General features: G+C 45.5%; 1 protein-coding gene across 1 annotated transcript; it reads right to left on the reverse strand.

The window, feature by feature from the left end:
• Positions 1–11024: 11024 nt before the first annotated feature.
• LOC147958285 (histone-lysine N-methyltransferase EZ1-like) lies at positions 11025–41128 on the reverse strand. The gene is made up of 12 exons (XM_087532029.1): positions 41066–41128; positions 18936–19130; positions 18771–18842; positions 18332–18445; positions 17909–18237; positions 17476–17637; positions 16668–16752; positions 16402–16551; positions 16271–16318; positions 16138–16203; positions 15750–16019; positions 11025–11282 (listed from the first exon to the last, which is right to left on the reverse strand). The coding sequence occupies exons 1-12, from the start codon at positions 41126–41128 to the stop codon at positions 11025–11027; spliced, it is 1812 nt and encodes a 603-aa protein (XP_087388155.1).
• Positions 41129–72089: the final 30961 nt, after the last annotated feature.

A 72089-nucleotide genomic window follows, 5' to 3' on the forward strand; every position in this document is an offset into this window, starting at 1 on the left:
TACTCATTCGAGGACATCCACTTGTTGCTTTGATTGTTTGGCTTTATCTTCTTTTGCCAAGTGGATGGACAAGAATGCCTAAGAACCTCCTCTAGCTATCTATGCTTTTCTCGTCTCAAACTCTATTCATGCTGCATCACAAAAATTGATCAAGTCAGATTCGAACCACTCTGTGTGAGGAGCGCTCGGAGTCCCCGATTCGTCATAGACTTAAAATTCCAAAACCTCTTTATGAATCTCGGTCTGACCGATACTCCATTTCGGTCCTACCGAGTTCATTAAGTTGATCTAGGTTTTCGATCTCGGTGCAACCGATTTGAACTTTTCGGTCACACCGAGTTGCAATAACTGCACACAGTTTTGCATCTCAGTGCCACCGAGTTGTTCCACTCGGTCACACCGACAGGGTCGGGCTATATATAGTGACGGGCAGAATTTTGGAAATTTCTCCGAAACCTCCTCGCCCGCGCGATAGCCTGCTCTGCCCCCGAGGTCTCCGGATCGTCTCCTCGCCGCCAGCAGCCTCCAGTCGCTGGTCTTCGCCGCCGTCAACGGATTTCTGCCCCGCCGTTGCCGCCGTAGCAAGTCCACGCCGAACTAGGGTATGGACTTGATCATTGTGCTATTCCTCAATCTGATTCCTAGCACATTGTGATCATCATGAATCTTGCCACGATTGATAAACTTCTATCCAGTCAAAACGCTCATAGATTAAGTTTAATTCGAAAATTTTAGGGTTAGGTTTCCGCCGAAACCATCTCGGACCCACCGAGTTGAAAAACTCGGTCCCACCGATCTGGCTTTTGCCATTGCACAAGTTAAACTCGGTCTGACCGAGAATAACTTATCGGTGCGACCGATTTTGGAATTCTGTGAAACCCTAGCAGTCTCGGTGCCACCGAACTGTGACTCGGTCTGACCGAGTTCACCAGTTCTAGTGCCAAAACTGTTTCGGTGTCACCGAGTTTGAAAATCGGTAGATCCGAGATGCTTTCTGTGGAAAACTAAAACTAACTTTTTGAGTTAATCTTTTGCAAAAATCTCTGCTTTTTGTGATGCTCATCCAATCTATCTCTTCTATAATCTATTCACAGGGTCAGCAGTCAGTTTGCAACATGTCTGATCAAAGTGACAGCCAGAACCTCTCAGAGCAGCAAGTTGTCATGAGTGAGGGCACTAGCCCCTCAAGTTCTTCTTCTGATGGCAGCAGGAGCACACCCAGCAATCTGCCTAAGGCTGCCACACGTCAAAGAAACAAGAGAACGTCTGATTCTGAGGATGAAGACTATGTGGCAGAGGAAGAGGCCACTTCCAAAAGGGCTGAGCCAGCTCAAGGCTCAAAGTCAGGCCTGAAAGTCAAGAGGCCAGCAGGGAGGCAGCCAATGGCAAAGGCTAGAGCCTCAACCGAGAAGCCTGCACCTGCTCCCATTGAGCCCATTGCTGCTGAGGGCAAAAAGAGGAAAGAGAGAGTAAAGAAGACTGTAGCCAAAGTGCTTGGGAGAGCCTCCATCATGGTAGAAGAGGAGGAGGAAGAAGAGGTTGCTGCACCAGCACCCAAGGCAGCCAAACTTATGGGAGATGCCATAAGGTCAGGAACAGCTGCATCCAAGCCCAAGGAAGCTCCTAAGGCTGCATCTAAGCCTAAGACAGCTCCAAAGAGAAACACAAGGAGTATACCTGCTGCAGAAAAGAACAAGGCCCCAGTGCCTGAAGCTATTGAAGAAGAGGAAGAGAGTGTCCTCCGGAAGCTCAAGCCCAAGATCCCAGACCACAACGATGCTCATCCTGTGGCTGAGGACATGAAGCTCAAGAGAGACTCAGGGCTGAGAAAGTGGAGAGAAGCAGACCCGTATGCTTCTAGGAGAAGGACTGCCGTGGACTACAGATTTCACACAAAGGAGCAACAAGATTTTTATGAGACTGTTTTGCTTGACAAGAAGCCAATCGTTTGTGACATGAGATGGGTCGACTGGACATACATCAAGGAGAATGAAGAGCACTACCCAGGAGTTCAGGACAGCTTCAGAGCGTGTGGAGTAGAGGACTTTGTTGGGCAGAAGCTCACAAAGTGGAACGAGGAACTCATCATGCAGTTCTACTCCACGGCTCACTTTTATCCGGATGGGAGGATTACATGGATGTCAGAAGGTACAAGGTACCAATCTACAGTGGCTGAGTGGGCACAGATCATCAATGCCCCAGAAGAGCAAGATGAGGACTTGGATATCTATGCCAAGAAGAAGATGGACCATAACTCCATGTCTAACATGTACAAGGAAATTCCCAATGAAGCTCTTGACACATTCAAGTTTGGCTCAGTGCACTATCTGCTATCAGGATTGCCCACTATCAATTGGATACTAAGGCACACTCTGTTGCCTAAGTCTGGAGATCACAAGATGATCAGAGGTCACGCGATCAACTTGCTTCATGTTTTTGATGTGCCTCAGAAATTCAAGGTCATGAGTCTCATAGTTGAAACGATCAAAAGGACAGCTGCAGATCAGAAGAGGAGCTGTGGATATGCCCCTCAGATTCAGGAACTCATCAACTCCAAGATGGGCACGGGCGTATATTTGTTGGATAAGGAACACCTGCCCATCCGTCCAGATTTTGAGAACAATGAAGTTGTGATGACAATGAATGAGCCATCGTCTGCACAAGCATATGCAAAGAAGGAGAAGGCGAAGAAGGAAAAAGCTGCCAGGATGCCTACTCAAGAGGAGGCATCTGAGTACTTCTTGAAGACCAAACAAGAGCAGCTCAGTTACTTGATTGCATCCTCGCTGAGAATTGAGCAAAGTCTGGCCAACCTCACTAAAAATCAGCAGAGCCTAGAGAGGATCATGGAACAGAAGTTCTATGACTTGGATGTCAAGGTAACAGAAGTTCAGTCTGTAGTGGAGCAGCTCCAGGAGGACATGAATGAGAGGAGAGGCAGGACCACAACTCATGCTTTTTCTAGAGTGCCAAAAGGCCCGAGGTCGTCTGCACCGCCAGTCGCTGACACCAGAGCCACCACCTCAGCACCAGCTACAGCCTCAGCTCCAGCGTCTACCTCAGCTCCAACTCCTGCAACTACTTCAACATCTATAGAAGCCTTCGTCCTTGGAGTGATTCGGACTCCACCACCACCTGAAGATCAAGCCTGAGCGTCGATCTAGTGCTATGCATTTTCTAGGAACTTTTTGGTAACTTGTTGCCAAAGGGGGAGAAGATGTATAGATCATAGGCTTTGAGAGAGAGAGTGTTGCTTTTCTCTCTTGCTTTATTTGGTGGTTTTTCGAACCTTTTCTGCTTTTGAGTGCTTGATACTATGTCATTATTTGTGAGACATCGATGATCATGTGTTTGATCATAAGCTACACTTAATGCTTGCTTAAATATTATCATTCTATCTATCATTTGTGATCATTCACTATTCTTGGTGATGAGTGCATGTATTTCAATCTTATCATTTTGAGCGCTCCACCAAGATGTATGTGACATGGAAGAGTAACCCATGACTCTAACTCTTTGTGCATTTGCAGTCCAAAGCAAAATTTTAAATATGCACAAATTTAGGGGGAGCTCTTACTTATCACATACTTCTCAAAGCGACGATATATTTCATGCTTATTATCATTTGTCGAAGCTTTGATCTATATGTTGTCATCAATTACCAAAAAGGGGGAGATTGAAAGTGCAACTATCCCTAGGTGGTTTTGGTAATTCATAACAACATATAGCTCATTGAGCTAATGCTATTCCAAGATGATTATTTCAGGAAAGCTCAATGATTGGCATGGCATGGATATGAAAGTGGAACCCTCAAAATGCTAAGGACAAAGGATTGGCTCAAGCTCAAAAGCTCAAGACTCTTCATTTTATATTTTAGTGATCCAAGATCACATTGAGTCCATAGGAAAAGCCAATACTATTAAGGAGGGATGAGGTGTTGCTTAATGAGCCTCTTGCTTCATGTGCTTAGTGATATGCTCCAAAACCCTCAACTACTTTCCCATATCCACATATGACCTAAACTCTAAGCCAAACTCGGTCCTACCGATTTTTCCTATCCGGCGCCACCGAGTTTCACTTGTCATTAGCCACTGCCAAACCCTAGCAATTCGGTCCTACCGATAAGGTTCTCGGTCCCACCGAAAGAGCGAATCGGTCCCACCGAGATTGCAATGTAAACTCAGTGTTTCCCCTTTGTAACTTTTCGGTCTCACCGAGTTCCACTCGGTCCCACCGAAAGAGCAAATCGGTCCCACCGAGTTTGCCTGACCAACTCTCTGATTAGCTAATTACCAGACTCGGTCTCACTGAGTTTGTGTAATCGGTCTCACCGAGATTACGTTATGCCCAAACCCTAACCGAATCGGTCCTACCGAGTTGCATGTCAGTCCCACCGAAATTCCTAACGGTCACTAGGTTTACATTTTCGGTCCGACCGAGTTTATTGATTCGGTCCCACCGAGATTGGAAAACTATATAATGGTTGGATTTTGTGTGGAGGCTATATATACCCCTCCACCTCTTTCTCATTCTAAGAGAGAGCCAACAGAACACACACATCATTCCAACTCATTTGTTCTGAGAGAGAACCACCTACTCATGTGTTGAGATCAAGACATTCCATTCCTACCATATGAATCTTGATCTCTAGCCTTCCCAAGTTGCTTTCTACTCAAATCTTCTTTCCACCAAATCCAAATCCTATGAGAGAGAGTTGAGTGTTGGGGAGACTATCATTTGAAGCACAAGAGCAAGGAGTTCATTACCTACACACCATTTGTTACTTCTTGGAGAGTGGTGTCTCCTAGATTGGCTAGGTGTCACTTGGGAGCCTCCGACAAGATTGTGGAGTGAACCAAGGAGTTTGTAAGGGCAAGGAGATCGCCTACTTCGTGAAGATCTACCGCTAGTGAGGCAAGTCCTTCATGGGCGATGGCCATGGTGGGATAGACAAGGTTGCTTCTTCGTGGACCCTTTGTGGGTGGTTGCTTCTTCGTGGACCCTTCGTGGGTGGAGCCCTCCGTGGACTCGTGCAACCGTTGCCCTTGGGTGGAGCCCTGTGTGGACTCGCACAACCGTTACCCTTCGTGGGTTGAAGTCTCCATCAACGTGGATGTAGGATAGCACCACCTATCCGAACCACGGGAAAAACATCCGTGTCTCCAATAGCGTTTGAATTCTCCAAACCCTTCCCTTTATATTCTTGCAAGTTGCATGCTTTACTTTCCGCTGCCTATATACTCTTTGCATGCTTGCTTGAATCGTGTGATGATTGCTTGACTTGTCCTAAAATAGCTAAAATCTGCCAAGAACTAAAATTGGGAAAAGGTTAAGTTTTTATTTGGTCAAGTAGTCTAATCACCCCCCCTCTAGACATACTTTCGATCCCACACTACACCACTGGTTTCTCCAAGACAGGCCCCGGGCGCGAGTGCTGGCGGTTGGCGCCGATAACCTGTATGTGATGGCGGTGGCCATCGGACCGGACGCCGAGATGTTCTGCGGCAGGGACAACATGCGTGGCGGTGGGGTGGTTTCAACCTTTTGTGCTGATCACACAAACAAGACAAAACTCTCCTAAAAAAGATAAAGAACAAGAAAAAAAAGGAAAAACACAAACAAGACAAATCCTATATAAATTGTAGACTATAGACTACTACCTTCGTCCTGGTTTATTGGTCCCCTTAGTATTTTGTGTCAAATTTTAACCATATATTTAACTAATAAAATAATAATGCATGACACATAACATAGTTTGAACATAGTTATTGGTCCCCTTCGTTGGATTCGTATTTGAACATAGTTTCTAATGATATTATTTTTTGTGACATGCATTAAAAATTTGGTAGTTAAATATAAGGTCAAATTTTGGTAAAAAATGCGAAGGACCAATAAACCAGGACGGAGGTACTTATAATTCACACAACGCTCTCCTAAAAGCACCAAATACACACAATACCAAAATACCCTTGCATACTTTTCAGCAACATCGTTTTCTCTCTCTCTCTCTATGAATGAAAAGGCCGTTCCCATAGGCCGCTTCGTAAAAAAATAACCAAAGGCTAACTTCTATAATAGACTGATCTTTTTGCCAAAAAACAAAAAACTAGCACCTCACCCATGCATGCAAATCAGATTCCGCCACCATACATAGAAAGTAGTAAAAAATATCATAATCAAACAAAAAATTGATAGGTAGTAACACTTGAAACTCGAGCTATAGTCCATATCCCACTATAAACATAAAACATAACTACCGATTGAGATACATGCATAAATTTAAGCAAATTAATTGAGATTCAAACCAAAATCCAACGCACGTCACTAGATCCCGATCTAGAATTCTAACATACATATGTCATTGCAAAATAGTCGCATATTCCTATTTGTTTTCCCATCTATCGATGGGGACCACCGATACCATCTGCGCCTCGGACCACAAAAGACATGAAACCATTGACATAAAGATGCAAACCTCGGTTTGGTAGGGAGACGGATGGGAGCCGCTCCCAAATGCGGCGATCGAGAGCAACGACATGGCCGCACCCACGTTGTGTGGACAAAAGGCTTGTGTTTTGCCCCCTGGCAGATCTAGGGCTTGGTCACGCATTCTTTTCCTCCACGAAATGACACATTTTTCCACTGAGAAGAGTTGAGAGAGGGTTTCGCTACGGGATCGGCAGGTGAGGAGATTAATTATAAAGTGGGGAGGGTTGAATATCTATGGAATTATTTTACTACCCCCACCATCGCCACCGCCGCACGACGGGAGCATGAGTAGGTTAGCGAAATTATACGTCCTAAGAGGTGGGACATAGCTAGGTTAACTATTGTGATGTGGTTCACTATTTTTGTGGAAGTATAAAATGATGGAGGGTTAACCACAGACCATGTGAGAATTTATAAGGGTAAAAATGTACTTTGGTGTAACCCCATTGTCTCACCACATGACGAGAGTGTTCCCTTCTAAGAATAATCATTCCCTCAAAAATGCAAACATCAGTACCGTGTAAAAGAAAGGAGGGGTAGGTAACTTTATTTCAATATCATATTTGTGTACCTAACATTTTTTGACGATTATATTTGTGTATCTAACATATTCGATTGACTTGTATCTAATAGATACTCCCTCTGGACTATGTAAGCCAAGAGGACTATGGTCATGCGGTCAAGGTGGTCTTTAATTCTCCAGATCGAACTATTGATCTAGGAAATTAACCCAACTGGATCCATTGCATAAATAGGTATTGATACCTCCATTAGTGCCATCATCCCTTCGCCTCATCCATGCAACATAACAACAGACATCCAGTGAGGGGGTGGGATATAGTATTAACAACGCCCTAGAAAATGAAATTGGAATATCGAACTCCTCGGCGGCGGCGGTGATACGCGTTGGAGGCGGAGGGGTTTGGGGACGTGAGGCGTCCGCGGCCACGGAGAGCTACGGTGCGGAAGCAAATCTAGCCTCTAGGGCACAAAGAAGGATTGCGGATTCGGCGGCCGCATTGGATCCAAGCGTCGGTTGCAGCCTACACCACTGGTCTCTCCGGGCCAGACCCCCGGCGCGAGTGGCCGGCGGTTAGAGCCGAGAACCTGTATGTGACGGTGGCGGCCATCGGACCAGGCACGAGATGTTCTGCGATGGGGACAGCATGCGCACGGTGGAGCGCGTCGGCTGGGTGGTTTCAACCTTTTGTGCTAAGCACACAAACGAGACAAAACACCCCTCAAAAAAGAAAAAGAACAAGAAAAAAAGAAAAACACAAACGAGACAAACCTGTATAAATTGTAGACTCTAGAGGGTGAGATATAATTCACAGAATGCTATCCTAAAAGCACCAAAGACACACAATACGAAAATACTCAAGCATAGTTTCTCAGCAACATCATTTTCTCTCTCTTGATGAATGAAAAGGCCGTTTCAGTCGGCTGCTTTGTAAAAAAATAATGAAAACCAATTTTTATAATAGATTTGATCTTTTTGCAAAAAAAAAAACGAAAACTAGCACCTCACCCATGGAGGGAAATCAAATTCTACCACCATACACAGAAAGTACTAAAAACTATCATAATCAAACCAAAAATAGATAGTAACACATGAAACTTGAGCTATCATCCACAGCCGACTATAAACATAAAACTTAACTACGGATCGAGATGCATGCATAAATTAAAGCAAATTAAATAAGATTCAAACCGAAATCCAACGCGCGTCACTAGATCCCAATCTAGATCTTTGACATACATCCGTCTTTGCAAAATTGTTGCATATTCCTATTCGTGTTTCCCATCTATAGATGGAGACCACCGATACCATCCGCGCCTCGGAGCATAAAAGACATGAAAACATTGAAATAAATATGCAAACCTCAGTTGGGTAGGGAGACGGATGGGAGCCGCTCCCAGATGCGGCCATCGAGAGCAGCGCCATGGCCGCACCCACGTCGTGTGGACAAAAGGCTTGAGCTTTGCCCCCTCGTGGATCTAGGGCTTGGTCACACATTCTTTTCTAGAACGGGAAGATGCGTTTTTCTATTGAGAAGATATGAGAGAGGGTTTCGCTATGGGGATTGGCGGGAGAGGAGATTATAAAGGGGGCATGGTTGAATATCTTTGGAATTATTTTACTATCCCCACCCCCGCTGCCGCTACACGGCGGGAGCGTGAGTAGGTTAGCAAAATCATATGTCCTAAGAGGTGGGACCTAGCTAGTTTAACTATTGTGATGTGGTTCCGTATTTTGGTGGAAAATGTAAAATGATGGAGGGTTAACCACAAACTGTGTGAGAATTTACAAGGGCAAAAAAGTACTTTGGTGTAACCCCATTGGCTCACCACATGACCACAGTGTTTCCTTCTAAGAATAATCAGTCCCTCAAAAAATGCAAACATCAGTACCGTGTAAAACAAAGGAGGGGTAGGTGAGGATGGTTAGTATACCCATGGAAAATCTACTAGCTTTATTGCAATGCCATATTTGTGTATCTAACATATTCAATTGACTTGTATCTAATAAATACTCCCTGTGGACTATGTAAGGCGAGAGGATTATGGTTATGCGGCCAAGGTGGTGTTTAATTCTCCAGATCACACTATTGATTTGGGAAATTAACCCAAGTGGATCCATTGCATAAATAGGGATTGATACCTGCATTAGTGCCTTGATCCTTTCGCCTCATCCATGCAACATAACAACACATATCCAGTGAGTGATTCCCAATATAATGATTAAAATGATGATGAACCAATTGTTGTGGGTGAGAAGAATGAAAGGAGTATGAGGGAAACACTCAAATCTCTCGGAGAGGGGGAGCTCAGACACTACAAACTTTGCACTATTTAGTGACGTTCCGCTTGTGTCACGTATAACCCTTTTTCTTCAGGGAAAATAGACCTGTGTCATTTTCCGGCCGTCACCCCCACCGTCACCAAAGTGCCGTCATAGAAAATAATTTTTGATGGTACCACTTTTTTTGTTGTGCAAGAGCACATTTCTTGCTTTCCCAACAGGAACATCGAACTAATAGGAAAGGATCTGTTATTTTGGAGTTCTGTCCCAACCTTCATTCAATTATCAGGGTTCGCCTTCGGCTTGAAGAAGACCGCTTTCCCACATTTTAGGTGACGAACAAAAAAATGTTACCAATGGTTGTTTTCGGCGACGGCCCAGAATGTCACCTACGATAGCTCAATCTGTCGGCTAAGATCTTTTTGGCGGCGATAATCCTATCATTGGTGTTCGGTCCATTGGGTTGATCGGTCAAATATTCTGACAGGTGGGGTCAGCAGTTCCTGACGTGGGTTCTTCCATGTGGGTCCTCCATGGGTTTTATCGCTGACGGTCCCGTTAGTAATAGCTCGGCATCAGCTTTAACCGGTCAACGCTGCTGACAAATGGGCCCAGAAGATGCTGACATGGCAGCTTACAAGTGGGATGAGACATTGTTGACATCACAATTATCATCGCACATAGAAAAAAGCTTTAATTCATATATTATTAATTATATGCGAGCATGTATGTATTTAATTTGTAATTTCAGGAAAATGGATTCAAAATTTGATTCACTAGAATATGAGAATTCAAATATTGGCAACATATATTTCATTATAAATGAATCCTGACATTTTACAAGGAGAAGCAGACACAGTCTCGGACAAAGGAACATTAAGTTGACTATAGCATGGGGCCATCGGTGTTTTCTAGATGTTGTCTTGTGCTGTATACTCCAGCAATTTTTGGCCTTTTCTAGTCGATCCCCTAAACTTAACGTTGTAAACTTCAATTTGATCAAGTTCAAAGCAGGTTCAACCGAAAGTAGCATGCATTCAAACATAAACATTGATAGTTTTGCATAATCAAACATAAAACATAAATTTAAACTAAGGTAAACTACTTTCGGTCAAAGTAGAGGTCGAGCCAATCCTTCCTCGTCATGTACGGTGTGCCGCGAGCCGGGTCAGGGCCGGTGCCATCGTCACGGTCGTTGGGGAAGGCACTCCTTCACTCATCGACGTCAATCTCCTCGTCCTCGGGGCCCACATCGATGCCCTCCGTGCCATAGTCGCCGCCGCCTTTGACCTCGTCATCGGAGCAGAGCGTGATAACCTCGCCGCCCTCAGCGCTGCCGTCCTTGCCACCTTCAACCTCGTCATCAGAGGAGAGCACGATAACCTCACCGCCCTCCGTGCCGGCAAAGATCGCTCGCTCCGCCTCCACGAGCTCCGGGTGCTGCCGGTAGAGCACTTGCATGCAGGCCTCGTCGGCGGCCTCGGCCTCGAGGCGCTCCCACGCCTCGCGGTCCTCCGTGCCATAGCAGAGCTCACCACCCATGGCTCCGGCGGAACGAGGTCGACCGGACGTGTGCCGAAGGGGAATTGAGCCTAGCCACCGCGCCGTGGTAGCGGACATGCCAGCGGTCATACTCCATGGCCGCGAGCTCGGCCGTGTGGAAGCTATCGAGCCACCAGTGGGTGTGGGTCTCCTGATTTGTAATCTCAGCGACCCACGTCCCCCACTGCCGCTACCGAACCCCGAGGTAGGACCTCGTCGGCTGCCGGGTCCGAGGGAGGACGGGGAAGTCCTCAAACCGGCGTAGGGGCGTGGCGGCGGGCGTCTCGGGGGAAGGGCGACTGCGGATCGAGCCCGCGGAGGACGACGGGGACACCTCGTCGGCGTCGGGCGAAAAAGCCGCGATAAACCTCTTTTTGGCCATTGGCTCCTCGAGCTCCCCAGCACACGGGTAGAGGTTGAGGATGGAGGCGCCGGCAATGGCGGCGACCTACCAATTGTTTTGGGGGTGGTGTGTGTGTCTGTGTGAGCAGAGGTTTTGGGGAGGGGGTGTGTGGTGTGTGTCGAGGGGGGAGCAAGGTGGTGTTTGAGGAAATACCGCTGCAACTGAAAATTTTACTAGGCGGGAGTAACAAGGCGGGGCTATTGAAAATTTGGATCAAGTGCGAGCAGATATTTTTGAGATTGCGAGGGATGAAGAGGCGGGAGTAAAATGCCAGGGTTACTGAAAATTTGAAACAAGGGAATGAAGTAGAGCGGGAGTAATAGACATCACAGACGGTCCGCGCATACTAATCGTGTGCTATCAAACATTGAAATCTTCCAGGTGGTAGATATTTTCGAGATTACGAGGCAGTAATATATTCGAGATTGCGAGAGATGCAGAGGTGGGGGTATTTGGGGAGCGAGCTAGTGTGCTTGACACGCTGGTTGTGGACTATAACCGACACACCTTCTCGCGTAAGCCATAGGCATACTATACACCGACGGTGCTCCAGGATATTTTATGTTGCATCTCACACGGTTGGTGATAATAAACTGTGTGGGATCTACTTGATTTTTCATCTTGATTTGAATGACATAATGGGGTCACAGCAGCAATGGACGATGTTTGAATTGCTAGACCTTTTATCTATAGTGAACATGCAACTATATGTGTGTCGTAAAAGAATTGGAATTATTCAGGGTACGTTTGGACATTTTATACATTAAATTGGTTTTCTAGCCATTTCAGATGCACAATTCAAGATTAAACTACATGCACATGCTCCGGTGCACCAACGTGGGTTGTAAAATCATATATGTGTCCATGGGTTTATGCTTATATCCCATGCAAGAAATGGGGATGAATTTCGAACATCATGGCACCTTTGGGGATGAAACAATATCCATTGCCTCTTATTGCTTTCAAAAAATTTCTAGTGTCAACATAGAACAACAGGAGTGTTGTGTTAAGTTTTGGAATTTTTCGGGGTTCTTTTGGACATTTTTATACATTAACTGGGTTTTCTAGGCATTTTATGTGCATAATTCAAATTTGAAATACATGCACATGCTCCAGTGCATATAAATTGGTTGAAAAATCAAATCGGTGTCCTTGGGTGCATGCTTAGGTCCCATGCAAAAAATGGGAATGAATTTCAAACACCAGGGCACTGTTGATTGCCGGCAAAACATTGAGATACATGGTTTTTAAATTCTAGTAAATCCAAAACTCGTCTGAAATTCATGAAACTTGGCATGGTATCATGGAGCGACATCAAATTGCTGTGGTAAATTTTTTGTCCTATTTGAGGCAGGTTTGGGTATAAGCACAACAAGCCTGGTGGTTTCGGTAGGGAACGTGCCATCTTTGGGGACGAAACGATATCCGTTGCCTCTTATTACTTTCAAAAAATTTCTAGTGTCAACATAGAACAACAGGAGTGTTGTGTTACGTTTTGGAATTTTTTGGGGTTCTTTTGGACATTTTTATATATTAACTAGGTTTTCTAGGCATTTTATGTGCACAATTCAAATTTGAAATACATGCACATGCTCCGGTGCATATAAATTGGTTGAAAAATCAAATATGTGTCCTTGGGTGCATGCTTAGGTCCCATGCAAGAAATGAGAATGAATTTCAAACACCAGGACACTGTTGATTGCTAGCAAAACATTGAGATAGATGGTTTTTAAATTCTACTAAATCCAAAACTCGTCTGAAATTCATGAAACTTGGCATGGTATCATGGAGCAGCATCAACATGCCATGGTAAATTTTTTGTCCCATTTGGGGAAGGTTTGGGTATAAGCTTCTCACAAACCAGAGCTTCTCACAACAAGCCTGGTGGTTTCGGTAGGGAGCGTGCCACCTTTGACTTCCATGGCCGCCCGCCTTGCTCGCACATTCTCCATTAATGGCTCTCAAGCCACAGTTTAATACGGTTTTTAAATATAAAACACTCATCGCAAACGTTTTAGTTAGAACACCCGTATGCAAACCAATAACTTCCCCAGGAAGCCAAGGGAAAATGTGCCTAGTAGGATTTGTGCAACTCTTGATCGCAATCGTTTTAGTTAGAACACCCGTACGCAAACTGACAGCTTCCCCAGGAAGCTAAGAGAAAATGTGACGAGCAGAATTTCTACAGCTCTTGATCGCAAACGTTTTAGATAGAACACCCGTATGCAAAGTGAGAGATATGGTCTTCCCCCTTAAGTCGAGGGAAAATTCGCAGCGTGGGATTTGTGCATCCCTTCAAAGCAAATGGTTGTTTTGGATGACCCGTGTGCAACCACGTACAAACAATTTGGTAAGATTTGCATCTGTCATATTGGGTATGTTGCCATTTTCAAACTGGAAAGATTGACATTTGTTGATCTAGTAACATTGCCATTTATCAATCCTTGTAACACCGCGATTTGTCAAAATATGCAGCTAAAAATCACTAGCACTATCTAATTTTTGCAACTAAAATTCAGTAATTACGCGTAGGTTTCATTCATAGATTAAGTAGTTGTTCTTAATTTATACAAACAGTTCAACTCGACGGTTAAACTGACCAAACTTTTCCACAATTATTGCCAACCACGCATATGCAAATGTACCATTCATTACATACAACAAGTCATCAACACACAACGACAATGAGGATAATTGTTGGATTATATATTATTTCCAACAAAACATTCTAGTAAATACTAAAGTTTTTCTCACACAACAAATAACAAAGCAATGAAATAAACTTCAGCTCAACCAATCCTCGGCATTGGAAACGCTTGCTTTGAACCATAACTGATTCTCTCGGAAGGGCCAGCTATTCTCAATCTCGAGACCAACGCAGGACTGATCATCCAGGTTGAAGCGGCCTATATAAGGATGCATATTGTGATAGCCAGGGTAGGGAACCATAGCAATGTCCGAGGTATAGATACAGTTGCTTCTCATAAATGGTAGTAACATTGTGTCAACAGCAGCTGGATCGCCTTTCACCATCATTGGATAGTTTTGTCCAAGGAAGAGCGAGTTTTCTCCAAGACTATTGAGGGAGTCCTGGATTATGGGGTCGTCGGGTGTCCGGGCTATGTGACACGGGCCGGACTGATGGGCCGTGAAGGTACAAGGTAGAAGGCCTTCTCCTGTGTCCGAATGGGACTCTCCTTTGCGTGGATGGCACGATTGACATCCGGGTGTGTACTTTCCTTTCTCTGTAAACCGACCCTGTACAACCCTAGGCCCCTCTGGTATCTATATAAACCGGAGGGGTTAGTCCGTAGAGGCTATCAGAATTCATATAGGCTAGACATCTAGGGTTTAGCCAATACGATCTCGAGGTAGATCAACTCTTGTAACCACTATACTCATCAAGATCAATCAAGCAGGAAGTAGGGTATTACCTCCGTCAAGAGGGCCCGAACCTGGGTAAACATCGTGTCCCCTTTGTCTCCTGTTACCTTCAATCCTCAGACGCATAGTTCAGGACCCCCTACCCGAGATCGGCCGGTTTTGACACCGACATTGGTGCTTTCATTGAGAGTTCCACTGTGTCGTCAGCAGAAGGTTCGATGGCTTGTTCAATCATCAACAACGATGTTGTTTCCGGGGAAACCTTCCTCCCCGGTCAACTTTTTGTGTTCGGCGGCTTCGCTCTACGCACCAATTCGATTGGCCACCTTGAACAGATCGACAACGACGCCCCTGGTCATCAGATCAGATTCGGGAGCCTGAATTACATCGCCGATGTCCGAGGAGACTTGATCTTTGAAGGGTTCACGACCTCGACCATTGTTCCTCTATTCCAAGAGGGAAACTCATCGGACTCATCATCAAGCACCGCTCAAGGACCAACTATCATCCCTGCCCTGGCCTTAGATGCAAGGCAGACTACTTCTTCCAAAGATGGGTATCTAAAACCTACCAGACCCTCTCCTACTATGGAACTTTTCGTCAGAGACCCGGAGGCAGCTATGCCTTTGGCGAGCCTGGAGTCAAACAAGACTCTCCCGATCATCAGACAACTGAACCCGCCTCAGGATGCAAACTCCGAACTCTCGAGGCATGCATTTGGTGAGCACAACCTGCAATCTGCCGTGCCTAGCCCTGCAGGTCCTCGGTCCCCCGTCCGGCCTTCGCTCTTAAACGAGGCCTTGGACTTAATGCGATCCCTTACCATTATGGAAGAGTCACCTCCGAACTACGCCCAGCCCGGACTATGGGCTAAGAGCGGGGAATTTTATGTCCCACCCACCACCCACTTAATAGCCACTGTCCAGGATTTGACCGACATGCTAGATTACGCCTCCGAAGACATTGACGGTATGGACGACGATGCCGGAGACAAACAAAGCCAAGACCCGCCATTCATCGGACGCTAGACGGCTACCTCCACATATGATGTATATATGGTGGATACACCCAAAGAGGCCGACGATGAAGGCAGGAAAGATCCGAGTGAGGACAAGCCCGCGGACGCACCACCAAAACGTCGACGTCAGCGACGCCGCTCAAAATCGTGTCGCGAAAAGGACAGCAATACCGGCACCGGAGACAATAACACTCCAGACAATGCTGAGGATCCCGAAGACCATCTGTTGCTGAATGCTCATTATTTGTTTCCACCATCAAATAATTACGATCTTCCACTAAAGCTGAGTTATTCTCCATTTGATGTGCATCCTTCTTCCAAGAACTTGTGCTTGGAGAATTATGTTGTGAGTATGCAACTGAATCTTTGTGTTTGGTGGCCTGTCAATATATGGTTTGAGAACAGTATCAATGCAAGTCGGTGCTTATTTTTCATAATCAAAATTGTCAGAGAAGACAAGCAGCTTTTCAGAAGTCATATACACCATAAAATACGAACCAGTTTATAACAATGACTACCACATGGTCCATCATCCATGCTGTCCCAAGGTGATTGCTTTTCTGCCTGTATGAAGAAGGCACAAATAAGAAAAAACACGTAATTTTGGAAATAATTCTGGAACAAAACTTACAGGAAATATTAAATCTTGAGAACACCCATGTAGTTTGCAATAAAAAACCTGCCAATGTCACGATGAGAAGAATATTCATCAGCAACAAGAGGCATTACATATATCACATGATGATTGATAGATGAGCATACTAGGCATCGCCGACAAAAGAGATTATCGAAGGAATCCAATGCTGCAGCCAAATCTTTATCGTGGTAGATATCTTTCAGTTTGGCATTAAGTTTGGGCACTTCTTTGGAAGAACCTTCAGTATTCTCTCCTTGTAAGATCTCATATCTGGCCTGTAAAAATAGGGCTATGTGTGTTATTGTCAATGGTGAAAATGTAAATTGGAAAAGGAAAAGCCCAAATGGCCAGAATGCTATTGAGATTAACTGACTATGAAGAGAAAGCTAACCTTTATATCACCAGCAGTCTTCTCAAAACATTGAGCTAGGGTCTCCAGCACTTCATCAGACATGCCACATCCGTCAATGGTCATCCTAACATGAAAGTAGAGGAGGAACATAAATTATTACACCAGAACATCAAAATGCCCAGCGAGAGAAAGACATCTTATAGCAGAAGCCAAAATATATTGTTGATCTATCAAGTTTAAGAAAGATGTAAACTCATCAACAGACTACTCAGATTAGAGGTAGACAGTGTAAACTCGATAATTTTGTTCCTGAACAATATGGTAAAAGCAAATCCTGCACCCAGTTTGGATAAAACTCAATAACCTTACTTTTCTGGGGGTCCAAGCTAGGCTAGTTTGATTATGTTCCCACAATGAAAAATAATTAGACAGCAGCAGCAACAGAAGAGACCCTAGGTAGAAAAGTAAAAAAGCCACACATGTGTAACTTATTGCTATTGAAGTTCTCTACTACATGAAAATGAAGTGGACCTATGCATGCCACAATAATTACATAAGTGATATTTTGTATTTGCACTACTTTCATACTACTGTATAAATCTTGATATATTATGTCTTGTGAAATAAAGTTGTGACAATCTTTAAATTTAAAGTAAAGTGTGTGCAATCAATAAAGGAAAATACGACAAACTTATTGCTTTAAAGAAAAGTAAGTGCAATAGCGATCATTCAAAAAACTGTGATTCTTAAACCATAGCAGATGTCAGTCACAAATAAGTGCAGAAGTTAAACCTAGGTAAGGTAAAGTAATGCAAAAGAAAACAATGGAAACCCCAAGTTTGTTTACCGAATAAAACAATCTTCAGAGCTTTTGAATTCCCTTTTCTCCTCTTCATCCTCAACAACTTCATCTTCACTATCACTGAACATTAAAGCTTTACCACAATCTGCATTATAGTAAATATTTTGTCGATGAAATGCAGATTGGTCTTCGGTCATCCTCTGGTTCCTGCATGAAACCCCCAGAAATCTTTTTTCTCAGAAACAGTACGAGACCTTACTCTTGCAAAAGGAGAAAAGTAAAACTCTTATGTACAAAATATACTATTAAAATCCCTATCAGCAAACACTTCCATTCAAAGCATGCCCTCAATCTAATCATAAGCTGTTGCTGCTGCTCTCTACCTCAACCGTGCAGTAGCAACACACAGAGATTCAATATTTAATACATCTGCATCAGTTTTGGGGAGGTTGGGAAGTGCTTGTGATACGAAACAGACCTGTCCAAAAACACCCATGTTGTATAAGGTGGAAGGCCTGACACTGTTGGTAGTTCAATTGGCTTATTAGCATTCTTTGCAGTGAGAATTCCACCCAAAGTAGCAGTCAATGTGCCATACGGACTATCTTCTTCAGAACTGCCACCATCTTTCTCAGCAAGGCACAGTTCAAGACCAAGCGTTGAGCACGACACATCGTCTTGCCTAGGTGTCAGCAGATTCGTGGCTAAACCTGTACCATCCAATGCACTCGTTTGCCAGATTGTTGAAGAACCACGATTGCTCTGCATAATGGTGCTGAGCTTAATCTTGTTATTCTCTACCATATCCTGGAAAAAAAATTATAACAACCAGACAAATGACACCAGGAATATCTGATTAATAAATGCGGAGGGGAGTACAGAATGTGTGGTTTCAAAGCACCTTAATCTCAGCGGAACGAAGTGTCGCGAACTCATTCTTCAACGAGTTAACATAAGTTGAAACGGAGACCTCTCCTAATTCTCCATCCGGTATAGCCTCATCATCCTGAGGAACCTGCATCGACAGTAACTTCATCAACACATGCGTAACACACTCACACAGAGCCGAAAAGAGAGGCGATATTAGACCCCAACCATTAGTTCCACTCAACATTACAGGGGGTCAGGATTCAGGACACAATGCACAACAGAAGTGTGGATTCCACTTTGCAGATAACTCCCAGCTGCTAAGCACAGTAGTGAACTGGGGCATATGATCAGGTACCAACGTTATAAACTGAACTCATAATTTGCTAAGCAAAACTCCAATGGCAGCTCCTGAATTCGAGAGAGGGGGAATACAGGATTAACAACACCCTAAAAAACGAAATGTTGAGCACCTCGGCGGCGGCGGCGATGCGCGTTGCAGGCGGAGGGGTTTGGGGCCGTGAGGCGTCCGCGCCGACGGCGAGCTACGGTGCGGCGGCAGCTCTAGCCTCTAGGGCACAGAGAAGGATTGGGGATTCGGCGGCCGCATTGGGTCGGAGCGTCGAATTGCAGCCTACACCACTAGGTCTCTCCGGGCCGGACCCCGAGCGGCCGGCGGTTGGCGCCGAGAACCTGTATGTGGCGGCGGCGGCCATCAGACCGGACGCTGAGATGCTCTGCGGCGGGGACAGCGTGCCCTCGGCGGAGCGCGGCGGCGGGGTGGTGTATTTTTCAACCTTTTGTGCCGAGCGCACAAACGAGACAAAACTCTCCTAAAAAAGGAAAAAACAAGAAAATAGGAAAAACACAAACGAACAAAATTGTACAAATTGTACACTGATTAAAAGCATCTTTAACAGACGCCGTAAACTCGCGCCCGGAAAAGGCCTTTACAGGCCGCGCAAAATGTGGTTTTTGAATTAATTTTGCCTCGCGCAGAATAGACCATACAAATGGCACCCGTAAAACCGAATATTCTCCACCGCAAACGGATATTCCTTGGGTCGTCTTCTACACTCGTTTTCTTGTTCCTCTGATCGCTCAGCCGGCTGCCCGTCATCCTCCCCCGCCGCCCCCGACCCCCCCCCCTCCCCCCGTCCGTCGTTCCCCGCCGCTCCTGGCCTTGCCCCGCCGCCACTACCCCGACCTAGGCCGCAAGGAGCCGCGGGAGGCCAGCCCGGTCCAAGCGGCCAACATGAATGACCATGGCAGAAACGATGGAGAAGGGCTGAAAGGGTTGCTGCGATACAAATACGGGAGGAGAAAGTAGAGGAATTAGATTGGGACCTCACCATATGGACCTGTGTGTGGTTGGACACGACGAAGAAGGACCGGATGCGACGAATTTCGCCAGATCCTAGACTCCGGTGTCGGTTCGGTGACATTTGGGGCAAGAAATCTACCCACAGCCAGCGTTGACCGGTATACGGGGCACCCTCAGTTTGGCCTCCGAGCCTTTAAATACAAGGGTCTCGGGTGTGGGTTTTTGGTGGCCTGGAAAATATTTACGTGTTTGACAATTTTACTGTGCCTATTCTATACATTTTTTTTATCAAAACTTTCAAAACCAAAAATTATAAGAGTTTAACCACTTTTACGGTGTCTGCTAGAGATGCTCTAACATATAATTCACACAAGCTCTCCTAAAAGCACCAAAGACACACAATACGAAAATACTCTCCAGCAACATTGTTTTCTCTCTCTCAGTGAATGAAAAGGTCGTTCCAGTCGGCCGTTTATAAACTTTTTTTTATCAAAAACTAACTTTTATAATAGATTTGATCTTTTTGGAAAAAGAAAAACGAAAATTAGCATCTCAGGGCATCTCCAGCCGTTGGCCCCTCAGGGGGCGCCTAAAATCGCCGCCTGGGGGTGAGCCGGCGCAAAAATTGGGCCTGGGGGCGAGTTGGTCCCCAGCCGCCGGCCCCAGGGCCGCCCCCGGGCACGTTTTAAAATAAAAGAAGTTCGGCGAAGTTCGGCTTAAACACGATAAAATTCGGCCAAACACGATAAATTTCGGCACATTTCGACGAAGTTCGCGGATTTTCATTACATAGCACATATACATAAACTAATCTAAAGGAAAAATTGGCTGAAGTCGCCGCCGTCGCCGCCATCGTCGTCGTCAGCCTTCTCCTCCTTGACGCGGGCGCCCCTGCTGGACCCCTGCCCGGCGTCGCCATGGCGGACTGGTGGCGGCGCATCGTCATCGTCATCGTCGCTGTCGCAGATGACGACGACTCCGCCTTCGTCGCGGCCGCGTCGACGCTCCGCGAAGCGAAGCAGGGCGGCGCGCTGGCGCTCCTTCTCCATCGCTATGGAGTCCCTGCATGCCCATTCCAGGGCCGCGTCGTCGTCGTCGAGCTCCGTCGTCACCGGCGCGGCCGGCTCCTTCTTCACCGGCGCGAGCCCCGGCTCCGTCTTCACAGGCGCGAGCCCCGGCTCCGTCTTTGGCTTGACGAAGCGCGGAGGAGGAGCCGACGAGTAGGCGCGCCGGCCGCCCTCGTTGATGACGATGCCGGCGCTGCGAGTGCGCCGGCCGAGCGGCGTCTCCGCCGCGGGCTCGGCCTTGACGCCGAGCAGGGCCGGAGTGCCGGAGGAGTGCGATGAAGATCGGGAGGAGGAAGAAAAGGAGGAGGACCCGAACCTCCTTGGCGCCCATGGCCCGGCGCGTCGGTGCTGCGCCGGGGCGGCCGCCCTCGCCGGGTACGCCAACGGCGGGTCGTTGCTGCCTTCGAGGTACGTCAGCACGCCCTCGAGTGTGCGGCCGGGGACGCCCCACCACAGGTGGCGCCCCTCGCTGTTCTGCCGACCGCCAACCACTGGCGCGCCGTTGATGGACGCCAAGCGCTGCTGCTGGCGGCGCTCGAAATACGCCGCCCAAGCCGTGTGGTTGTCGGCGGCGTACTGGGGAAGGGAGAGTTGGGCGTCGGTGAGGGAGGCGCGCACGACCTCGAATTCCTCGGCGAAGTACTTCGGCTTCGCCACTGCGTCGGGCAACAGGGGAATGGGCACTCCCCCGGCGCTGAGCCTCCACCCTGTCGGCCCGGCGCGCATGTCCGGCGGCGCCGGGATGTTCGCCTGGAACAGGAGCCAGGACTCCTGTTCGCGGAGCGAACGGCGGCCGAAGCCGTTGGCCACTGCCTCGTCTCCGGGGAAGCGTTCTGCCATGGCGACGGGCTCGGGAGAGGTAGAGAGATAGAGGGAGGGGCTGGGCGGCGGCGCTCGGGAGAGGTAGGGAGAGGGAGGAGCTGGGCGGCGGCGAGGGGCGGGGCTGGTGTGGGCACAGGCGAGTGCAGGCCACCGGCTATATAGCCGCGCCGCACCCGTGTGTACACGTGCGAGGAAGGGGAGGCGTCGGCGCGCCGTCCCGTGACGCGCCGCCCGTGAGGAATCAATAGCAAGGCTGACCGGCGACAGCCTTGGCATTGATTCCCCGTGGGAACCGAGGCCTTTGGGGGAAGACGAGACGCCGTGTCGCTGACGCGGCGGGCCCGCGGCTGTTTCGCGCCAAAACAGTTCGCCCCGGCGCCCCCGGGCGCCCCCCAGCGTGCCGGGTTCGGCCTGGGTCCGCCGGCGCTATTTTCGGCCCAGGCCGGCGAAAATCGGGCTCCTGGGGGCGCGACTGGGCCGTTTTTTTGGCGCCGGCGCGAAAAAATCGCCTGGGGAGGCCTTCCTAAGGGCGCGGCTGGAGATACCATCACCAAGTAGGGGAAATCAGATTCCGCCACCATACATAGAAAGTAGTAAAAAGTATCGTACTCGAAACCAAAATCAAATACATTAACCTAGGGGAGAATGGCGGCCAACCAGCATGGCCACGTGGCGCATGCTAGTTGGCCGTGCCAAGAAACTTTTTGATTTCTTTTGAAAGATGAAATTGAAAAACTTTTTGATTTTTTTTGGAAAGCGAAATTGAGACCTTTTTTTTTCTTTCGAGAAAAGTTCTTTTTTCGAGATTATTTTTTAAAGATGGAAGTGAGACTTTTGTTTCTTTTTCATTTTAAGAATGTTTTGCAGGCTTTTACTTTTTCTTTCTGAGATGGATGTGATGTTCACACATTGTGAGAAAGTTTTCTTTTTAGTTTTGAGATGAAGTTGAGGTTTTTTCTTTGAGAGGAAGAAATACACGCACCACTTTTTCTCAAGAGGCCCGCAAAGGCAGGCCCCAACCACTAGTAGCTAGTAACACCTGAAACTTGAGCTATCGTCCACAACCCATTATAAACATAAAACATAACTACGGATCGAGATATATGCATAAATCAAAGCAAATTAATTGAGATTCAAACCGAAATCCAACATGCATCACTACGTCCCGATCTAGAATTCTGACATACATCTGTCGTTGCAAAACATATGCATATACTTATTTGTGTTTCCCATATATTAATGGAGACTCCTGATACCATCCCCGTCTCGGACCACAAAAGATATGAAATAATTGAAATAAACATGCAAACCTCGGTTGTGTAGGGAGACGGATGGGAGTCGCTCCCTGATGCGGCGATTGAGAGCAATGCCACGGCCGCACCCACGTCGTGTGGACAAAAGGCTTGGGCTTTGCCCCCTCGCATATTTAGGGCTTGGTCACGCATTCTTTTCCTCCCCGGAATGACGTGTTTTTTCATTGAGAAGAGATGAGAGAGGGTTTCGCTACGGGGATCGATGGGAAAGGAGATTATAAAGGGGGCATGGTTGAATATCTATGGAATTATTTTACTACCCGCCATCCCCGCCACCACCGCACGGCGGGAGCATGAGTAGGTTAGCAAACTCATACGTCCTAAGAGGTGGGACCCAGCTACGTTAATTATTGTGATGTGGTTCGGTATTTTGGTGAAAAATGTAAAATGATGGAGGGTTAACCACAAACCATGTGAGAATTTACAAGTGCAAAAATGTAGTTTGGTGTAACCCCATTGTCTCACCACATGACCAGAGTGCTTCCTTTTAAGAATAATCATTTCCTCAAAAAATGCAAACATCAGTATGGTGTAAAACAAAGGAGGGGTAGGTAAGGATGGTTAGTATACCCATGGAAAATTTACTAACTTTATTGCAATGCCATATTTGTGTGTTTAACATATCCGATTGACTTGTATCTAATAGATACTCCCTCTGGACTATGTAAGGCGAGAGGACTATGGTTATGCGGCCAAGGTGGTATTTAATTCCATATCGCACTATTGATTTGGGAAAGTAACCCAACTGGATTCATTGCATAAATAGGGATTGATACCTGTATTAGTGCCTTGATCCTTTCACCTCATCCATGCAACATAACAACACACATCTAACAATGTCCTAGAAAACAAAATCGGAATATCCAACACCTCGGCGGCGGTGATGATGCGCGTTAGAGGTAGAGGGGTTTCAGGACGTGAGGGTTTTGCGGCCACGACGAGCTAAAGTGCGGCGGCAGCTCTAGGCTCTAGGGAACTGAGAAGGATTGGGGATTCAGCGGCTGCATGGGTCGGAGAGTCGGTTTGCAGCCTACACCACTGGTCTCTCCGGGCCGGACCCCCGGCACGAGCGGCCGGCGGTTGGCATCGAGAACCTATATGTGGCGGTGGCGGCGTCGGCATCGGACCAGACGCCAAGATGTTCTGCGGCCGGGTGCTTTCAACCTTTTGTGTTGATCACACAAACAAAACAAAACTCTCCTCAAAAAAGAAAAGGAACAAGAAAAAGGGGAAAACACAAATGAGACAAACCTGTATAAATTGTAGACTCTAGAGACTACTACCTCCGTCCTGGTTTATGGGACCCCTTAGTATTTTGTGTCAAATTTTAACTATAGATTTAATTTACAAAATAATAATGCATGACACCGAAATTATATTGTTGAATTCGTATTAGAACATAGTTTCTAATGATATTATTTTTTATGTCATGCACTAAAACATTGTTAGTTAAATTTAAGGTCAAAATTTGGCATAAAATGCGAAAGGAATCAATAAACCAGGATGGAGGTAGTAAGATATAATTCGGACGGAGGTAGTAAGATATAATTCACACAGTGCTCTCCTAAGACTACGAAAGACACACAATACCAAAATACTTTTGCATAGTTTCGCAGCAACATCGTTCTCTCTCTCTCTCTCTGAATAAAAAGGCCGTTCCAATCGGCCACTTCGCAAAAAATACCTGAAAACTAACTTTTATAATAGATTTGATTTTTTTTGCAAAAAAAGTAGCACCTCACCCATGCAGGGAAATCAGATTCCGCCACCATACATAGAAAGTAGTAAAAAGTATCAAAATCAAACCAAAAATAGATAGTAACGCGTGAAACTTGAGCTATCATCCACAACCCATTATAAACAAAATGTAACTATGGATCTAGATACACACATAAATTAAAGCAAATTAATTGAGATTCAAACCGAAATCCAACGCACATCACTAGATCCCGATCTAGAATTCTGACATACATTCGTCGTTTCAAAACAATTGCATATTCCTATTCGTGTTTCCCATCTATCGATGGTCACCACCAATACCATCTGCACCAGACCACAAAAGAGATGAAACCATTGAAATAAAGATGCAAACCTCGGTTGGGTAGGAAGACGAATGGGAGCCGCTACCAGATGCGGCGATCGAGAGCAACGCCATGCCCGCACCCATGTCGTGTGGACAAAAGGCTTGGGCTTTGCCCCTCGCAGATCTAGGGCTTGGTCACGCATTCTTTTCTCCACGAGACGACGTGTTTTTCCATTGAGAAGAGATGAGAGAGGGTTTCGCTGCGGGGATCGGCGGGAGAGGAAATTATAAAGGGGGCAGGGTTGAATATCTATGAAATTATTTTACTACCCCCCGCCGCCGCCGCATAGCGTGAGCCTGAGTAGGTTAGCGGAATCATACGTCCTACGAGATGGGACCTAGCTAGGTTAACTATTGTGATGTGGTTTAGTATTTTGGTGGAAAATGTAAAATGATGGAGGGTTAACCACAAACCATGTGCGACTTACAAGGGAAAAATGTATTTTTGGTGTAATCCCATTGTCTCACCACATGACCAGAGTGTTTCCTTCTAAGAATAATAGTTTCCTCAAAAAATGCAAACATCAGTACCGTGCAAAACAAAGGATGGGTAGGTAAGGATGGTTAGTATACCCATGGAAAATCTACCAACTTTATTGAAATTCCATATTTGTGTATCTAACATATTCGATTGACTTGTATCTAATAGATACTCCCTCCGGACTATGCAAAGCGAGAGGACTATGGTTATTCAGCCAAGGTGGTGTCTAATTCTCCAGATCGCCCTATTGATTTGGGAAATTAACCCAACTGGATCCATTGCGTAAATAGGGATTGAAACCTGCATTAGTGCCTTTATCCTTTCGCCTCATCCATGCAACATAACAACACACATACAATTCGGGGGGGGGGGGTACAGTATTAACAACGCCCTAGAAAATGAAATCGGAATATCAAACACCTCGGCCGGCGGCGGCGGCGAAGCGCGCGGAGGCGGAGGGGTTTGGGGATGTGAGGCGTCTGCGGCCATGGCGAGCTACAGTGCGGCGGCAGCTCTAGCCTCTAGGGCACAGAGAAGAATTAGGGATTCGGTGGCCGCATTGGGTCGGAGCGTTGGATTGCAGCCTACACCACTGGTCTCTCCGGGCCGGACCCCCAGTGCGAGAGGCCGGCGATTGGTGCCGAGAACTAGTATGTGGCGGCGGCGGCCATCAGACCGGAAGCCGAGATGTTCTGCGGTGGGGACATCATGCGTGGCGGCAGGGTGGTTTCAACCTTTTGTGCTGATCACACAAACGAGACAAAACTCTCCTCAAAAAAGATAAAGAACCAGAAAAAAAGGAAAGACACAAACGAGACAATGGTGTATAAATTGTAGACTCTATGAGTACTAACTCTGTCCTGATTTATTGGTCCTTAGTATTTTGTGTCAAATTTTAACTATATATTTAACTAACGAAATAATAGTGCATGACACCAGAAATTATATCCTTTGGTTCGTATTTGAACAGAGTTTCTAATGATATTATTTTTTATGACATGCATTGACAATTTGTTAGTTAAATTTAAGGTCAAAATTTGGCACAAAATGCGAAGGGAACCAATAAACCAGGATGGAGCTAGTAAGATATAATTCACACAACGCTCTCCTAAAAGCACCAAAGATACTCTTGCATAGTTTCTCAGCAACATTGTTCTCTCTCTCTCGAATGAATGAAAAGGCCGTTCCAATCGGCCTATTTGTAAAAAAAATAACCGAAAACTAACTTTTTTATAATATATTTGATATTTTTGCAAAAGAAAACAAAAACTAGCACCTCACCCATGCAGGGAAATCAGATTCCGCCAGCACACATAGAAAGTAGTAAAAAGTATCATAAGCAAACCAAAAATAGATACTAACACCTGAAACTTGAGCTATCGTCCACATCCCATTATAACCACAAAACATAACTACAGACCGAGATACATGCATAAATTTAAGCAAATTAATTGAGATTCAAACCGAAATCAAACTTACATCAGTAGATCCCGATCTTGAATTCTGACATACATCCATCGTTGCAAAATAGTTGTATATTCCTATTCGTGTTTCCAATCTATCGATGGAGACCACCGATACCATCCGCGCCTCAGACAACAAAAGACATGAAACCATTGAAATAAAGATGCAAGCCACGGTTGGGTAGGGAGACGGATGGGAGCCGCTCCCAGATGCGGCGATCGAGAGCAACGCCATGGCCACATCCACGTCGTGTGGACAAAAGGCTTGGGCTTTGCCCCCTTGCAGGTCTAGGGCTTGGTCACACATTCTTTTCCTCCATGGAACGACGTGCTTTTCCATTGAGAAGATATGAGAGAGGGTTTCACTAAGGGAATCGGTGGGAGAGGAGATTATAAAAGGGGTAGGGTTGAATATCTATGGAATTATTTTACTAACCCCCACCCCCACCCCGCCACTGCTGCACGACGGGAGCATGAGTAGGTTAGTGAAATCATACGTCCTGAGAGGTGGGACCAAGCTAGGTTAACTATTGTCATGTGGTTCAGTATTTTGGTGGAAAATGTAAAATGGAGGGTTAACCACAAACCGTCTGAGAATTTACAAGGGTAAATTTTACTTTGGTGTAACCCCATTGCCTCACCACATGACCAGAGTGTTTCCTTCTAAGAATAATCATTTTCTCAAAAAATGGAAACATCTGTACCGTGTAAAACAAAGGAGGGGTAGATAAGGATGGTTAGTATACCCATGGAAAATCTACATACTTTATTGCAATGCCATATTTGTGTATCTAACATATTAAATTGACTTGTATCTAATAGATACTCCCTCTAGACTATGTAAGCCGAGATGACTATGGTTATGCGGCCAAGGTGGTGTTTAATTCTCCAGACCACACTATTGATTTGGCAAATTAACCCAACTGGATCCATTGCATAAATAGGGATTGATACCTGTATTAGTGCCTTGATTCACCCGATCCATGCAACATAACAACACCCATCCAATGAGAGAGGGGGGGACACCTCGGCGGCGGCGGCGATGCGCATTGGAGGCGGAGGGGTTTGGGGACATGAGGCGTCTGCGGCCACGGCGAGCTACAATTCGGCGACAGCCCTAGTCTCTAGGGCACAGAGAAAGATTGGGGATTCAACGGCTGCATTGGGTCGGAGCGTCAGATTGCAGCCTACATGAAAGTGCAACTATCCCTAGGTGGTTTTGGTAATTCATAACAACATATAGCTGATTGAGCTAATGCTATTCCAAGATGATTATTTCAGGAAAGCTCAATGATTGGCATGGCATGGATATGAAAGTGGAACCCTCAAAATGCTAAGGACAAAGGATTGGCTCAAGCTCAAAAGCTCAAGACTCTTCATTTTATATTTTAGTAATCCAAGATCACATTGAGTCCATAGGAAAAGCCAATACTATTAAGGAGGGATGAGGTGTTGCTTAATGAGCCTCTTGCTTCATGTGCTTAGTGATATGCTCCAAAACCCTCAACTACTATCCCATATCCACATATGACCTAAACTCTAAGCCAAACTCGGTCCTACCGATTTTTCCTATCCGGCGCCACCGAGTTTCACTTGTCATTAGCCACTGCCAAACCCTAGCAATTCGGTCCTACCGATAAGGTTCTCGGTCCCACCGAGATGGGGTTGCAATCTCTCTGTTTCTCTTTCGTAACTTTTCGGTCCCACCGAAAGAGCGAATCGGTCCCACCGAGATTGCAATGTAAACTCAGTGTTTCCCCTTTGTAACTTTTCGGTCTCACCGAGTTCCACTCGGTCCCACCAAAAGAGCAAATCGGTCCCACCGAGTTTGCCTGACCAACTCTCTGGTTAGCTAATTACCAGACTCGGTCTCACCGAGTTTGTGTAATCGGTCTCACCGAGATTACGTTATGCCCAAACCCTAACCGAATCGGTCCTACCGAGTTGCATGTCAGTCCCACCGAAATTCCTAACGGTCACTAGGTTTACATTTTCGGTCCGACCGAGTTTATTGATTCGGTCCCACCGAGATTGGAAAACTGTGTAACGGTTGGATTTTGTGTGGAGGCTATATATACCCCTCCACCTCTTTCTCATTCTAAGAGAGAGCCAACAGAACACACACATCATTCCAACTCATTTGTTCTGAGAGAGAACCACCTACTCATGTGTTGAGATCAAGACATTCCATTCCTACCATATGAATCTTGATCTCTAGCCTTCCCAAGTTGCTTTCCACTCAAATCTTCTTTCCACCAAATCCAAATCCTATGAGAGAGAGTTGAGTGTTGGGGAGACTATCATTTGAAGCACAAGAGCAAGGAGTTCATTACCTACACACCATTTGTTACTTCTTGGAGAGTAGTGTCTCCTAGATTGGCTAGGTGTCACTTGGGAGCCTCCGACAAGATTGTGGAGTGAACCAAGGAGTTTGTAAGGGCAAGGAGATCGCCTACTTCGTGAAGATCTACCGCTAGTGAAGCAAGTCCTTCGTGAGCGATGGCCATGGTGGGATAGACAAGGTTGCTTCTTCGTGGACCCTTTGTGGGTGGTTGCTTCTTCGTGGACCCTTCGTGGGTGGAGCCCTCCGTGGACCCGCGCAACCGTTGCCCTTGGGTGGAGCCCTGTGTGGACTCGCGCAACCGTTACCCTTCGTGGGTTGAAGTCTCCATCAACGTGGATGTAGGATAGCACCACCTATCCGAACCACGGGAAAAACATCCGTGTCTCCAATAGCGTTTGAATTCTCCAAACCCTTCCCTTTATATTCTTGCAAGTTGCATGCTTTACTTTCCGCTGCCTATATACTCTTTGCATGCTTGCTTGAATCGTGTGATGATTGCTTGACTTGTCCTAAAATAGCTAAAATCTGCCAAGAACTAAAATTGGGAAAAGGTTAAGTTTTTATTTGGTCAAGTAGTCTAATCACCCCCCCCTCTAGACATACTTTCGATCCCACAAGTGGTATCAGAGCTTTGGTCTCCATTTGCTTGATCTCCATAGCTTTTGGTGGTCATAGCCTTGGTTTCACAACCTAGGAGAGTATGGCGTCTAGCGAGGGAAATTATCACCGTAGAGGTCCTTACTTTGATGGTACTAATTTTGCTAGTTGGAAGCATAAAATGAAAATGCATATTCTTGGACATAACCCCGCTGTTTGGGCTATTGTGTGTGTTGTCTTGCAAGGTGACTTCTTTGAAGGGAGAGAACCAAACCGTGAAGCTACCACGGAAGAGTTGAAGATGTTGCAATACAATGCTCAAGCTTGTGATATTCTCTTCAACGGATTGTGCCCCAAAGAATTCAACAAAATCAGCCGCCTTGAGAATGCAAAGGAAATTTGGGATACTTTGATTGATATGCACGAAGGTACCGACTCCGTCAAGGAATCCAAGTTGGATGTGCTTCAAAGCCAACTTGACAAGTTCAAGATGAAGGATGGTGAAGGTGTCGCTGAAATGTACTCTAGGCTTGCTCTCATCACAAATGAGATTGCCGGCTTAGGAAGTGAAGAGATGACCGATAAATTCATCATCAAGAAGATCCTAAGAGCCTTGGATGGAAAATATGATACCGTGTGCACATTGATCCAAATGATGCCCAATTACAAAGATCTCAAGCCAACGGAAGTGATTGGAAGAATTGTTGCTCATGAGATGTCACTTAAGGATAAAGAGGAACTTCACAACAAATCAAGTGGTGCCTATAAAGCCTCATGTGAAGCCCCTACATCATCAAGTGAGAAACAAGCCTTCAATGAAAAATTGAGCTTAATGGTGAAGAACTTCAAAAAGTTCTACAAGAATAGAAGCAAAGATAGAAGCTCCAAATCAAGGTCCTACAATGACAAAAGATCTTCTAGTCGAGAGCGAAACTGTTACAATTGTGGAAGACCCGGACACTATTCCAACGAGTGTACGGCTCCCTACAAGAGAAGAGAAGATTCTCCAAAAAGAAGAAGCAAAGGATCACCACAAAGAGAGAGAGAAGGAGTAGAGATGATCGTTATGAACGAAGATACTCACGGAGAAGCAAGGACTCGGAAAGGAAGCAAAAATCATCAAGGAGCTACACAAGACGAAGACATCAAGCTCATGTTGGTGAATGGGTATCAGGCTCCGACTCCGACAGCCACTCCGAGAGAAGTTATCACTCCGACTCCGAAGATACTCAAGATGAAGGTGTTGCCGGTCTAGCACTTGTGTCAACCAACTCCTACGACATATTTGACTCACCAAATGAAGGAATTGGAAGATGCTTCATGGCCAAAGGTCCTAAGGTAACACACCCCGAGTATGTTGATTTCAATAGTGATGAAGATGACTTGTTAGGTGATGATTTGATTGGTGACAACTCTAGTGATGAATACTATGATGAAAGACCAATTAATCATGCTAATCAAGATAAAACGAATGACAATGATAAGGAGAAGATTGAGGCTCTAACTAAAGAACTAAAAACTCTTAAGTTAGCTCATGACACTATCTTCGAAGATCATCGAGAACTTTTAAGGGCTCATGAGAAGCTACGCTTTGAAAAGCTCAATCTTGAGCAAGAGCATGAGTTCTTAAAAGCAATCAATGATGATCTCCGCAAGAAAAGTTCTTCTTACATTGCCAAGCGTTTACTCTTATCCACTTACATGCCTCAAGTCAAGTCTAACAAGAAAGATTCTTCCTCTAGTAGTAACAATGATCATGCTAAATCCAATATTGTTGCTTCTAGTAGTTCTCTTGATTCCACTAATGATTCTCTTAGCCAAGTTACACTTGAGCAAGAAAATAGCTTATTGAAGGGAACTATAGAGAAAGGAGTGTACAAAAGCCTTGCCGGGAGTAAGCAATTCGAGGAAATTGTGCGCAAGCAAGGAATGCACCGGAAGAATCAAGGTGTTGGTTTTGAACGAAAGTTCAATGCCAATGGAGTTGAGTGGGAAGAAGATCAATACCCCAAGACAAAGTTTGTCCCTCAACAAGAGAAGTATACCTCTTTCAAGGGGACACAAGCTCAAGATGATCTTCCACCACAAGACTACGAGCAAAAAGGCAAGGACAAGCTTCAAGAGGAAATTGATGCATTTGAAGAAGCTCCTAAGACCTTAGTCAAGTGGATTCCCAAGACTACTTCAAGTTCCACTTCATCAAGTATGACTACAACTCCAAGGATTCCCATCAAGATGATGTGGATCCAAAAGAAGAAGAACTAGAGAGTTCTTGAGGGTGACTCCGCCAACATACTTCACTCTTATCATTTTGGCAAGAACAAGTGCAATCAACTTCCACATCTTGCACTAGTTCAAGGAGTCACAAACCCTCTTGTTGGTAAGACAAGGGACAAGGTAACCTAAAGTTTTCATGGACATCATCTTGTGTGTGCATCACTCTATGTCTATGGATATCCTTGTTTGTTCTTTGTGGGACTAACCCATGTAGGTATTGAAAGTGCAATTCACTCAAATGGATAGCTCCAAGAGATCTACATCAACATTGAGCATCCACATCTTCAATATCTACATGAAGTCATCATCGACAAAACCCAAGGTTAGTTCATCCCTCTTAGGGGGGATATCACATCTAGGGGGAGCTTTACTCTAAGACTTGAGCTAAAGCAACTCTAAAGATGTGAACAAAACAATGCTTTATGTAAAAGTGGTAACCCCACTTGAGCTTAAACGATGAGTATGACCTACGATCAAGTGTTCTCACTTGACTCCTAAGTCAATATACTCATATATAGATGACCTAGTCATCGCAAATTGTTTGATAGATGCTAGAATTGGTTGTGCATGCTTTGCCACATATTTCATTTGCCATCTTATTGTGTGAGCATGCTGATTGCATATTTTACTCATTCGAGGACATCCACTTGTTGCTTTGATTGTTTGGCTTTATCTTCTTTTGCCAAGTGGATGGACAAGAATGCCTAAGAACCTCCTCTAGCTATCTATGCTTTTCTCGTCTCAAACTCTATTCATGCTGCATCACAAAAATTGATCAAGTCAGATTCGAACCACTCTGTGTGAGGAGCGCTCGGAGTCCCCGATTCGTCATAGACTTAAAATTCCAAAACCTCTTTATGAATCTCGGTCTGACCGATACTCCATTTCGGTCCTACCGAGTTCATTAAGTTGATCTAGGTTTTCGATCTCGGTGCAACCGATTTGAACTTTTCGGTCACACCGAGTTGCAATAACTGCACACAGTTTTGCATCTCGGTGCCACCGAGTTGTTCCACTCGGTCACACCGACAGGGTCGGGCTATATATAGTGACGGGCAGAATTTTGGAAATTTCTCCGAAACCTCCTCGCCCGCGCGATAGCCTGCTCTGCCCCCGAGGTCTCCGGATCGTCTCCTCGTCGCCAGCAGCCTCCAGTCGCTGGTCTTCGCCGCCGTCAACGGATTTCTGCCCCGCCGTTGCCGCCGTAGCAAGTCCACGCCGAACTAGGGTATGGACTTGATCATTGTGCTATTCCTCAATCTGATTCCTAGCACATTGTGATCATCATGAATCTTGCCACGATTGATAAACTTCTATCCAGTCAAAACGCTCATAGATTAAGTTTAATTCGAAAATTTTAGGGTTAGGTTTCCGCCGAAACCATCTCGGACCCACCGAGTTGAAAAACTCGGTCCCACCGATCTGGCTTTTGCCATTGCACAAGTTAAACTCGGTCTGACCGAGAATAACTTATCGGTGCGACCGATTTTGGAATTCTGTGAAACCCTAGCAGTCTCGGTGCCACCGAACTGTGACTCGGTCTGACCGAGTTCACCAGTTCTAGTGCCAAAACTGTTTCGGTGTCACCGAGTTTGAAAATCGGTAGATCCGAGATGCTTTCTGTGGAAAACTAAAACTAACTTTTTGAGTTAATCTTTTGCAAAAATCTCTGCTTTTTGTGATGCTCATCCAATCTATCTCTTCTATAATCTATTCACAGGGTCAGCAGTCAGTTTGCAACATGTCTGATCAAAGTGACAGCCAGAACCTCTCAGAGCAGCAAGTTGTCATGAGTGAGGGCACTAGCCCCTCAAGTTCTTCTGATGATGGCAGCAGGAGCACACCCAGCAATCTGCCTAAGGCTGCCACACGTCAAAGAAACAAGAGAACGTCTGATTCTGAGGATGAAGACTATGTGGCAGAGGAAGAGGCCACTTCCAAAAGGGCTGAGCCAGCTCAAGGCTCAAAGTCAGGCCTGAAAGTCAAGAGGCCAGCAGGGAGGCAGCCAATGTCAAAGGCTAGAGCCTCAACCGAGAAGCCTGCACCTGCTCCCATTGAGCCCATTGCTGCTGAGGGCAAAAAGAGGAAAGAGAGAGTAAAGAAGACTGTAGCCAAAGTGCTTGGGAGAGCCTCCATCATGGTAGAAGAGGAGGAGGAAGAAGAGGTTGCTGCACCAGCACCCAAGGCAGCCAAACTTATGGGAGATGCCATAAGGTCAGGAACAGCTGCATCCAAGCCCAAGGAAGCTCCTAAGGCTGCATCTAAGCCTAAGACAGCTCCAAAGAGAAACACAAGGAGTATACCTGCTGCAGAAAAGAACAAGGCCCCAGTGCCTGAAGCTATTGAAGAAGAGGAAGAGAGTGTCCTCCGGAAGCTCAAGCCCAAGATCCCAGACCACAACGATGCTCATCCTGTGGCTGAGGACATGAAGCTCAAGAGAGACTCAGGGCTGAGAAAGTGGAGAGAAGCAGACCCGTATGCTTCTAGGAGAAGGACTGCCGTGGACTACAGATTTCACACAAAGGAGCAACAAGATTTTTATGAGACTGTTTTGCTTGACAAGAAGCCAATCGTTTGTGACATGAGATGGGTCGACTGGACATACATCAAGGAGAATGAAGAGCACTACCCAGGAGTTCAGGACAGCTTCAGAGCGTGTGGAGTAGAGGACTTTGTTGGGCAGAAGCTCACAAAGTGGAACGAGGAACTCATCATGCAGTTCTACTCCACGGCTCACTTTTATCCGGATGGGAGGATTACATGGATGTCAGAAGGTACAAGGTACCAATCTACAGTGGCTGAGTGGGCACAGATCATCAATGCCCCAGAAGAGCAAGATGAGGACTTGGATATCTATGCCAAGAAGAAGATGGACCATAACTCCATGTCCAACATGTACAAGGAAATTCCCAATGAAGCTCTTGACACATTCAAGTTTGGCTCAGTGCACTATCTGCTATCAGGATTGCCCACTATCAATTGGATACTAAGGCACACTCTGTTGCCTAAGTCTGGAGATCACAAGATGATCAGAGGTCACGCGATCAACTTGCTTCATGTTTTTGATGTGCCTCAGAAATTCAAGGTCATGAGTCTCATAGTTGAAACGATCAAAAGGACAGCTGCAGATCAGAAGAGGAGCTGTGGATATGCCCCTCAGATTCAGGAACTCATCAACTCCAAGATGGGCACGGGCGTATATTTGTTGGATAAGGAACACCTGCCCATCCGTCCAGATTTTGAGAACAATGAAGTTGTGATGACAATGAATGAGCCATCGTCTGCACAAGCATATGCAAAGAAGGAGAAGGCGAAGAAGGAAAAAGCTGCCAGGATGCCTACTCAAGAGGAGGCATCTGAGTACTTCTTGAAGACCAAACAAGAGCAGCTCAGTTACTTGATTGCATCCTCGCTGAGAATTGAGCAAAGTCTGGCCAACCTCACTAAAAATCAGCAGAGCCTAGAGAGGATCATGGAACAGAAGTTCTATGACTTGGATGTCAAGGTAACAGAAGTTCAGTCTGTAGTGGAGCAGCTCCAGGAGGACATGAATGAGAGGAGAGGCAGGACCACAACTCATGCTTTTTCTAGAGTGCCAAAAGGCCCGAGGTCGTCTGCACCGCCAGTCGCTGACACCAGAGCCACCACCTCAGCACCAGCTACAGCCTCAGCTCCAGCGTCTACCTCAGCTCCAACTCCTGCAACTACTTCAACATCTATAGAAGCCTTCGTCCTTGGAGTGATTCGGACTCCACCACCACCTGAAGATCAAGCCTGAGCGTCGATCTAGTGCTATGCATTTTCTAGGAACTTTTTGGTAACTTGTTGCCAAAGGGGGAGAAGATGTATAGATCATAGGCTTTGAGAGAGAGAGTGTTGCTTTTCTCTCTTGCTTTATTTGGTGGTTTTTCGAACCTTTTCTGCTTTTGAGTGCTTGATACTATGTCATTATTTGTGAGACATCGATGATCATGTGTTTGATCATAAGCTACACTTAATGCTTGCTTAAATATTATCATTCTATCTATCATTTGTGATCATTCACTATTCTTGGTGATGAGTGCATGTATTTCAATCTTATCATTTTGAGCGCTCCACCAAGATGTATGTGACATGGAAGAGTAACCCATGACTCTAACTCTTTGTGCATTTGCAGTCCAAAGCAAAATTTTAAATATGCACAAATTTAGGGGGAGCTCTTACTTATCACATACTTCTCAAAGCGACGATATATTTCATGCTTATTATCATTTGTCGAAGCTTTGATCTATATGTTGTCATCAATTACCAAAAAGGGGGAGATTGAAAGTGCAACTATCCCTAGGTGGTTTTGGTAATTCATAACAACATATAGCTCATTGAGCTAATGCTATTCCAAGATGATTATTTCAGGAAAGCTCAATGATTGGCATGGCATGGATATGAAAGTGGAACCCTCAAAATGCTAAGGACAAAGGATTGGCTCAAGCTCAAAAGCTCAAGACTCTTCATTTTATATTTTAGTGATCCAAGATCACATTGAGTCCATAGGAAAAGCCAATACTATTAAGGAGGGATGAGGTGTTGCTTAATGAGCCTCTTGCTTCATGTGCTTAGTGATATGCTCCAAAACCCTCAACTACTTTCCCATATCCACATATGACCTAAACTCTAAGCCAAACTCGGTCCTACCGATTTTTCCTATCCGGCGCCACCGAGTTTCACTTGTCATTAGCCACTGCCAAACCCTAGCAATTCGGTCCTACCGATAAGGTTCTCGGTCCCACCGAAAGAGCGAATCGGTCCCACCGAGATTGCAATGTAAACTCAGTGTTTCCCCTTTGTAACTTTTCGGTCTCACCGAGTTCCACTCGGTCCCACCGAAAGAGCAAATCGGTCCCACCGAGTTTGCCTGACCAACTCTCTGGTTAGCTAATTACCAGACTCGGTCTCACCGAGTTTGTGTAATCGGTCTCACCGAGATTACGTTATGCCCAAACCCTAACCGAATCGGTCCTACCGAGTTGCATGTCAGTCCCACCGAAATTCCTAACGGTCACTAGGTTTACATTTTCAGTCCGACCGAGTTTATTGATTCGGTCCCACCGAGATTGGAAAACTATATAACGGTTGGATTTTGTGTGGAGGCTATATATACCCCTCCACCTCTTTCTCATTCTAAGAGAGAGCCAACAGAACACACACATCATTCCAACTCATTTGTTCTGAGAGAGAACCACCTACTCATGTGTTGAGATCAAGACATTCCATTCCTACCATATGAATCTTGATCTCTAGCCTTCCCAAGTTGCTTTCTACTCAAATCTTCTTTCCACCAAATCCAAATCCTATGAGAGAGAGTTGAGTGTTGGGGAGACTATCATTTGAAGCACAAGAGCAAGGAGTTCATTACCTACACACCATTTGTTACTTCTTGGAGAGTGGTGTCTCCTAGATTGGCTAGGTGTCACTTGGGAGCCTCCGACAAGATTGTGGAGTGAACCAAGGAGTTTGTAAGGGCAAGGAGATCGCCTACTTCGTGAAGATCTACCGCTAGTGAGGCAAGTCCTTCATGGGCGATGGCCATGGTGGGATAGACAAGGTTGCTTCTTCGTGGACCCTTTGTGGGTGGTTGCTTCTTCGTGGACCCTTCGTGGGTGGAGCCCTCCGTGGACTCGTGCAACCGTTGCCCTTGGGTGGAGCCCTGTGTGGACTCGCACAACCGTTACCCTTCGTGGGTTGAAGTCTCCATCAACGTGGATGTAGGATAGCACCACCTATCCGAACCACGGGAAAAACATCCGTGTCTCCAATAGCGTTTGAATTCTCCAAACCCTTCCCTTTATATTCTTGCAAGTTGCATGCTTTACTTTCCGCTGCCTATATACTCTTTGCATGCTTGCTTGAATCGTGTGATGATTGCTTGACTTGTCCTAAAATAGCTAAAATCTGCCAAGAACTAAAATTGGGAAAAGGTTAAGTTTTTATTTGGTCAAGTAGTCTAATCACCCCCCCTCTAGACATACTTTCGATCCCACACTACACCACTGGTTTCTCCAAGACAGGCCCCGGGCGCGAGTGCTGGCGGTTGGCGCCGATAACCTGTATGTGATGGCGGTGGCCATCGGACCGGACGCCGAGATGTTCTGCGGCAGGGACAACATGCGTGGCGGTGGGGTGGTTTCAACCTTTTGTGCTGATCACACAAACAAGACAAAACTCTCCTAAAAAAGATAAAGAACAAGAAAAAAAAGGAAAAACACAAACAAGACAAATCCTATATAAATTGTAGACTATAGACTACTACCTTCGTCCTGGTTTATTGGTCCCCTTAGTATTTTGTGTCAAATTTTAACCATATATTTAACTAATAAAATAATAATGCATGACACATAACATAGTTTGAACATAGTTATTGGTCCCCTTCGTTGGATTCGTATTTGAACATAGTTTCTAATGATATTATTTTTTGTGACATGCATTAAAAATTTGGTAGTTAAATATAAGGTCAAATTTTGGTAAAAAATGCGAAGGACCAATAAACCAGGACGGAGGTACTTATAATTCACACAACGCTCTCCTAAAAGCACCAAATACACACAATACCAAAATACCCTTGCATACTTTTCAGCAACATCGTTTTCTCTCTCTCTCTCTATGAATGAAAAGGCCGTTCCCATAGGCCGCTTCGTAAAAAAATAACCAAAGGCTAACTTTTATAATAGACTGATCTTTTTGCCAAAAAACAAAAAACTAGCACCTCACCCATGCATGCAAATCAGATTCCGCCACCATACATAGAAAGTAGTAAAAAATATCATAATCAAACAAAAAATTGATAGGTAGTAACACTTGAAACTCGAGCTATAGTCCATATCCCACTATAAACATAAAACATAACTACCGATTGAGATACATGCATAAATTTAAGCAAATTAATTGAGATTCAAACCAAAATCCAACGCACGTCACTAGATCCCGATCTAGAATTCTAACATACATATGTCATTGCAAAATAGTCGCATATTCCTATTTGTTTTCCCATCTATCGATGGGGACCACCGATACCATCTGCGCCTCGGACCACAAAAGACATGAAACCATTGACATAAAGATGCAAACCTCGGTTTGGTAGGGAGACGGATGGGAGCCGCTCCCAAATGCGGCGATCGAGAGCAACGACATGGCCGCACCCACGTTGTGTGGACAAAAGGCTTGTGTTTTGCCCCCTGGCAGATCTAGGGCTTGGTCACGCATTCTTTTCCTCCACGAAATGACACATTTTTCCACTGAGAAGAGTTGAGAGAGGGTTTCGCTACGGGATCGGCAGGAGAGGAGATTAATTATAAAGTGGGGAGGGTTGAATATCTATGGAATTATTTTACTACCCCCACCATCGCCACCGCCGCACGACGGGAGCATGAGTAGGTTAGCGAAATTATACGTCCTAAGAGGTGGGACATAGCTAGGTTAACTATTGTGATGTGGTTCACTATTTTTGTGGAAGTATAAAATGATGGAGGGTTAACCACAGACCATGTGAGAATTTATAAGGGTAAAAATGTACTTTGGTGTAACCCCATTGTCTCACCACATGACGAGAGTGTTCCCTTCTAAGAATAATCATTCCCTCAAAAATGCAAACATCAGTACCGTGTAAAAGAAAGGAGGGGTAGGTAACTTTATTTCAATATCATATTTGTGTACCTAACATTTTTTGACGATTATATTTGTGTATCTAACATATTCGATTGACTTGTATCTAATAGATACTCCCTCTGGACTATGTAAGCCAAGAGGACTATGGTCATGCGGTCAAGGTGGTCTTTAATTCTCCAGATCGAACTATTGATCTAGGAAATTAACCCAACTGGATCCATTGCATAAATAGGTATTGATACCTCCATTAGTGCCATCATCCCTTCGCCTCATCCATGCAACATAACAACAGACATCCAGTGAGGGGGTGGGATATAGTATTAACAACGCCCTAGAAAATGAAATTGGAATATCGAACTCCTCGGCGGCGGCGGTGATACGCGTTGGAGGCGGAGGGGTTTGGGGACGTGAGGCGTCCGCGGCCACGGAGAGCTACGGTGCGGAAGCAAATCTAGCCTCTAGGGCACAAAGAAGGATTGCGGATTCGGCGGCCGCATTGGATCCAAGCGTCGGTTGCAGCCTACACCACTGGTCTCTCCGGGCCAGACCCCCGGCGCGAGTGGCCGGCGGTTAGAGCCGAGAACCTGTATGTGACGGTGGCGGCCATCGGACCAGGCACGAGATGTTCTGCGATGGGGACAGCATGCGCACGGTGGAGCGCGTCGGCTGGGTGGTTTCAACCTTTTGTGCTAAGCACACAAACGAGACAAAACACCCCTCAAAAAAGAAAAAGAACAAGAAAAAAAGAAAAACACAAACGAGACAAACCTGTATAAATTGTAGACTCTAGAGGGTGAGATATAATTCACAGAATGCTATCCTAAAAGCACCAAAGACACACAATACGAAAATACTCAAGCATAGTTTCTCAGCAACATCATTTTCTCTCTCTTGATGAATGAAAAGGCCGTTTCAGTCGGCTGCTTTGTAAAAAAATAATGAAAACCAATTTTTATAATAGATTTGATCTTTTTGCAAAAAAAAAAACGAAAACTAGCACCTCACCCATGGAGGGAAATCAAATTCTACCACCATACACAGAAAGTACTAAAAACTATCATAATCAAACCAAAAATAGATAGTAACACATGAAACTTGAGCTATCATCCACAGCCGACTATAAACATAAAACTTAACTACGGATCGAGATGCATGCATAAATTAAAGCAAATTAAATAAGATTCAAACCGAAATCCAACGCGCGTCACTAGATCCCAATCTAGATCTTTGACATACATCCGTCTTTGCAAAATTGTTGCATATTCCTATTCGTGTTTCCCATCTATAGATGGAGACCACCGATACCATCCGCGCCTCGGAGCATAAAAGACATGAAAACATTGAAATAAATATGCAAACCTCAGTTGGGTAGGGAGACGGATGGGAGCCGCTCCCAGATGCGGCCATCGAGAGCAGCGCCATGGCCGCACCCACGTCGTGTGGACAAAAGGCTTGAGCTTTGCCCCCTCGTGGATCTAGGGCTTGGTCACACATTCTTTTCTAGAACGGGAAGATGCGTTTTTCTATTGAGAAGATATGAGAGAGGGTTTCGCTATGGGGATTGGCGGGAGAGGAGATTATAAAGGGGGCATGGTTGAATATCTTTGGAATTATTTTACTATCCCCACCCCCGCTGCCGCTACACGGCGGGAGCGTGAGTAGGTTAGCAAAATCATATGTCCTAAGAGGTGGGACCTAGCTAGTTTAACTATTGTGATGTGGTTCCGTATTTTGGTGGAAAATGTAAAATGATGGAGGGTTAACCACAAACTGTGTGAGAATTTACAAGGGCAAAAAAGTACTTTGGTGTAACCCCATTGGCTCACCACATGACCACAGTGTTTCCTTCTAAGAATAATCAGTCCCTCAAAAAATGCAAACATCAGTACCGTGTAAAACAAAGGAGGGGTAGGTGAGGATGGTTAGTATACCCATGGAAAATCTACTAGCTTTATTGCAATGCCATATTTGTGTATCTAACATATTCAATTGACTTGTATCTAATAAATACTCCCTGTGGACTATGTAAGGCGAGAGGATTATGGTTATGCGGCCAAGGTGGTGTTTAATTCTCCAGATCACACTATTGATTTGGGAAATTAACCCAAGTGGATCCATTGCATAAATAGGGATTGATACCTGCATTAGTGCCTTGATCCTTTCGCCTCATCCATGCAACATAACAACACATATCCAGTGAGTGATTCCCAATATAATGATTAAAATGATGATGAACCAATTGTTGTGGGTGAGAAGAATGAAAGGAGTATGAGGGAAACACTCAAATCTCTCGGAGAGGGGGAGCTCAGACACTACAAACTTTGCACTATTTAGTGACGTTCCGCTTGTGTCACGTATAACCCTTTTTCTTCAGGGAAAATAGACCTGTGTCATTTTCCGGCCGTCACCCCCACCGTCACCAAAGTGCCGTCATAGAAAATAATTTTTGATGGTACCACTTTTTTTGTTGTGCAAGAGCACATTTCTTGCTTTCCCAACAGGAACATCGAACTAATAGGAAAGGATCTGTTATTTTGGAGTTCTGTCCCAACCTTCATTCAATTATCAGGGTTCGCCTTCGGCTTGAAGAAGACCGCTTTCCCACATTTTAGGTGACGAACAAAAAAATGTTACCAATGGTTGTTTTCGGCGACGGCCCAGAATGTCACCTACGATAGCTCAATCTGTCGGCTAAGATCTTTTTGGCGGCGATAATCCTATCATTGGTGTTCGGTCCACTGGGTTGATCGGTCAAATATTCTGACAGGTGGGGTCAGCAGTTCCTGACGTGGGTTCTTCCATGTGGGTCCTCCATGGGTTTTATCGCTGACGGTCCCGTTAGTAATAGCTCGGCATCAGCTTTAACCGGTCAACGCTGCTGACAAATGGGCCCAGAAGATGCTGACATGGCAGCTTACAAGTGGGATGAGACATTGTTGACATCACAATTATCATCGCACATAGAAAAAAGCTTTAATTCATATATTATTAATTATATGCGAGCATGTATGTATTTAATTTGTAATTTCAGGAAAATGGATTCAAAATTTGATTCACTAGAATATGAGAATTCAAATATTGGCAACATATATTTCATTATAAATGAATCCTGACATTTTACAAGGAGAAGCAGACACAGTCTCGGACAAAGGAACATTAAGTTGACTATAGCATGGGGCCATCGGTGTTTTCTAGATGTTGTCTTGTGCTGTATACTCCAGCAATTTTTGGCCTTTTCTAGTCGATCCCCTAAACTTAACGTTGTAAACTTCAATTTGATCAAGTTCAAAGCAGGTTCAACCGAAAGTAGCATGCATTCAAACATAAACATTGATAGTTTTGCATAATCAAACATAAAACATAAATTTAAACTAAGGTAAACTACTTTCGGTCAAAGTAGAGGTCGAGCCAATCCTTCCTCGTCATGTACGGTGTGCCGCGAGCCGGGTCAGGGCCGGTGCCATCGTCACGGTCGTTGGGGAAGGCACTCCTTCACTCATCGACGTCAATCTCCTCGTCCTCGGGGCCCACATCGATGCCCTCTGTGCCATAGTCGCCGCCACCTTTGACCTCGTCATCGGAGCAGAGCGTGATAACCTCGCCGCCCTCAGCGCTGCCGTCCTTGCCACCTTCAACCTCGTCATCAGAGGAGAGCACGATAACCTCACCGCCCTCCGCGCCGGCAAAGATCGCTCGCTCCGCCTCCACGAGCTCCGGGTGCTGCCGGTAGAGCACTTGCATGCAGGCCTCGTCGGCGGCCTCGGCCTCGAGGCGCTCCCACGCCTCGCGGTCCTCCGTGCCATAGCAGAGCTCACCACCCATGGCTCCGGCGGAACGAGGTCGACCGGACGTGTGCCGAAGGGGAATTGAGCCTAGCCACCGCGCCGTGGTAGCGGACCTGCCAGCGGTCATACTCCATGGCCGCGAGCTCGGCCGTGTGGAAGCTATCGAGCCACCAGTGGGTGTGGGTCTCCTGATTTGTAATCTCAGCGACCCACGTCCCCCACTGCCGCTACCGAACCCCGAGGTAGGACCTCGTCGGCTGCCGGGTCCGAGGGAGGACGGGGAAGTCCTCAAACCGGCGTAGGGGCGTGGCGGCGGGCGTCTCGGGGGAAGGGCGACTGCGGATCGAGCCCGCGGAGGACGACGGGGACACCTCGTCGGCGTCGGGCGAAAAAGCCGCGATAAACCTCTTTTTGGCCATTGGCTCCTCGAGCTCCCCAGCACACGGGTAGAGGTTGAGGATGGAGGCGCCGGCAATGGCGGCGACCTACCAATTGTTTTGGGGGTGGTGTGTGTGTCTGTGTGAGCAGAGGTTTTGGGGAGGGGGTGTGTGGTGTGTGTCGAGGGGGGAGCAAGGTGGTGTTTGAGGAAATACCGCTGCAACTGAAAATTTTACTAGGCGGGAGTAACAAGGCGGGGCTATTGAAAATTTGGATCAAGTGCGAGCAGATATTTTTGAGATTGCGAGGGATGAAGAGGCGGGAGTAAAATGCCAGGGTTACTGAAAATTTGAAACAAGGGAATGAAGTAGAGCGGGAGTAATAGACATCACAGACGGTCCGCACATACTAATCGTGTGCTATCAAACATTGAAATCTTCCAGGTGGTAGATATTTTCGAGATTACGAGGCAGTAATATCTTCGAGATTGCGAGAGATGCAGAGGTGGGGTTATTTGGGGAGCGAGCTAGTGTGCTTGACACGCTGGTTGTGGACTATAACCGACACACCTTCTCGCGTAAGCCATAGGCATACTATACACCGACGGTGCTCCAGGATATTTTATGTTGCATCTCACACGGTTGGTGATAATAAACTGTGTGGGATCTACTTGATTTTTCATCTTGATTTGAATGACATAATGGGGTCACAGCGGCAATGGACGATGTTTGAATTGCTAGACCTTTTATCTATAGTGAACATGCAACTATATGTGTGTCGTAAAAGAATTGGAATTATTCAGGGTACGTTTGGACATTTTATACATTAAATTGGTTTTCTAGCCATTTCAGATGCACAATTCAAGATTAAACTACATGCACATGCTCCGGTGCACCAACCTGGGTTGTAAAATCATATATGTGTCCATGGGTTTATGCTTATATCCCATGCAAGAAATGGGGATGAATTTCGAACATCACGGCACCTTTGGGGATGAAACAATATCCATTGCCTCTTATTGCTTTCAAAAAATTTCTAGTGTCAACATAGAACAACAGGAGTGTTGTGTTAAGTTTTGGAATTTTTCGGGGTTCTTTTGGACATTTTTATACATTAACTGGGTTTTCTAGGCATTTTATGTGCATAATTCAAATTTGAAATACATGCACATGCTCCAGTGCATATAAATTGGTTGAAAAATCAAATCGGTGTCCTTGGGTGCATGCTTAGGTCCCATGCAAAAAATGGGAATGAATTTCAAACACCAGGGCACTGTTGATTGCCGGCAAAACATTGAGATACATGGTTTTTAAATTCTAGTAAATCCAAAACTCGTCTGAAATTCATGAAACTTGGCATGGTATCATGGAGCGACATCAAATTGCTGTGGTAAATTTTTTGTCCTATTTGAGGCAGGTTTGGGTATAAGCACAACAAGCCTGGTGGTTTCGGTAGGGAACGTGCCATCTTTGGGGACGAAACGATATCCGTTGCCTCTTATTACTTTCAAAAAATTTCTAGTGTCAACATAGAACAACAGGAGTGTTGTGTTACGTTTTGGAATTTTTTGGGGTTCTTTTGGACATTTTTATATATTAACTAGGTTTTCTAGGCATTTTATGTGCACAATTCAAATTTGAAATACATGCACATGCTCCGGTGCATATAAATTGGTTGAAAAATCAAATATGTGTCCTTGGGTGCATGCTTAGGTCCCATGCAAGAAATGAGAATGAATTTCAAACACCAGGACACTGTTGATTGCTAGCAAAACATTGAGATAGATGGTTTTTAAATTCTACTAAATCCAAAACTCGTCTGAAATTCATGAAACTTGGCATGGTATCATGGAGCAGCATCAACATGCCATGGTAAATTTTTTGTCCCATTTGGGGAAGGTTTGGGTATAAGCTTCTCACAAACCAGAGCTTCTCACAACAAGCCTGGTGGTTTCGGTAGGGAGCGTGCCACCTTTGACTTCCATGGCCGCCCGCCTTGCTCGCACATTCTCCATTAATGGCTCTCAAGCCACAGTTTAATACGGTTTTTAAATATAAAACACTCATCGCAAACGTTTTAGTTAGAACACCCGTATGCAAACCAATAACTTCCCCAGGAAGCCAAGGGAAAATGTGCCTAGTAGGATTTGTGCAACTCTTGATCGCAATCGTTTTAGTTAGAACACCCGTACGCAAACTGACAGCTTCCCCAGGAAGCTAAGAGAAAATGTGACGAGCAGAATTTCTACAGCTCTTGATCGCAAACGTTTTAGATAGAACACCCGTATGCAAAGTGAGAGATATGGTCTTCCCCCTTAAGTCGAGGGAAAATTCGCAGCGTGGGATTTGTGCATCCCTTCAAAGCAAATGGTTGTTTTGGATGACCCGTGTGCAACCACGTACAAACAATTTGGTAAGATTTGCATCTGTCATATTGGGTATGTTGCCATTTTCAAACTGGAAAGATTGACATTTGTTGATCTAGTAACATTGCCATTTATCAATCCTTGTAACACCGCGATTTGTCAAAATATGCAGCTAAAAATCACTAGCACTATCTAATTTTTGCAACTAAAATTCAGTAATTACGCGTAGGTTTCATTCATAGATTAAGTAGTTGTTCTTAATTTATACAAACAGTTCAACTCGACGGTTAAACTGACCAAACTTTTCCACAATTATTGCCAACCACGCATATGCAAATGTACCATTCATTACATACAACAAGTCATCAACACACAACGACAATGAGGATAATTGTTGGATTATATATTATTTCCAACAAAACATTCTAGTAAATACTAAAGTTTTTCTCACACAACAAATAACAAAGCAATGAAATAAACTTCAGCTCAACCAATCCTCGGCATTGGAAACGCTTGCTTTGAACCATAACTGATTCTCTCGGAAGGGCCAGCTATTCTCAATCTCGAGACCAACGCAGGACTGATCATCCAGGTTGAAGCGGCCTATATAAGGATGCATATTGTGATAGCCAGGGTAGGGAACCATAGCAATGTCCGAGGTATAGATACAATTGCTTCTCATAAATGGTAGTAACATTGTGTCAACAGCAGCTGGATCGCCTTTCACCATCATTGGATAGTTTTGTCCAAGGAAGAGCGAGTTTTCTCCAAGACTATTGAGGGAGTCCTGGATTATGGGGTCGTCGGGTGTCCGGGCTATGTGACACGGGCCGGACTGATGGGCCGTGAAGGTACAAGGTAGAAGGCCTTCTCCTGTGTCCGAATGGGACTCTCCTTTGCGTGGATGGCACGATTGACATCCGGGTGTGTACTTTCCTTTCTCTGTAAACCGACCCTGTACAACCCTAGGCCCCTCTGGTATCTATATAAACCGGAGGGGTTAGTCCGTAGAGGCTATCAGAATTCATATAGGCTAGACATCTAGGGTTTAGCCAATACGATCTCGAGGTAGATCAACTCTTGTAACCACTATACTCATCAAGATCAATCAAGCAGGAAGTAGGGTATTACCTCCGTCAAGAGGGCCCGAACCTGGGTAAACATCGTGTCCCCTTTGTCTCCTGTTACCTTCAATCCTCAGACGCATAGTTCAGGACCCCCTACCCGAGATCGGCCGGTTTTGACACCGACATTGGTGCTTTCATTGAGAGTTCCACTGTGTCGTCAGCAGAAGGTTCGATGGCTTGTTCAATCATCAACAACGATGTTGTTTCCGGGGAAACCTTCCTCCCCGGTCAACTTTTTGTGTTCGGCGGCTTCGCTCTACGCACCAATTCGATTGGCCACCTTGAACAGATCGACAACGACGCCCCTGGTCATCAGATCAGATTCGGGAGCCTGAATTACATCGCCGATGTCCGAGGAGACTTGATCTTTGAAGGGTTCACGACCTCGACCATTGTTCCTCTATTCCAAGAGGGAAACTCATCGGACTCATCATCAAGCACCGCTCAAGGACCAACTATCATCCCTGCCCTGGCCTTAGATGCAAGGCAGACTACTTCTTCCAAAGATGGGTATCTAAAACCTACCAGACCCTCTCCTACTATGGAACTTTTCGTCAGAGACCCGGAGGCAGCTATGCCTTTGGCGAGCCTGGAGTCAAACAAGACTCTCCCGATCATCAGACAACTGAACCCGCCTCAGGATGCAAACTCCGAACTCTCGAGGCATGCATTTGGTGAGCACAACCTGCAATCTGCCGTGCCTAGCCCTGCAGGTCCTCGGTCCCCCGTCCGGCCTTCGCTCTTAAACGAGGCCTTGGACTTAATGCGATCCCTTACCATTATGGAAGAGTCACCTCCGAACTACGCCCAGCCCGGACTATGGGCTAAGAGCGGGGAATTTTATGTCCCACCCACCACCCACTTAATAGCCACTGTCCAGGATTTGACCGACATGCTAGATTACGCCTCCGAAGACATTGACGGTATGGATGACGATGCCGGAGACAAACAAAGCCAAGACCCGCCATTCATCGGACGCTAGACGGCTACCTCCACATATGATGTATATATGGTGGATACACCCAAAGAGGCCGACGATGAAGGCAGGAAAGATCCGAGTGAGGACAAGCCCGCGGACGCACCACCAAAACGTCGACGTCAGCGACGCCGCTCAAAATCGTGTCGCGAAAAGGACAGCAATACCGGCACCGGAGACAATAACACTCCAGACAATGCTGAGGATCCCGAAGACCCCGTCGAGCCTACGTCCGAACAGGATGATTGGGAGGAGGGACAAGTCAACCCCTACGAGCCAGTTGGGAATGAGGATTTAGAAGATAGTAACTATCTACCGATCTGTGAGGATAATGTCAGCCTCGGCAATGAAGATTTCATCATGCTAGAGGAACCCCTTCAGCAAGAGCGCTTTAAGCGTCAGCTAACTGCAACTACGTGAAGCCTAAAGAAGAAGCAGCAACAACTCCAAGCCGAACAGGATACCCTCAACGACAGATGGACCCAAGTCCTAGCTGCTCAAGAATACGGCCTCGAGCACCCAACAAAGAGTGATCCGAAGCGTCAACTACTACCACAATTCGACGGCGAGGCCCTTGAGCCAATACCGTCGAGATATGACCGCGCTGATGAACCAGACCGACCACCACATGGGCGACATAAAGCGGCTACTTATGCCGAACACCAGCCCCTACGACATCGCCGTCGAGGCAAAGAGGTAGCAGCTCCGGGCTATACTTATGACTTATGCTAGGACCTGGATAATAGAGCCGGTCAGGCCAGATCAATCTATGGATCAAGGGGGTGCGCCCCAACACGAGACGATGGCCATCAAGCCTGGCGCAACAGGCATAACCTCACTCGGGCCAAAAACTGAATACGGATGTCATTGAACTCCGTCATGACGTTGCCTGATACAGAGGCGCTGCACGCCCCTTATGCTTCACCGATGGGGTAATGCAGCACCAGTTCCCAGAAGGGTTTAAACCTGTAAACATTGAAGCATATGATGGAAAGATTGATCTCGCGGTATGGATTGAAGACTTTCTCCTCCATATTCACATGGCTCGCGGCGACGATCTCCACACCATCAAATACCTCCCCTTAAAGCTGAAAGGACCAGCACGACACTGGTTAAACAGCCTCCCAGAGAACTCCATTGGTAGCTGGGAAGTTCTGGAGGATGCCTTTAGAGACAACTTCCAAGGCACCTATGTCCGGCCTCCGGACGCCGATGACCTCAGTCATATAGTCCAACAACCCGAAGAGTCAGCCCGCAAACTCTGGACTAGGTTCTTAATTAAAAAGAACCAAATCGTTGACTGTCCGGACGCCGAAGCCCTCACGGCCTTCAAACATAGCGTCCATGACAAATGGCTCGCCCGACACGTCGGCCAAGAAAAGCCGAAGTCCATGGCAGCCCTTATCGCACTTATGACCCGCTTTTGCGTGGGAGAGGACAACTGGTTAGCTCGTAGAGGCAACGGTACCAGCGACCCCGGCACCTCCGAAGCCAGAGATGGCAACGGCAGGCCACGACACAACAAACACAAGCATCGAAACAACAATGAAGATACCAAAGACACGACGGTTAACGCCGGATTCAGTGGCGCTAAATCTGGTCAGCGGAAGAAGCCATTCAAAGGAAATAAAGATGGTCCATCCAATTTGGACAAAATACTTGATCGGCCTTACCTGATTCATGGCACCCCTGATAAGCCTGCCAACCACTCCAATAGAAATTGTTGGGTCTTTAAACAGGCCGGTAAGTTAAACAGCGGACACAAGGGGAAAGTACCGCCAAGCAAGGACGATGAAGAGCCCCGCCCACCGAACACAGGGGGCAAAGGAAATTCCCCCCTGAGGTAATAGTGAACATGATCTACTTCACGCATATCCCCAAGAGGGAGCGCAAACACGCGCTAAGGGATGCCTACACCGTAGAGCCTGTCTCCCCTAAATTCAACCCATGGTCGGTTTATCCGATCACCTTCAATCGTAGGGACCACCCGACCAGTATCCATCACGGAGGTTTGGCGGCTCTGGTCCTCGATCCAATCATTGACGTATACCATCTCACTAGAGTCCTCATGGACGGCGGCAGTAGACTTTACTTGATTTATCAAGACAAGGTCCGCAAAATGGGTATTGACCCATCAAGAATCAAGCCTACTAACACCACCTTTAAAGGAGTGATACACAGCCCGCTGCATGGACTCAATAACATTGGAAGTAGTCTTCGGTTCACCAGATAACTTCCAAAGCGAAGATTTGATCTTCGACATTGTCCCCTTCCGCAGTGGTTATCATGCACTGCTCGGACGAACCACCTTCGCTCGCTTCAATGCGGTCCCGCGTTGTGCTTACTTAAAGCTCAAAATGCCCGGACCTCATGACATTATCACAGTCAATGGAAACACGGAGCGCTCCGTCCATACTGAGGATCATACCACGACCCTTGCGGCCGAAGTGTAGAGCGGCCTCCCTAGGCCGAACACCTCATCGGCCATTAAGCCCCCGGACACTGTTAAACGCGTCCGGTCTACTCTGCATGGTGACAGCTCTGTGACTCTAGAGCTAGACTAGCAGTTTTGCCTCCATTGACCGCCGCACACATTCGTGGCATATGTACCGTGTGTGCATAATTACGCACTAGAAATACCCTGGGGAACGACGGAGGCACAATACGGATAGGTCTATAGTGCGGCTTGACCCTATGTGACCTTGACCTTTTTTCCTTTTGATCTTTTTTTCGCATACAACAGGTGCATTAAAACCTAGCTACTCCACGGTCGCACAAGGACTCTTTCTGGGCCCGTTTTCATATAACGACCGTGGACTGCTCCTCTCAAGGAATCTTTTCCACAAGGGCGAAAGTGACGCAGACGTGCGGCGAGGGCATTAATGAGATCTTCAAGACCACTCTTCCTTTTTTAGGCCCCACATACAGCTTTCCCACGTGTCCAAATGTTGGCATATAAAATAGCCTTGGCACTATCTGTAATAGCACATCTTGACGTATCAAACAGATTATAATGAAAACAGTTTTTTACCAACCCTCGTTCGGTCTTAGTTTGTTTCATAATCTGCATTCCTCGTTTGTGCTAAGATTGCCACATATACATTATGGTACAGATTCAATACCAGGGGCTCTACCCGGCCATACATATTTTAAAAAAAAGGAACTCCGAATACTTTTAGAAGTACACTTCGACGTCCCGAACATTGCATTATATGCATCGGCTCCGAATCATGTCTTTGGTCAATAGTTGGGTTGCCTGGCTCCTGTGGTTGCTACCTTACGTTCCGCTTATTCGGCTAAGGTGGTGAAGGGAGAACTACTGTGATTGTGTTTCTGGCTCGTCCGGTCAAGCACCTCAGTAGATAAAGCCAAAAATTAACTGTCATGATACGGCGGGAGCTGGTCAGTGATTCGACGACTCACCATAAATCTCTTGCGATTTCTTCCGTACTATACGAAGGACTGGCCTTCATCTAGTCATGTGCCTAAGGCATCCAAGTTCGAATAGCCGCACACGCACAGGGGCTAGTTCCTAGTCCCATTGTCAAACTCCTATGGCTAAGTGAGAACGATCAAGCCGCATAGTCTGATTGCCAAGTTCGCTACACAGACACCTCCTTTACGGACCAAGACGTTGGGTCAAGTGTGGTTGTGCGCTATACCGAACACCCCCGCAGAATCTACGTGGGGGCTGAAGCTGATGACTAGAAAACTCTCAGGCATAACAACGGCCGCGCAGGAGGACAATCATTTCAGATAAAGGCATAAATATATTACAAAGCCCTGGTTCATAAAACAACACCTGGATAGCTCAGATACATTCATACAAACATGATATCCTTCGAGCATTGTCCCTCTACTATCCGGGCACCCTCGAGGACGTCGTCAAAATACCGCTCTGGCTTGCGGTGGTCCTTGCCTTCGGGTGGGCCCTCGGTCGCCACAATGGTGGCCTTCATCTTCGCCCATTGCATCTTGACACGGGCAAAGGCCATCCGTGCACCCTCGATGCTCGCCGAGTGCTTGACGGCTTCAATTCGGGGCAGCGCGTCGGCAATTCACTTCACCAGGCCGAAGTAACTGCTAGGAATGGGTTTGGTTGGCCAGAGCCGGACTATGTCGTCCTTCATGGCCAAACCGGGCATGCTATGCAGCTCCGTCAATTGCATCATCTGGTTGTTCAGCAGCGTCGGACGCTCTGGCGCTAGGTACTGTGACCACAAGAGCTTCCCCATGGTGTTCCCCTCCTAGGCCCGAAAGAATTGTGCGGCATAGGCCTCACTCCTCGGAAGATCCGCAAAGGCGTCTGGAGAACTCCATAGTCGAGTGAGTAAGGCATATTTCTGACTGCCGAATTTACTCTACAAAAGAAAGGGCTTACCAGCCGCTATCTGTTCGACCTACTTGATCTCCTCGCGAGCCGCCTGGGACTCGGTCCACGCCTCCTTGGCCCCCTGGAGAGCCTTGGCGAGATCGGCCGCTTGGGCCTTATTCTTCTCTTCCAAGGCCTCGCACTTGCCGGCGGCGCCCTTGAGCTCTTGCTCCACTTCGGTCACCCGCTCCTCATATCAGTGGCGGGCGACCTGCTCGGCCTTTAAATCCGCGGCCACTTTGTCAGCGGCCGCCTGGCTCACCCATGCCTGCTCCTTGTCTTTGGCAAGGGCGCTCTTCAGGGTCTCGACCTCGTCCGCACTACCTGCAATAACGCTAAGGGCAACACATGAGCTTAGACTCTGCATTGGCATATTACTTTAGGTGTGTAAACAATTTTTTAAATCATACCTTGCGCCTCGTCGAACCGCTTGTTAATGTGGACGATATCATCCTCGGCTAGCTGCAGCTTTCGCTTGAGTTCGGAAACCTCAGCGGCCTGGGCGGTCGCCGCCAATAGGGAAGCCTGTTTACCAATAGACCAGTACATTACCTCCTGCAATTATTATTTGATCCTCTGTTCGGCCATTTCTTAAAAAACCGAACAAAGTCTCAGGGGCTACTATCTATACATAGGCATATTTTTTATATGAAAAGCGGCTAAGAAAATTACATCGCATACCTCGAAGCCTATTAGCAGGCTGATGAAGGCTTCATTCAGCCCGCTCTTGGCAGACTGAACCTTCTCAACCACCACGCCCATCAGGGTGCGGTGCGCCTCCACGATGGAAGCACGTTGCAGTGCCTCCATCAGAGTGTTCGGCGCCTCCGGATTAGTGGAGGTCGCCGTCGGAGTTGGCGCTCCGCCCTCCTTTGAAGGGGGTTGCTCACTCGATTCTGGAGCCACATGGGTCTCCGGAATGGTGTTCGGCTGGGGGCCGGACTGGTCAGTGCCCCCGTTGTTAGTCTCCATGGGGGTTGTGCCCCCCATGTTCTCGGCGGCCGATGCATTACCCTCTGGTGTCATCTTGGTGGCCTCCCGCACCTCTCCGTGGCCCGGAGAGGTCCTTTGGGATAACACCTCGGTGTCATCCGTGGTGGGTGGCGGGGAGGCTCGTGGAGGCGTCTCGCTCTCCACCATCTCCGGCGCCAGAGAGTTCCCCGAAGATGATGATAGTTGCGGGAGTTCACGGGCCGGACTGAAACACGCAATATAATATGTTATCCTACAATCATAAAAGACCGGATATATGTAAATCATCTTGGATACTCACAATGCGGTCTGGGGCTTCACCCTGGGGCGTCCCTCGGGGATGACTTCGGCATCCGAATCTGAGCTATCCAAGAGGGATATTTTCCCTCTCTTGGATGTCCCCGCCTCCAGGTCTACGGAGGCCGGCCTCTTCTTCTTCCTCCCCTTAAGGGAAGAATCGCCCTCAGCCTCCTCTTCCTCTTTGTCTTCATCTCCCTCATGGGAGGAGGGAGCTTCGGTCTCTCCGGACACATCATCTGAAGTACCTTTATGGCGGAGGCCACCTTTGGCCTCCTTGCTCTTCTTCTTGGCCTTCTTCTCCGGAGCCTGATACGGCGCTGGGACTAGCATCCTTGTTAGTAGGGGAATGGCTGGGTCTTCGGGTAGCGGAGCCGGACACTTGATCCGCTCGGCCTTCTTTGTCCAGCCCTGATTGAAGGATGGAAGGCTCAGCATACCTTTTGATTTACAAACTAAAGTTATGTTCGGAAACTAAATGCTTGCCGGGGTGGCCGGATGTGCGCTGTTGAGGCCAATGTCGTCGGTCGTCTTCGGCCACATCTTCTGGGCCTTGAAGAGCAGCTTCCAGATCTCTTCGTGTGTTGTGCCGAAGGATCGCTGCAGGGTTCATGACCTTCTGGATTGAGCTCCCACATGTGGAGAGGCCGGCACTGGCAGGGGAGGATCCGGCAGAAAAGCATCACCTGAATCACATCGGTGAGACTGGTGTTCTTCTCTATCTATTTTTGATGCGCTTTTGCAGCACCATCACTTTGTCGGACGATGCCCAATCCAGACCCTTGTTGATCCACGACGCGAGCTGCATTGGGGGTCCGGATTTAAACTCAGGAGTGGCTGCCCATGTGGCGCCGCGGGGTTCGATGATGTAGAACTCATGTTGCCATATCCTGACAGTCTCCACGAAGGCCCCTTTGGGACAGGTGACGTTGGGGAGCTTGCTCACCATGGCGCCACCACAGTCTGCGTGTTGCCCGTTAACCACCTTCGGCTTCACACTGAAGACCTTAAGCCATAAGCCAAAGTGGGGGGGGGGTGCGGAGGAGCGCCTCGCACACGACGATAAACGCCGAGATGTTGAGGAAGGAATTTGGGGCTAGATCGTGGAAATCTAGACCGTAATAGGACATGAGGCCGCGGACAAAAGGGTGGAGAGGAAACCCTAGTCCGCGGAGGAAGTGGCGGATAAACACCACTCTCTCGCCGGGCTCCGGAGTAGGGATGATATGCTTTTTGACAGGGAGCCTGTGCACGACACTCGCATCCAGGTACCCCGCTTCTCGGAGTTCCTTGATTTCCTTCTCCATCAAAGAGGAAGTCATCCACTTGCCCTACGAGCCGGATCCGGCCATGCCTAGAGAGGTTGGGCGGTGGGAAAGATCGAAGCTTCGGCACTGGAGCTCGAGGCTGGGAAGTCAGAGGGAGGAAGAAGGCGTGAGACAAAAAGAAGGGGTCCTTATCCGCTTATATAGGCAGTAAATTTCAAACGCCCCCCTCAAGCCTTAAAATTTGCCCGTTCCTAAGGGGTCGTGCGAATGGCATGGTTGGATTACCCAGAACCGTATTGATGCGAATCCCGCAATAAGGGGACACGATCTCTGCTTTGAAAAGACGTGTCAATAGAGGCTATGCCTCGAAACGCGAAGCGGGATGCTAAAAAACGGTTCGAAATGATAAAGAGTCTAGACATAATGTTTCGTCGAAAGAGTTGTTAGTAGACAGACTATATTTTGATGAAGTATCTTGCCTTTGTGGTTGAGGGTTGTGGCTGTTATATAGAGCCGGATACAGATCTCTTATTCAGAAGACTGCTTTGAAGTATTCGGAGGAGGAACCCGCCTTGCAATGCCGAAGACAATCTATGTACCGAACACATCGTCATCGAAAGACTGGTTCAGGGGCTACTAAGGGAGTCCTGGATTATGGGGTCCTCGGGTGTCCGAGCTATGTGACATTGGACGGACTGATGGGCCGTGAAGGTACAATGTAGAAGGCCTTCCCCCCGTGTCCGGATGAGACTCTCCTTTGCATGGATGGCACAATTGGCGTGCGGGTGTGTACTTTCCTTTCTCTGTAAACCGACCATGTACAACCCTAGGCCCCTCTGGTGTCTATATAAACCGGAGGTGTTAGTCCATAGACGCTATCAGAATTCATATAGGCTAGACATCTAGGGTTTAGCTGTTACGATCTCAAGGTAGGAAACTATTGTAACCCCTATACTCATCAAGATCAATCAAGCAGGAAGTAGGGTATTACCTCCATCAAGAGGGCCCAGACCTAGGTAAACATCATGTCCCCTTTGTCTCCTGTTACCTTCGATCTCCAAGTTTCTTAGGTATTCCACCTTTAAAAGTATAATTAGCAAGCATGGTGGAAATTTCAGCTTCCGGTATCTTTCTTTTATTTGTAACAATATCTTTCATATACTTAGCATAAGGATTCATTTTAAGCATATCAGTCAAACGCATACGCAAAAAGATAGGTCTAATCATTTCAGCAACAAAGTCTCTCTTATCATAACGTTGATTCTTTGATTGTGGGTTATCAAGATCAACAGCAGGTTCAATCTCTACATCATTGTTATTACTAGGTTGAGCATCAACATGAACATCATCATTAATATTATCACTAGGTTCATGTTCATTACCAGATTGTGTTTCAGCATCAGAAATAGAAATATCATTGGGATTCTCAGGTGTGTCAACAACAAGTTCACTAGAAGCATGCAAAGTCCTATCATTTTTCTTTTTTCTTCTTCTTAGAAGAACTAGGTGCATCAATATTAGTTCTCTGAGAATCTTGCTCAATTCTCTTAGGGTGGCCCTCAGGATACAAAAGTTCCTGAGTCATTTTACCCCCTCTAGTCACAACTCTAACATCATTATCATTTTTCTTATTATTTAATTCATCGAGCAAATCATTCTGATCTTTAAGTACTTGTTCTACTTGAGTGGTAACCATAGAAGCATGTTTACTAATAAGTTTAAGTTCACCTTTAACTCTAGACATATAATCACTCAAGTGTTCAATCATATAAGCATTACGTTTCAATTGTCTACCAACATAAGCATCAAAGTCTTCTCATTTAACCATAAAGTCATCAAACTCATCCAAGCATTGGCTAGCAAACTTAGTAAATGGGATTTCACATTTATCAAATCTATAGAGAGAATTTACCTTTACTACCTGTGTTGGGTTATCAAGACCATGTATTTCTTCAATAGGTGGTAAATTCTTAACATCTTCAGCTTTAATACCTTTTTCTTTAATAGATTTCTTTGCCTCTTGCATATCTTCAGGTCTGAGAAATAGAATACCCCTTTTCTTCAGAGTTGGCTTAGGAGTTGGTTCAGGAAGTGTCCAATTATTTTCATTAGTCAACATATTATTCAATAAAAATTCAGCTTGATCAACAGTTCTTTCCCTGAAAACACAACCAGCACAACTATCCAGGAAATCTCTAGAAGTATCGGTTAGTCCATTATAAAAGATACCAAGTATTTCATTTTCTTGAGAGGATGATCAGGAAAAGCATTAAGTAATTGGAGAAGCCTCCCCCAAGCTTGTGGGAGACTCTCTTCTTCAATTTGCACAAAATTATATATTTCCCTTAAAGCAGCTTGTTTCTTATGAGCGGGGAAATATTTAGCAGAGAAGTAATAAATCATATCCTGGGGACTACGCACACAACCAGGATCAAGAGAATTAAACCATGTCTTAGCATCACCCTTTAATGAGAACGGAAACAACTTAAGGATAAAGTAATAGCGAGTTTTCTCATCATGTGTAAACAGGGTGGCTATATCATTTAATTTAGTAAGATGCGCCACAACAGTTTCAGATTCGTAGCCATAAAAAGGATCAGATTCAACCAAAGTAATTAACTCAGGATCGATAGAGAAATCATAATCCTTATCAGAAAATACAGATAGGTGAAGTAGCAAAAGCAGGGTCATATTTCATTCTAGCATACAAAGACTTTTCTTTCAGCTTAGCTAACAATTTCTTAAGATCATATCTATCATTGCAAGCTAAAAAGTCTCTAGCAGTTTCTTCATCCATAACATAACCCTCAGGCACAACAGGCAATTCATATCTAGGGGGAGAATCGTCATCATCACTTTCATCAATATTATCAGTTTCAATAATTTCATTCTCTCTAACCCTAGCAAGTTGTTCATCAAGAAATTCACCTAGTGGCACATTATTATCAATCATAGAAGTAGTTTCATCATAAGCATCATACATAGCAGAAGTGGCATCGTCAATAACATGCGACATATCAGAATAAATAGCAGGTGTAGGTGTCGCAAGTTTACTCATAATAGAAGGTGAATCAAGTGCAGAGCTAGATGGCAGTTCCTTACCTCCCCTCGTAGTTGAGGGATAAATCTTGGTTCTTTCATCTTTCAAGTTCTTCATAGTGATCAATAGATATAAATCCCAAGTGACTCAAAGAATAGAGCTATGCTCCCCGACAACGGCGCCAGAAGATAGTCTTGATAACCCACAAGTATAGGGGATGGCAACAGTTTTCGAGGGTAGAGTATTCAACCCAAATTTATTGATTCAACACAAGGGGAGCCAAAGAATATTCTCAAATATTAACAGTTGAGTTGTCAATTCAACCGCACTTGAAAGACTTAATATCTGCAGCAAAGTATTTAGTAGCAAAGTAATATGGAAGTAACGGTAACGGTGGCAAAAGTAACAGTAATAGTTTTGTAATGATTGTAATAGTGGCAATGAAAAAGTAACTAAGCAAAGATCAATATGTGAAAATCTCGTAGGCAATGGATCAATGATGGATAATTATGTCGGATGCGATTCCTCATGCAATAGTTATAACATAGGGTGACATAGAACTAGCTCCAGTTCATCAATGTAATGTAGGCATGTATTCCGAATATAGTCATACGTGCTTATGGAAAAGGACTTGCATGACATCTTTTGTCCTACCCTCCCGTGGTAGCGGGGTCCTATTGGAAACTAAGGGATATTAAGGCCTCCTTTTAATAGAGTACCGGAACAAAGCATTAACATTTAGTGAATACACGAACTCCTCAAACTATAGTCATCACCGGGAGTGGTCCCGATTATTATCACTTCGGGGTTACCGGATCATAACACATAGTAGGTGAATATTGACTTGCAAAATAGGATCAAGAACTCACATATATTCATGGAAACATAATAGGTTCAGAGATGAAATCATGGCACTCGGGCCCTAGTGACAAGCATTAAGCATGACAAAGTCATAGCAACATCAATCTCAGAACATAGTGGATACAAGGAATCAAACCCTAACAAAACTAACTCGATTACATGATAAATCTCATCCAACCCATCACCGTCTAGCAAGCCTACGATGGAATTACCCAAGCACGGCGGTGAGCATCATGAAATTGGTGATGGAGGATGGTTGATGATGACGATGGCGACGGATTCCCCTCTCCGGAGCCTCGAACGGACTCCAGATCAGCCGTCCCGAGAGAGATTAGGGCTTGGCAGCAGCTCCGTATCGTAAAACGTGATGAATCCTTCTCTCTGTTTTTTCTCCCCGAACGTGAATATATAGAGTTGGAGTTGAGGTCGGTGGAGCATCAGGGGGCCCACGAGGCAGGGGGCGTGCCCCAGGGGGGGGGGGCGCCCCCACCCTCGTGGACAGGGTGTGGGCCCCCTGACATTGATTCTTTCGCCGGTATTTTTTATATATTCCAGAAATATTCTCCGTGAAGTTTCAGGTCATTCCGAGAACTTTCATTTCTGCACAAAAATAACACCATGGCAATTCTGCTGAAAACAACATCAGTCCAGGTTAGTTCCATTCAAATCATGCAAGTTAGAGTCCAAAACAAGGTCAAAAGTGTTTGGAAAAGTAGATACTATGGAGACGTATCAATATTTCATCGATGCCTCTAGGGTTTCTGGAATATTGTGGTATTTATAGAGCAAAGAGGCGGTCCGGGGGGCACCCGAGGTGGGCACAACCCACCAGGGCGCGCCTGGGCCTCCTGGCGCGCCCTGGTGGGTTGTGCCCCCCTCGGGGACCCCCCCCGCAAGTGCAACCAGAGCCTATTGCCTTCCTTCTGGCCCATAAAAAATCTCCGTAAAGTTTCGTGGCATTTGGACTCCGTCTGATATTGATTTTCTGTGATGTAAAAAACATGGAAAAAACAGCAACTGCCACTTGGCACTATGTCAATAGGTTAGTACCAAAAATGATATAAAATGATTATAAAACATCCAAGATTGATAATAAAACAACATGGAGCAATCAAAAATTATAGATACGTTGGATACGCATTAGGGCACAACCCACCTGGGCGCGCCAGGGGACCCTGGCGCGCCTTGGTGGGTTGTGCCCCCCTCGGGGCACCCCCAGGTGCAGCTCTGGCCCATTGGGTTCCTTTATGTCCAAAAAAAATCTCCGTAAAGTTTCACGGTGTTTGGACTCCGTTTGATATTGTTTTCCTGCAATGTAAAAAACAAGCAAAAAACAGCAACTGGCACTGGGCACTAGGTCAATAGGTTAGTCCCAAAAAGTGATATAAAGTTGCTATAAAATGATTGTAAAACACCCAAGAATGATAAAATAATAGCAAGAATACTGCAGAAATTATAGATACGTTGGAGACATATCAGAGTCGACGTTCTCTCCGCCACCATGTTCGGCCCCTTCTCCGTCGCCATGTCCGCCCCCTTCTCCGCTGACATGTCCGGCCTCTTCCCCGCCGCCATTATCAACCATCTCTTCGTCTTGCCCCGTGTCGTCATTGCCTGCCCCGTCGGCGTCCTCAACATCATCATCCTCATCTTCAATTATCCACCGAGTATAGCCATCCATGAAACCAGTCATGAGCAGGTGCGCTTCGACACGACCATCGTCATAGGGGTCGAGCCAAACTATTCCTTTGCATCTTCGACACGGACATAAAACCTGTGTCAGGTTATTTTATTTCATGTCCTGCACCGCCGACCGCAATCACCTGTCCACCATCGTTCCACTGACCATCATGAACACCTGCATGGTAATAATAAACAAATTGATTATAAAAATGCATGCATGCATCAAAGTCATACAAAAATTTGGCATGACCTTCCCAAAAAATAGGACATATAGAGTTTGCCCAAAATTCACCGAAATGGAAATAAATCAACATTTCGGCAAAACATAGGCAACTCACAAGCACGATTGGGCGTCAACTCATGCCACACACACAATTTCCATCATATCACCCGATTATGTCATATCGCACACACATACACATATTTCCATTCTTGCAAAAGCACTAATTTTTAATCGCGTATCTCGAGATCGAGCACACCACATGGTGGAGATGATGATGCAGCAGGGAGATCAAAAGTGGACAAAGCTCTTCTTGACAAGGCTAGATCTAGTTAGGGGTACATAGGTCACTTCACTAAATGCTACATCTACCTAGCTAGCTAGTTTGGGAGGATAAAACTTCAACTAGTGGAGGGGGAAGGAAAAAGAGAAAGGAGATGCATTAATGGAGGTGGTGTAGTTAGCTAGGAGTAATAAAGAGAGAGAAAGGTAGGTAGAAGAAGGAGAGTAATGGGGGGAGAAGTAGTGAGGAAGAAGCAAAGTGAGGGAGATAGGAGGTGGGAGGTAGGGGAAAGTGAGGAGAGGATATGGGGGAGGGGGAGAGGAAAAAGATGGTATATGCGGCGACTTAGCAGTAGCGCTGGTCGTAAACCACGCTACTGCTAATAATATAGCAGCAGCAAGCTTCCAGGGCACGTGTTACTGCTAAGCGGGGCCTGCCATGTGGCCACTTTCAAAATTAGCAGTAGTGTTTGCTACCTCTTTTAGCACTGCGTTGGTTTTCCCCGAAGAGGAAGGGATGATGCAGCAAAGTAGCGTAAGTATTTCCCTCGGTTTTTGAGAACCAAGGTATCAATTCAGTAGGAGGCTACGCGCGAGTCCCTCGTACCTGCACAAAACAAATAAATCCTCGCAACCAACGCAAATAGGGGTTGTCAATCCCTATAGGGTCACTTACGAGAGTGAGATCTGATAGATATGATAAGATAATATTTTTGGTATTTTTATGATAAAGATGCAAAGTAAAATAAAGGCAAAGTAAATAGCAAAGTAAATAACTAAGTAATAGGAGATTAATATGATAAAGATAGACCCGGGGGCCATAGGTTTCACTAGTGGCTTCTCTCGAGAGCATAAGTATTCTATGGTGGGTGAACAAATTACTGTTGAGCAATTGACAGAATTGAGCATAGTTATGAGAATATCTAGGTATGATCATGTATATAGGCATCACGTCCGAGAGAAGTAGACCGACTCCTGCCTGCATCTACTACTATTACTCCACTCATCGACCGCTATCCAGCATGCATCTAGAGTATTAAGTTAAAAACAGAGTAACGCCTTAAGCAAGATGACATGATGTAGAGGGGTAGACTCATGCAATATGAAGAAAAACCCATCTTGTTATCCTCGATGTCAACAATACAATACGTGCCTTGCTGCCCTTACTGTCACCGGGAAAGGACACCGCAAGATTGAACCCAAAGCTAAGCACTTCTCCCGTTGCAAGAAAGATCAATCTAGTAGGCCAAACCAAACTGATAATTCGAAGAGACTTGCAAAGATAACCAATCATACATAAAAGAATTCAGAGAAGATTCAAATATTATTCATAGATAGACTTGATCATAAACCCACAATTCATCTGTCTCAACAAACACAACGCAAAAAGAAGATTACATCGAATAGATCTCCACAGGAGAGGGGGAGAACATTGTATTGAGATCCAAAAAGAGAGGATAAGCCATCTAGCTACTAACTATGGACCCGTAGGTCTGAAGTAAACTACTCACACTTCATCGGAGGGGCTATGGTGTTGATGTAGAAGCCCTCCGTGATCAATGCCCCCTCCGGCGGAGCTCCGGAACAGGCCCCAAGATGGGATCTCGTGGATACAGAAAGTTATAGTGGTGGAATTAGGGTTTTGGCTCTTGTTCTGATCGTTTGGGGGTACGTGGGTATATATAGGAGGAAGAAGTACGTCGGTGGAGCAACAGGGGCCCACGAGGGTGGAGGGCGCGCTTGGGGGGGGGGGGCAGGCGCGCCCCCTACCTCGTGGCCTCCTGTTAGTTGGCTTGACGTAGGGTCGAAGTCTCCTGAGTTGTATTCGGTGAGAAAGTCACATTCCCGAAGGTTTCATTCCGTTTGGACTCCGTTTGATATTCCTTTTCTTCGAAACCCTAAAACAGGCAAAAAACAACAATTCTAGGCTGGGCTCCGGTTAATAGGTTAGTCCCAAAAATAATATAAAAGTGGATAATAAAGCCCAATAATGTCCAAAACAGTAGATAATATAGCATGGAGCAATCAAAAATTATAGATACGTTGGAGACGTATCAAGCATCCCCAAGCTTAATTCCTGCTCGTCCTCGAGTAGGTAAATGATAAAAACAGAATTTTTGATGTGGAGTGCTACTTGGCATAATTTTAATGTAATTCTTCTTAATTGTGGTATGAATATTCAGATCCGAAAGATTTAAGACAAAAGTTCATATTGACATAAAAATGATAATACTTCAAGCATACTAACTAAGCAATTATGTCTTCTCAAAATAACATGGCCAAAGAAAGTTCATCCCTACAAAATCATATGGTTTAGTCATGTTTCATTTTCGTCACACAAGAATGCTATCATCATGCACAATCCCGATGACAAGCCAAGCAATTGTTTCATACTTTAGTAATCTCAAACCTATAAACTTTCACGCAATATATAAGCGCGAGCCATGGACATAGCACTGTAGGTGGAATAGAATATAATGAGGGGGGTTATGTGGAGAAGACAACAAGGAGAAAGTCTCACATCAACGAGGCTAATCAATGGGCTATGGATATGCCCACCGATTGATGTTAATGCAAGGAGTAGGGATTGCCATGCAATGGATGCACTAGAGCTATAAATGTATGAAAGCTCAACAAAAGAAACTAGTGGGTGTGCATCCAACTTTTTTGCTCACGAAGACCTAGGGCACTTGAGGAGGCCCATTGTTGGAATATACAAGCCAAGTTCTATAATGAAAAATTCCCACTAGTATATGAAAGTGATAACATGAGAGATTCTCTACTATGAAGATCATGGTGCTACTTTGAAGCACAAGTGTGGCAAAGGATAGTAACATTGTCCCTTCTCTATTTTTCTCTCATTTTTTTGGGGTCTTTTCTCTTTTTTTGCCTTTCTCTTTTTTGGGCATTCTCTTTTTTATGGCCTTTCCTACTTTTTTATATTCCTCACTTGGGACAATGCTCTAGAAAATGATGATCATCACACTTCTATTTATTTACAACTCAATGATTACAACTCGATACTAGAACAAAGATGACTCTATATGAATGCCTTCGGCGGTGTACCGGGATATGCAATGAACCAAGAGTGACATGTCTGAAAGAATTATGAACGGTGGCTTTGCCACAAATACTATCTCAACTACATGATCATGCTAAGCAATGTGACAATGATGAATGTGTCATGATGAACGGAATGATGGAAAGTTGCATGGCAATATATCTCGGAATGGCTATGGAAATGCCATAATAGGTAGGTATGGTGGCTGTTTTGAGGAAGATATAAGGAGGTTTATGTGTGAAAGAGCGTATCATATCACGGGGTTTGGATGCACCGGCGAAGTTTGCGCCAACTCTCAATGTGAGAAAGGGCAATGCATGGTACCGAAGAGGCTAGCAAGGATGGAAGGGTGAGAATGCGTATAATCCATGGACTCAACATTAGTCATAAATAACTCACATACTTATTGCAAAAATATACAATTCATCAAAAACCTCGGTACTACGTGCATGCTCCTAGGGGGATACATTGGTAGGGAAAGACCATCGCTCGTCCCCGACCGCCACTCATAAGGAAGACAATTAAATAACACCTCATGTTTCAAATTTGTTGCATAACGTTTACCATACGTGCATGCTACGGGACTTGCAAACCTCAACACAAGTATTTCTCAATTTCACAACTACTCAACTAGCACGACTTTGATATTATTACCTCCATGTCTCAAAACAATCATCAAGCATCAAACTTCTCTTAGTATTCAACACACTCATAAGAAAGTTTTATTATTAATCTTGCATACCAAGCATATTAGGATTTTAAGCAAATTACCATGCTATTAAGACTCTCAAAATAATCTAAGTGAATCATGAGAGATCAATAGTTTCTATAAAACAAATCCACCACTGTGCTCTAAAAGATATAAGTGAAGCACTAGAGCAAAATTATATAACTCAAAAGATATAAGCGAAGCACATAGAATATTCTAACAAATTCCAAATCATGTATGGCTCTCTCAAAAGATGTGTACAGCAAGGATGATTGTGGTAAACTAATAAGCAAAGACTCAAATCATACAAGACGCTCCAAGTAAAACACATATCATGTGGTAAATAAAAATATAGCTCCAAGTAAAGTTACCGATAGAAGTAGACGAAAGAGGGGATGCCTTCTGGGGCATCCCCAAGCTTTGGCTTTTAGGTGTCCTTAGATTATCTTGGGGGTGCCATGGGCATCCCCAAGCTTAGGCTCTTGCCACTCCTTGTTCCATAATCCATCAAATCTTTACCCAAAACTTGAAAACTTCACAACACAAAACTTAAAGTAGAAAATCTCGTGAGCTCGTTAGCGAAAGAAAACAAAATACCACTTCAAGGTACTGTAATGAACTCATTATTTATTTATATGGGTGTTATACCTACTGTACTCCAACTTCTATATGGTTTATAAACCAATTTACTAGCCATAGATTCATCAAAATAAGCAAACAACACACGCAAAACAGAATCTGTCAAAAACAGAACAGTCTGTAGTAATATGTAGCTAGCGCAAGATCTGGAACCCCAAAAATTCTAAAATAAATAGCTGGACGTGAGGAATTTATCTATTAATCATATGCAAAATAATTAACTAAATAGCACTTTCCAAATAAAAATTACAGCAGTCCTCGTGAGCGCTAAAGTTTCTGTTTTTTACAGCAAGTTCAACAAGACTTTCCCCAAGTCCTCCCAACGGTTCTACTTGGCACAAACACTAATTAAACACAAAAAAACACAAAAAAAACAGAGGCTAAATAATTTATTTATTACTAAGCAGGAGCAAATAGCAAGGAATAAAAATAAAATTGGGTTGCCTCCCAACAAGCGCTATCGTTTAACGCCCCTAGCTAGGCATAACAAGCACGAATAGATCTAGGTATTGCCATAATAATAAGATAGATTGTTAAAACTCATTTCATATTCTATACTCTTAGCAGAAAGTTTTCTTTGAGGCAAGCAAAAGTAATCAAAAGGGCTAAATTTGTTGGGACAAAAGTCTCCAAGATCAACCTTGGGAGGTATAGGTTCCTCCTTTGGTCCTTCATATTGCACAACCAATTCATCATTATAAGCATTCTTTTGACAGAACTTTGTGAGCCTATATTCAAGAGAATATCCCAATTCATTATCTCGAATAGCCAAATCATCATTAAGTTCAGAAATTCTATCAACTAAAACATTGGTAGGAACCCTTTTTCTAAGATTTTCATTGAAAGCAACATAGTCTAAAGATTGAAAACACATTATTTCTTCTTGATCAAAGAGAATAGTCTCTATGGGAGGAGGGCAAGTGTCCACCCTATAATGCGCAAAGATTTCTTTGACCTCTTTTATTATGAATCGAAACTCATGAGCCAAAAAGATAGTAACGACACGCTTAACAGAAGAATGCTCAATATTAGAAAATTCTAGGAAAATCCTTTGTATAGAAGGATGCATGTGCATGAATTGTCTCTCAAGTTCAACTACAAGCATGGCAATAGCGTCCGCAAGACTACTAGTTCTATGAAGAATAGAACTACCCATAGAAGGTAAAGCACCGACACAAGTAAAGAAATCTTGAATAACTCCTTTTCCAATAATATTACCACTACCAACACGGAATCTTATTATATGTGAGATAGTGGGTTCTTTAGTAGGAGCATCAAAATTATTATCGACAATAGTATCCCCAATTTTAGACATAGAGGCAGAGGGTAAAGAACTAGCCATAACGACAAGCAAGCAAACTAACACACAAGCAAACAAAAAGCAAGCGGACAAAAAGGGCAAATAGAGAAAGAGAGGGAGGATAGAGAGAGAGAGGGTGAATAAAACGGCAAGGGTGAATTGGGGGGGGGGGGAGGAAAACGAGAGGCAAATGGCAAATAATGTAATGCGGGTGATAAGGGTATGTGATGGGTACTTGGTATGTTGACTTTTGCATAGACCTCCCCGGCAACGGCGCCAGAAATCCTTCTTGCTACCTCTTTTAGCACTGCGTTGGTTTTCCCCGAAGAGGAAGGGATGATGCAGCAAAGTAGCATAAGTATTTCCCTCAGTTTTTGAGAACCAAGGTATCAATCCAGTAGGAGGCTACGCGCGAGTCCCTCTTACCTGCAGAAAACAAATAAATCCTCGCAACCAACGCAAATAGGGGTTGTCAATCCCTATAGGGCCACTTACGAGAGTGAGATCTGATAGATATGATAAGATAATATTTTTGGTATTTTTATGATAAAGATGCAAAGTAAAATAAAGGCAAAGTAAATAGCAAAGTAAATAACTAAGTAGTAGGAGATTAATATGATAAAGATAAACCCGGGGGCAATAGGTTTCACTAGTGGCTTCTCTCGAGAGCATAAGTATTCTATGGTGGGTGAACAAATTACTGTTGAGCAATTGATAGAATTAAGCATACTTATGAGAATATCTAGGTATGATCATGTATATAGGCATCACGTCCGAGACAAGTAGACCGACTCCTGCCTGCATCTACTACTATTACTCCACTCATCGACCGCTATCCAGCATGCATCTAGAGTATTAAGTCAAAAACAGAGTAACGCCTTAAGCAAGATGACATGATGTAGAGGGATAGACTCATGCAATATGAAGAAAACCCCATCTTGTTATCCTCGATGGCAAAAATACAATATGTGTCTTGCTGCCCTTACTGTCACCGGGAAAGGACACCGCAAGATTGAACCCAAAGCTAAGCACTTCTCCCATTTCAAGAAAGATCAATCTAGTAGGCCAAACCAAATTGATAATTCGAAGAGACTTGCAAAGATAACCAATCATACATAAAAGAATTCAGAGAAGATTAAATATTATTCATAGATAGACTTGATCATAAACCCACAATTCATCGGTCTCAACAAACACACCGCAAAAAGAAGATTACATCAAATAGATCTCCACAAGAGAGGGGGTGAACATTGTATTGAGATCCAAAAAGAGAGAAGAAGCCATCTAGCTACTAACTATGGACCCGTAGGTCTGAACTAAACTACTCACACTTCATCGGAGGGGCTATGGTGTTGATGTGGAAGCCCTCCGTGATCGATGCCCCCTCCGGCGGAGCTCCGAAACAGGCCCCAAGATGGGATCTCGTGGATACAGAAAGTTACGGCGTTGGAATTAGGGTTTTGGCTCCTGTTCTGATTGTTTGGGGGTACGTGGGTATATATAGGAGGAAGAAGTACGTCAGTGGAGCAACAGGGGGCCCACGAGGTTGGAGCGCGCGCCTGGGGGGGTAGGCGCGCCCCTACCTCGTGGCCTCCTGTTAGTTGGCTTAACGTAGGGTCCAAGTCTCCTGAGTTGTATTCGGTGAGAAAGTCACGTGCCCGAAGGTTTCATTCCATTTGGACTCCGTTTGACATTCCTTTTCTTCGAAACCCTAAAACAGGCAAAAAACAGCAATTCTGGGCTGGGCCTCCGGTTAATAGGTTAGTCCCAGAAATAATATAAAAGTGGATAATAAAGCCCAATAATGTCCAAAATAGTAGATAATATAGCAGGGAGCAATAAAAAATTATAGATATGTTGGAGACGTATCAGTGTCAGCCAAAAAACGCGCACTACTACTATTACTTTATCAGTAGCGCGGTTACGTGGAGTGTGCTACTGCTAAACCTCAGGTGGCGGGAATGGCTGATGAATTTATTAGCAGCGTGGTTCCACCGAGCCGCGCTACTGCTAAATCAGTAGCAGTAGCACTTGTTTTGTTCCCGCGCTACTGCTACCTCTTCCTGTACCACGATGCTGCGAAGATTTTGTGTATAAGGTTTTCCCTAGTAGTGTATCAAACTACTTGTTACCGACTATTTCAGTGCTTGCAGAAAATACCTTACTGAAAACCACTTGTCATTTCCTTTTGTTCCTCGTTGGGTTTGACAATCTTACTTATCGAAAGGACTAGATTGATCCCCCATACTTGTGGGTCATCAAGTGTGCAAAAGTATAAGTAAGATGCATCTTAAATCGGCCATGTCCACTTGTCAGATACATCAACCATTCACTGTGATTGCTTGTTGGTTTAAACAAATCATATGTCAATGTGCTCTACATATGACTTAATAAATCAAGTGAAAGTTTGGACCTAAAGATCAATTGTTTTGTCGGAAAATTCAGTTGCAATTTCTGAAACTGGACATGCCTAATTCAGAACAAACGGATGGCAGTGTCATCGCCATGGGAATATTGGATAAATTTGGAATGCATTTGCTGCAATTGCTGTCTTGTCCCCTTCTTTCACTCGGATATAGATCACCACGAGATTGAACCCATTACAAAGCACCTCTCCCGTTGCAAGATAAATCAATCTAATTAGCAAAACCAAAATAATAGATCGGAGAGAAATACAAAGCTATAATAATCAAGCATATAAGAATTCAAAAAAGACTCACATATTTCTCATGAATAATCTAATCATAAACCCACTATTTATCGAATACCAAAAACACACCGCAAAATAAGATTACATTGGATAGAACTCCAAGAACATCGAGTTGAAGATTGTATTCAAAATAGAGAGAGAAGAAGCCATCAAGCTACTAGCTATTGAACCATAGGTCTGTGGTGAGCTACTCACACATCATTGGAGGGTAGCAAGGTTGGTGTAGAAGCCCTCCATGATCGATTCCCCCTTTGACAAAGTGCCGGAAAAGGCCTCCATATGGGATCACGAAACAACAGAAACTTGCAGCGGTGGAAAAAGTATTTTGGGTGGCTCCCTATTGGTTTACCAATTTTAGAGAATTTATAGAGGTGGAATTAGGTTAGACGAAGCCCCGTGGGACCCACAAGGTACTAGGGAGTGCCTACCCCCTGGGCGCGCCCTAGTGCCTTGTTGTCTCCTCATTTGCCTTCTGGCCTCCTCCTGAAGCTTCTAGAGTCTCTCTTGTCCAGAAAAAATTGTCAAAAAGTTTCATAGTGGTTGGACTCCGTTTGGTCCTGTATTTCTGGGAAACCAAAAATAGGCAAAAAACAGCAACTGACACTTGGCACTGGGTTAATAGGTTAGTCCCGGAAAATGATATATAGTTGCATACAATTGCATATAAAACATCCAAGATTGATACTACAATAGCATGGACCAATAAAAAAATTATAGATACGTTGGAGACGTATCAAGTGCCCACGTGCCCATCACAGGGGCCAGTGTACTTCGGGGGTCCATGCTGCTCGGTGCTAGCCATGAGGACTTCGGCTGTGGACTCAACGCTCTCACACTCGGACACGTCGGCAGAGTCCTCGTGGAGCCCATCAGAAAGGTCAAGGGTAGGCTCATCAGGCTCAAGAGCTGCCACATGCCCCGCTGCGGCCTGAAGGGCCACGGTGTGCTTGATCCAGCGCTAGAGCCGCGAGCGCCCAGAGTGCTTGCATCAACGACCAGCAGGAAGGAGAGGTGTCACTTGGTATGGCACCGAAGGCTATCGAAGGAGAACTCTGTATGAAGATGCGCGGAAGTGCGTTGCGTCATGGATGGGCAGCGACTCCACGTCCAGCGGGCCCTCCTGGAGCCACGCCGAGTTATCGACGATGAAGCTGAGCGCTCCAAAATGGATCTTGCTTCCGACTAACATGATGATGATGAAAAATACCACATGCGCCATATAATCACTAGACGTGCAGCCCCATGGTGGGTGCCAACTATCGAGGTTACGATCCTGACAATGAGTATTAGGGGTACGAAAGAGGGACAGAGCCTAGCTACGGCGCAAGTGTATTACTCGGTTTTTATGGTTCAGGCCCCTCTCGGAGGAGGTAATAGCCCTACCTCTCACGCCCTGAGGCTTGTTTTCTCTTGGGGTGTATGATTACAAGGAATGCTTAACCCTTGCCATGGAGGAAGAGGGCCACTTATATAGAGTACGTTGTAGCCTCTTCATTGCCATGTTACTAGGGTATGTTAATGACTATAACTATGGCAGTTACAGGTGTTCATAGCCACGACTACGATAGTTACAGGTAATGATAGCCATGACTGTACTTGAAGTCCGACTTAAGACTATTTGACCGTTGTAGCTCCCACGTCGCCCTTATGTCTCTCCGTCCGAGTGGCCGTGGCTGGTCCGACTGGTGGGAGACATCTGAGTGTCATCGATGTATTTGAGTGGATCTCTGATGGTGCGCATCCGAATGCGACTATGGCCCGAGGACCCTCTAATGATGATGTGGGACCCAAGGTGGGTCTTAGATGCCAGGTCCTTAACCCTACCAATAGTAGGTGACCCCGTCAGTCACCTAATTCTGCCGACGCGTCCGTTGAAGGTGACCGGACAGACCTCATTTCTCATGTTCCATAGCCGCATCCCTCATATGCCCCACCCCAAATTCATACCAAACCATGCAAACAGTGTTTCTACATACTGCAACATAGAACACCCCAAATTCATACCAAACCATGCAAACGGTGTTTCTATGTACTTCAACATAAAACATATCAATCCAGCATAGATAAACATAGTCTGATACTCTGATACAAAAGTGCCTCCCGAGTTCATCACTTAACAGTACTAAAAATCAACTAATATCAGGAGGGGGAGGGGATTTCATCACTTCCTCAATGTTGGATGCTTCCCCTTGGGATCTCGACAGCTAGACTCAGTGTAGGCGCCAGTGGCTCCAGGCGCGTCGTCGTTGTCTAAAGCGGAGGAGGAGGACGAGATGATGATGTCCGCCATGCACTGGGCTTCGCGGTTCTGCTCCTCTTGGAGCCATGCGACTCTCTC

The sequence above is a fragment of the Triticum urartu genome, chromosome 7A (assembly GCF_056163025.1).
Source record: "Triticum urartu cultivar PI428250 chromosome 7A, HENAU_Tu73, whole genome shotgun sequence".
Taxonomy (NCBI): domain Eukaryota; kingdom Viridiplantae; phylum Streptophyta; class Magnoliopsida; order Poales; family Poaceae; genus Triticum; species Triticum urartu.

Coding starts and splice junctions, on each gene's coding strand:
- LOC147958285 (XM_087532029.1), bottom strand. CDS start 41,128: ATGGCGCTGCTCTCGATGGCCGCATCTGGGAGCGGCTCCCATCCGTCT. Junction 19,131..41,065: donor CGTCTCCCTACCCAACTGAG/GTTTGCATATTT, acceptor TTCCTTTTTTAG/GAGAGTTTTGTCTCGTTTGT. Junction 16,552..16,667: donor AGACTGCTGGTGATATAAAG/GTTAGCTTTCTC, acceptor CTATTTTTACAG/GCCAGATATGAGATCTTACA.